A 70,312-nucleotide genomic window follows, 5' to 3' on the forward strand; every position below is an offset into this window, starting at 1 on the left:
TAGTGGTGCATCGTAAGTCACAAGTTTTTTTACATGAAGTACGCACACGTGCGTCCCAAGCTTCAAATCCACGACATTCCCCTTTGAGATACCTCAAATTTTATTCTTATCTCAATTTTGGTCAAATTTTATCCTTATCTCAAAATTTGCTCAAGTATTTGGACATCCTTAAAGGTTCAAATCCAATAAAATTTCAAGTAGGGAGTTAAAGATCTCATAAGAAGCTACCATTCATATACAAAGTTTGTCTCATCTGAGCTCCTAAAATTCAAACCATAAACTCAAGAAAGTATTCGAGATGGCTTGTAACTAGCTGGTACGGACACTTGTTATCATTAGCCAGCTCGTAGTAGAGCCATCCATCATGAGTTGGCATGTAATGTCTGTGAGGTATCCATACCGATGAACACTTTGTGAACTTAAGCCTGCGAGGTACGTATGCTAGTGAAGAACACATGGTATGACCAAAGCTTCACTTTTTAAAAAAGCATGAGAGGGTGAAGAAATCTGACTTATGCTCTCGTCGAACGGTGATCACCCATTATTGACGTCGTAGAGAGAAAGAGAATGGATGTGGAGAGCGCGGGGGATTGAAATGGACAATAGAGATAAAGTGCAGCATGCAAAATGTGTCTCTTATCACGAAGGTAAAGGAAGGGCTAGGAAAGAAATAGGGACAAAAAAACATATGGATCCATCCATGTGTCCTATGCCTAGACTTCATCCACAGTTTGTCGCAAACCATCCTAAAGCACATGTAGCAACTTTTCTTTGTCTAAATTGGGTTCCTAATGCAAGGGCTTCTATGAGCATTTGATGCCGTTTATTCGTGTGTTTTCTATTTTGTGGAATGTTCCAATTTTTTATCCATCGTAAAACTTTTAACTCCAATAAATAAATCTGGATCTGGAAAAAACAAGCTAGGCGCTACAAATTGCAAAGCAACGCAGCGACGCCCAAAGAAACAGCAGCCGCGAAGCGGCGCACGTGCGCGCCGTAAGCCCCTAACATTAACCATCCAAACGGCGGCATCCCTGTGGCGGCGGCCCACTTGGCCGCAACAACTTGCCTCTCCCTCTGCGCTCGCTCTAGGCCTCCCCTTCCAGCCTTCTCGGTGCCAATTGTGGACGCCGAGATGGAACCCAAAAGCGCATCACCACCCCTCCTCCGACCTCCGTCAACCACCCCCTGCGCCCGGCCCACCGCACCTCCTCCCACTGCCACATGGCCCCACCTCCCCTCCCGAACCCGCCGGCCTACGCTGCGCCCCCTGGACCCGGCCCACCCGCTGTCCCGCCCCCAAGTTGACAGAATCATTTTCCCATCACCGCAGCAAACCGCTCGCCCGCACGCCGCCGCCTCTACCCCCTACCCACGGCGGCCGCGGCCCCGCACGAGGTGGGCCCCGCCTGTCGGTGGCGTGCGGGGGATTGCGCGCGGCCGGTCCACCACGCGAAAGGCCGCCTCCATTCCTCCCCTCGCATCTCATCCCCGTCTCGCTCGAGCTCTCTCTCTCTGTTGGAGGCCACGGCCAGGCGAGGGATTCGGTTCACGAGCTCCTCCTCCTCCTCCTCTTCCTCAACCCCGCCCGCCGATCTTGCGACGCGCCGCCGCTAGCGGAGGTGAGGCCCGCTTCCTCTCCGCCTGAGGTTCCCCCTCCGGGCTCGAGCTCCCTGTCGCCTCCGCGCGTGGTTAGGATCGGGATTCGATTCTGTTTCGGCTGGGTTCCATCTAGCTGGAATTCGCGCGGGGGATTCAGCCATTCAGGTTCTGTGTTGTGTGGTTGCCGGGGCGTTGGCGCGTCGATGGAGCTGCGATTTGCTTAGGTTTAGATTGGCGGGTGTTCCTAGGGAGCGTGAAATTATCCGAGGCAGCATGCCCGGCTTGTGCTTTGTGTGTGTTTGTGGGGGGGTGTTGGGGGGTGGGGGGGCACTTGGAGTGTTCTCAATTAGGTCGTGCTTCGAGTAGTGTTGTTTTAGATGTATAAAAATTTATCAGTGATTTTGAGATTGCCTAGGAAGATTTTACACGTCGTGCATTTAGTTCTGATAGTATAGATACTAGCTGGCTTGCTGTAGTGCCATGACGAAGAATCAGAATATTGTCCGAGTAATAAACTTATTTGACCATCTAAAATATCAGGCTCTGTTTCCATGTTCTCCCCTGCTACTGTGGAAGGACTCTTAGCTGGTATCTTTCTACAGCCAGTGTTCCCGTACACGGCCGTTTAGCCCGTTTACACGCTACACAGTGCCTAGCCGTGTCCGTTTAATCATCCGTTTAGCCCGTTTAATGACCGTTTAACCCATTTAATTGGCCGTTTAGTCCGAATAAAGAGCTAAACGGTAGGTGACCGACTGTTTAGCGTTTAGGCAACATTGTCTACAGCTCAATTTGATTGAGAAATTCCATTGCCATTGGCAGATGCGGATTAATGAAAGTTTATGTGGTCAGAGATTTCTTGTTGTGACAAATATCATTGATTTTCATTTATTGCAGATGCAATAATCCTAAGCGAGAAGCATATTTCAATAGTCAATAGAAAGGGCATTGTTACACTGGAGGAACATTGTGTTGGTGGTTGCTGAATTTTGTGCACATTCGTAGATGGAGAGATTAAGCACCAACCAGCTCTACAGTTCTGGAGTTCCTGTAACTGTGCCAACATCCCTGCCTTCCATACCAGCCTCTCTGGAAGAGAGCTTCCCAAGGCTTCCGGATTCGCAGAATGTTTTGATAGAGAGAGAACTGAGGAGCACCCCAGTGCCACCTCATCAAAACACTGTTGCTCCTATCCGTGGTCAGTTTCACACCAGTACTGGATCTGTTGGGCCTTTATGTTCGCCCCCGGCTGTAAGGTTCTCTTCGGTTTCAAACCCTGAGCAATACTCCAATCCCAGCCCTTATAATTCTCAAGCACCAAGTACTGCAAGTTCTTCAACGCTGAATTATGGATCACAATATGGAGGCTTTGAACCATCCTTGACCGATTTTCCTAGAGACGTTGGACCAACCTGGTGCCCTGATCCGGTTGATAGCATTCTTGGATACTCTGGTGATGTCCCTGGTGGGAATAATTTGACTGGGAGCACTTCTCTTGGAGCTTCAGATGATCTTACTAAGCAAACTGAATGGTGGACTGAACTTATGAATGATGATTGGAAGGACATTGTTGATAACCCAGCTTCTGCAGAAACTCAACAGGTAAACTTGGAAATGTGAACTAACATTTGTGCTAATTATTACCTAACTGTATGTATAGTTGGTTCATTGTGTTGTGATCCTTGTCAGCTAGTTGATGGTGCACCAACAAATCTGTGATCATATTGTTGAGGTTCTTAGAGTCAATATTTTTATCCACAACAAGTTGTCATTTTTTGTTTATATTCTATTTGTGATACATAAATTAGTGTGCTTGGAACTCTTAAAGAGCTTAATTTCACTGCTCCTTGTCAATTCAGAAGAGTGGCAGCCACTATAAATTTTAAACAGCTTCACCTCAAGTGACCTGCAAGCCAAACAGTTTCTGCAATTTTTTTTATATTTTACTAACTTTGATTGTAAAGGATTTTCAATTGGATATCCTTACATCAAGTTAGTTTGACATCTAGAGTGTTCGCAAATGCTTGAATATGGATATAGCGATATGCATCACAAGATGAACTGGTGTCAGGAGCTGCCTGATATTTTTCATGGTTGCTTATGAGTTGTAACCAAGCAACAAGCATGCTGACTAAGCTGCATTTAGTGTTCATCTAAATAATCTCAAGTGATCTCAGCCAAGCTTGACTTGCCTATGCTCTAGTGGCTTGTGCTTGATTTTTGTATAATCTTCCATCTAGGAATTTTATAGGAAAATGAAGCAGGCTCCAGGTTTGCTGAGTTGAATTATTGTGTTTGCAAATGGCAAGAACAAATATGGCCAAGTTGCTTCGCTTTAATTGGCCTGTACCCTTTGCTGCCTTGCAGTTCATTTTTAACAATGGAACATACAGAATTTATAGAATTTGTTCAAGTTGACTGAAATTGATCTTGAAGGCATGCTCATTTTTGTACAACATTCAATTTCCAGTGAAAGCATCAATCTTGTCTTTGGCTAGGTCACTTTCTTTGCTAACCCGAACTGCCCTGTTCTCTTTGTTTATAATCTCTATGCGACTTTGTTCAGCTCTATATGTTTTAATTAGGATTGGGTGTCGCTTAATTTATGCTTCACATAGGTTGGACCACCTGCGCAATCATCCATCTCAGTTCACCAATCAGCTGCCCAACAAACAGTTTCATCTCAATCTGGAGAACCTATGGCAGTTGTGGCACCCTCACCCACTGGTGGCTCCAATACTGCCAAGGCACGCATGAGATGGACTCCTGAACTTCATGAGCGCTTTGTAGATGCTGTCAATCAACTTGGTGGCAGTGAAAGTGTGTATTGTTTGAAAACAACTTGTATCTCCCGTGATTATATATTTTCATTTTGACATTTCTCTTAAACTATCGCAGAAGCAACTCCTAAGGGTGTGTTGAAGCTGATGAAGGCAGACAATTTGACCATTTATCATGTAAAAAGTCACCTTCAGGTCTGATAGTTAGCTCTATTTCTGGTTATTACTGAAAATAGTAGAAAAGTTAATCATCTATCTGATTTTGATTTAACTTAATTTTTCAGAAGTACAGAACAGCTCGATATAGACCAGAATTATCTGAAGGTCTGACATGTTCAACTACCCATATGTTCTGTTTCTTTGTACTTCTTTCTGCAATTTTGAGGTTACCATGTTCATTGATATGAATTTTTCAGGCTCTTCAGAAAAGAAGGCGGCATCAAAAGAAGATATACCATCTATTGACCTGAAAGGGTAAGTGTGTAACTCACATGAAGCTGTTTAGTTTGTTTTGATGTTATGATGTCAATACAATGAATAAACTGATGCAGCTTGTGTTTTCCCTTATATAAAATGCCTAATCGGGAAGCTTGCTTACTATCACAATCATATTTTCAGCAGAAACATGAATGATGGCATTAAAAATTGTGTTGTTTGCAGGAACAAAACCACAAATAGCTTATAGATAAATTATTAAACATAAATGACATTTTGTTCGCGCTTCAATCTGGTGAAGTCACAACCATTTTCAATACTTTTTCCAAGCTGAATGTAAACAAATATTCATGAATTTCAGGTTCCTGCTCCCTTGTGAATGTGAACCTATGTTTTATATCTAGTTTCACAGATTTTACCTTGGATGTGCTTTATGTGGGTTTGACACATAACTGCATCTAATAAATAGTGCAGTCGCTGCAGTGTCCACAACAATAACAGTTGATTGGCCTCTCTTCCAACTGCTAGTCTCTGTTCTTGTTTACTGTTTTAACTTTCAGTCATGCAATACCTTGCAATTTTAGCCAAGTTGTATGGCCATCCTAAATCACTTGGTTGTTATGGGGTCCTGAACTTCGGTTCTTTTATTGTGCTACAATAGTTGCTTCTTTTTCTTCTTTTTTTTTTGGAGCGTACAATAGTTGCTTCTTTTCTTTTTTTTTGAAGCGTACAATAGTTGCTTCTGATGAACAGGTGCAGTGTCCTCTGTAATTATGGTAATTTGACATTTGTTCCGTTGACATTGCCATTATTTTTCTTGTTTGTTGGTTTTTAGATAGGGAACATGTTACCATTCTAACCAAGTTATATGGCCATTCAAAATTACTTAGTTCTTGCTAGGGGTTCCTGAGCATTAGTTCTTTTATTGTGCTGCAGGAGCTTTGATCTCACTGAAGCACTTCGTCTCCAGTTAGAACTTCAAAAGCGGCTTCATGAACAGCTTGAGGTATTGTTATACTTTTAATGCTTTTGATGTCTGAAGGAGTGAGGGCCAGCAGGGTCTAAAATCTGTATGATTCAGAGCTGGTGGTAGATGCAGTTACTTTATTGTACCACTCTTTTGGATTGCAACTCGATTTTGCAATTCAAGGATGCCTGATTTTGAATCTAACTTTTACACGCAAAACAATTCTCCTGTCACTCTGCGGCAGTTTTGATTTACTTCAATTTTGAAATCCTACTGGTAATAGCAATGCCATCTTTGAAAATAATAGTTGATTTAGTATAGTGCAGTAAATTGTTATTTAGCCAAATTCTAGGAGTACATATATGCATAGTAACATGTTACAGTGGTGAGGAAATTTAACCTCCATTTTCTTTTATGTGTGCATCTTTTTATAGGAAGAACTGATATATAGTAGTTGGTTCTTTGGGCGAAAAACCGTAAGCAGTAAGCACTATATGACAATGAGTTTTACATTTATACAGCTTCAAAATATTCTAGGTTTAGCAACGCTGGCTTATGCATCCCTGTTGGTAACCACTAACCAATTCACTACTTCATTTTCAAATTTGAGCTAGCAACAGTCCATTTTTTTCTGGTTCTTCCAGTGGGAGTAGTTCTGATGAAGCTGTGCGACAGCCTTGTGCAGGCTTATTGCACTTTTATGTTCCTGAAAAATGACTAGTAAGAAGGGATCTTACTTTGGATCTTGCTGAATTGTACCCTCATGTTTATTCTCTCCTTATCTTGGACTGCAGATTCAAAGAAGTTTGCAGCTAAGAATTGAGGAACAAGGGAAGTGCCTTCAGATGATGCTTGAGCAGCAGTGCATACCAGGGGCAGAAAAGGCGACTGATGCTTTAACCTCAGCAGAAGGATCAAAGATATCGTCTGAGGTTCCGGAATCTTCTACTGCGAAGGAAGTTCCAGAAACCAGTCAAAATGGACTAACCAAGCAAACAGGTATGCACATCTATGAAAGGCTTTCGCTTGTGGTGATACTAGTTTCATGGTCGCAAGGCACAAATCACTGATGGTTCCGGCCTTTGGTTTCAGAATCAGGTGATACCCGATGAAGTTGCAAGCAGGTTCCTCCCCAGCGTTGCCATGAAATGGGTTTGATGATCTGACTGGTTGTTTTCAAGCTTAAGTCGTTTTTGTCCTTTGGAGGGAACAGATATGAACTTTGCAAAGCCTGGCCAAGTGCGTGTAACTAGCGTTAGTTGTACAGTACCCACCATCACGGTACCGATGAATCCCCGTGTTATGTGGATGATGTAGGGTTCAGAGGATAGCGCGAGCACAATTGTCAGGGGTTTGACATTCTTGCTTTTTCTCCTTTGTTAGGGATCCAGTCATCCAGTAGCATCTGGTAGCCATTTGATTATGGGCTAATCCAAGTATTTACAATAATATTCAGCACCTCCTCTCTTGTTTAGAACATGGCGTGGTACCAAAAATATGATCAAGGATTCATTACCGTTGTACGAGAAACATGGGGTGCACTCTGTTCAGTCTCCATATCACCTGTTGGATGATCGCAGATTCGCAGTGGATGAGAGCAGAGGGTGAAAACAGCGAATAATATTTGGTTACTACGGGAAGCGGAACCATAATATACATGAACTCATATGAGGACAGAATCAAACATACGGCCATCTCTGTTTGAGTTTTTTGCTTTTGGCTTCTGGTTAAAAACCGAAAGCTGAAACAAAACAGCCAGCTTTTGAAATTGGTTTCTAAGCAAAAGTCGTATTTGTATTAGAAGCCAAAAGTAGGTCTCGAGGTGCTTTTGCTAGCCTCTGTGGCTTGCTGTTTTGAGGGTATTACATGTACTATGCATTTATCCGTTCAAAAGCCAATCCACAAACACAGCTCTTCAAAGCTAGCATTTCTAGCATCCATAGAAGCCAGCTTTTGAAGAAAAAAAAATAATCAGTATTAGTTTAGCCAAAGTTACCTCTTGCTAGATTATCCTAGGACTAAGTCAAGTGTGAGTGACCTACTCTTGTGTCTCTGGTTCCAGCTTTTTTTATTTTTATATTTTTTTCGATTTTGAAGAAATATACAGTCGAATAAAAAATTTGCAGAAATGGACTTATACCACCGGCTGAAACGGCGGTACGGTCCTTACCGCCGTTGAAACGGCGGTAAGGGACTGGCGCTGCCTATGCTGGTCCCTGCCGCCGTTTCAGCAGGCGGGAGAGCCCTACCGCCGTTTGAAATGGCGGTAAGGCCCTCACCTCCTTACCGCTGCCGCCGAAGCAGTGCGCGCGCGGATCGAGGAAGCCCTGCCGGTTGAAACGGCAGTAAGGACCCTTACCGCCGGATGAACCGGCGGGGGTTAGCCCTATAAAACCCATGCCGCAACTGCCCAAACAGAGAGGGGAAGGGGAACCAGAGAAGAGGGAGGGAACGAGAGAAGAGGGAAAGAAGGGGAAGGAGGAAAAAAAGAAAAAAGAGAGGGAAGAAGCTATCGTCATCAAGTATGTTTTTCAATCTTGTAGTATAGTAGATTTAAAAATATCCGGTGATTTTAGATGTACAAAAATCTAGATTAGGTAGTACAGTAGATTCAGTATTTAGTTCATAGTAAATCTAGCGCAGTATAGTTTGATGCAATTTTAATATTTATGTTATACAACCGTAGGATGCCAAGGCGTGGAAAAGTTGGGAAACCAAGGTAATTTCGGTGCACGTTATTATGTTAACTGCTAGTCGTATGGTTTAATGTAAGTTGCTTTCGGTTCTTACAATGAAAATAGTAAAGGTGGAGTGGTGTTCCGTTGACCGGAAATGCGTTCGACCTTTTGCCTCTGCCTAGTGGTGTTCCAGTGCCCATGTGCTTTTGCGGCGATCCTTGCAAAGTAGCCAAGTTCGATGCAGAGAATACGTGCTGGCAGAGTTACTGGATGTGTTCGAACTTTCAGTTTGAGCCTACACTTCGTCAGCGCTGCATTAACAAGATGGTGAGGATTTGATGTTGTGTAATAATTATTTTGTGTCATATGACATCTTGCATGATTTTTTTTGTTATGTAACAATTGCATTTGTTGCAGACCTCTCCACCGCTCTGTGATTTTGAGCAGTTGATTGACACTAAGATCAAGCCTGAAGACAAGGAGGAGATGCAGTACATATTGCGGTGGGCGGTAGAGAATAAGGAGAGGATGGAGAAGAGATTCAGAGAGGAGGTTGCAGAGAAGGAGCACAAGGAAGAGGAGGAAAGGAGGCGTGTTGCTACGGAGAGGGAGGGGAGCTTGAGCATGCACGCCGAGCGAAAGCAGCGATCGAGGAGAATCCTGATGCCCTAAGGAAGGGAAAGTGGCCTCGTTGTACTCAGTAGTCTCTATTATTGGCTAGTTTCATGGTTTATTCATGGATAATGTTGCGTACTATTGGATCTTTCATTGTGTTGTTCTTAGGTCATGTACTCCGTTATTTTATTTGACGCATATTTGTCCTTCCTTTCAATCGATTATTTCAATTACGCAGTTTTAATAATTATTTCGAAATTGTTTAGACATATATAATGAACGTACGGAATCATTCAAAAGCATTAAACTTCTGATCTATCTGCAGTCCACGAATGAGCACACATCGTTCGTTACTCAATCGTACACACCATAAAATATACAAGTCATCCTACGCTTTAAATGCGTCCTCGCTTGAAACGAGGCTCACCAGCACCATGACCACGCCTCGCTGCCCGCTGCGCTACTCTAATTTGTTGCTGGTCGTACGCCAATGGCCCCGGTGGGCCAACGTCGCGAGTCGATCATCTTCCCGGTGCCACCGCGGGTGGTGTCGCGAGGTACTATTTTGCGCTCAGTGGAGGCCCCCGCCTCGATGCATGCAGCAATGACATGTGTGCAAGGCCTGTGAAGCAACCTTGGCTTGTGGCAAGAGCAAACACAACCTTCATTGCTAATGATGCACTCATGTGTCTGTCTCTCACGCCTCCCGCCCATTCGAACTTTCTCCCTGCAAACAACTTCGAACCGGCGTTCCACTGCTCCCACTTCTTTCGCACGATGCAAATGAGCTTTCTTAATCGCACCCTCCATGTACTCTGTCATCTTGTACCCATAGATCCTGTGGTTGTCACGCATTGAGTTATCAGCCAACTGGTACCTTTCCTTGAAATACTTCATGGTGCGGTATAGGTAAAATTCCACAATACCAACAAGGGGCAGGCTCCGAACACCGCGCAAGACCCAGTTGTAAATCTCAGCTAGGTTTGTCATCATTATACCCCACCGTTCACCTCCTTCATCAAAGAGTAATGACCACTTTTCCTTTGGTTCATTCTCAATCCACTGTGACAAGCTCTTGATGGATCTTCCCCGTCTACGCCTGACATTTGGACCGTCGAGCCCGACGTCCTCCAGAGACACAGGGTGGTCGGCCTCACTATTGATCGACCTCTTCGCTAGTTCCTCGCATTGCTTCTTTGTGTGGTCCTCAAGTTTCTTCCACAGCAGGTTGAACTTCTTCTCCTGATTCTGGCTGCACAGGCGCTTGAACAATTTCATAAGAGTCTTGTTCTTGAATTGGCTATGAAAGTTTGCACCCATATGCCTCATGCACCACCTACTCTTCAAGTCTGGCCATATCGGCGCCCTGAAACGTTTCTAACTTCCATTCTGTAGGTCTTCGATTGCTTTCATAATGCCCTTGTGCCGATCATGAATGAGACAAACCCCCTTGACGTCCATCACAATCATGTTCTTCACCCTCTCGAGGAACCAATACCAGCTATCTCCAGACTCCGTCTCCACAAATGCGATCGCAAGTTGTAACACCTGATTGTTGCCATCGGACCCAACAGCTGTCAATATTGTTCCCTTGTATCTTCCAGTCAAAAATGTGCCATCAATGCAAATGACTAGTCGACATAGCCGGAAAGCCTGAATACAAGGACCCAACACGAGGAATGACCGCTGCAGAACCTGTTTCCCTGGAAACTGAACACATGGATAGGTTTTCAAGTAGTAGAAGTTTCCAGAATTTCTCTAGCAAATGGTGTGCAACAGGGCAAGGAGGTTGTCATAGGATGCTTCGAACGTACCCCACTTCATCTCCAGCGCCTTCTGCTTCGCCCGATAAGCTTTGCTATATCTGATCTTTTACTTGAACTTCTCCTTTATGGCACAAACAATGGACTTGGGCTCGAAGCTAGGATTCTGCACTATCTGAGGATACATGTATTGAGCAACAAAATCAGCAGTGAGGTTGCGGTGTGTTCCTTCTAATTCAGCAAGCAAGCATTGATGCTCAACCACTCTAGTCACCTCCCAGTAATCCTTCCATTTTCCCTTGTATGCATGCACCCTAAATGGGCAATCATTACGCATATAGAGGACATCATACACTTTCGGGCTACTCTTTTCCACCCCGAACTGACACTGCAAAGACAAAGTGGACCATCTCTTAATAGCCACCTTCACTTCATCCCCACTTTGGTACAAAGCCCCCACGCATACCTCAATCTCCCTGTAGTCCCAAGGAACATTTTCCTTAGTATTCACCTGTAGGGCGGAATGGTCATGATTTGACCAATTTTGCGGTACAGGATAACCATCTTCCTCATCAGAGGAGTCATCATCCACAGCACCATTGGCCTCCTCTCCTTCCATCTCCAGCTGCTCTACTAACTCAGGAAATTCTTTCCCCTCATCATCCTTCCCATTTGGTGTGCGGGATGCAACATCATTCTCTGCATCTTCCCCTTCTTATTCATCGTAATCAAGTTCTTCGTTTCCACCCTCAGTACTCTGCACATCTTCTTCCGCTTCAACTTCATCACCTCCTACTTCTTCTTCAATATGACTGCTAAATCCACCCTTTATGAACACTTGAACATACCATATGATTGGTAAACCTTTTCTCGTGCAACCATTTATGTAAGTCCGGTAGCTCGAAGTTCCTTCAAGCGGAAGTAACTCCCAAAAATTTATGCTGGGCTGTCTTTTGACTACAACCCTTACAGACACATCCACTTGATCTCTATCAACACCAAGGTCCCTACAAAGCCACCTGCAAATGCCCCCCCCCCTTCTCTCTCTTGCTCTTGGAACACACTTGGTGAAACAGGGAAATCCACTCAAATCTACCCCTTCTGGACCATATCTAACCTCCCCCATCCCACAGAACACTTGAAAATATAAACTATTCGACATGCCTGCCAACATACATGAAAACGGGCATTCCAAATTAATCTCAGCAATATATATCAGTTAACTACAATAACGACTTCAATTCAATAAAAAAAATATCTATGTAACATTTAACCAATCTTACTAACTAAATTTATTATAGGCTTGTACCAGAACTAATATAGACAACAAATAAATCTCAGATCCACTATATATTTCTAAATCTCAGATCCAGTAAGATTTCTTAAATTTACTGTGATCTAAAATAAAGCTATTGTACTACCTAAGGTAAATCTACTATACCACCTAAGCTAATTCTACTGTACCACCGAAGCTGAATCTATTTTACTGTCTAAGCTAAATCTATTGTGCTAACTAAGGTACATTTTGCTATATCTAAATTCAGCTAAATGTTTCTAAGTCTCAGATTCACTAGCTATTTCTAAATCTCATATCCACTAATATTTCTAAATCTAGATCTAGTCACTACACTACACTATCTAAACTACGAGATTAAAAAAATTTACCTGGGAACGACGGAAGAATTTCGTTCCCCCTTCTTCCCTCCTCCTCCTCTCCTCTCTTCCCTCCTCCTCTCCTCTCCTTCTTTTTTTTCTTCCCTTCCTTCCTTTCCTCTCTTTCTCTAGCTCTCTCTCTTTCTTCTCTGGTGCTGGCGCTCTAGTGCAGGGGAGGGGAGGGGCGCGGGCGTGCCTTATATGTTGGGCGAGCCCCGCCGTTTGAACCGGCGGTAAGGGCCTTACCACCAGTTCAAATGGTGGAGCTTCCTCGGGTGGCGCACGGAGCTTATCCCTAGGTGACCGTTGAGGTGCCAGGTCCTTACTAGCGGTAAGGCCATACTGCCATTTCAGTGGGCGGTATAAGTTCATTTCTGCAAATTTTTGATTCGACTATATATTTCTGTAAAATTGAAAAAATATAAAAATAAAAAAATTTGGTGCTAGTAGGTTGTTTAATGGGCCAGTCTCCACAATGAACTGAGATTGTTAGCTAGGCTGCCCATATAATTGCATAGGCCGAATAATCTGCTTTGATTTCTAAAGCAAACTATGATTTCTATTACTCATAACACTTAATATCTTTTAGGTTGGGTTTGGGTTTTGGTATTTAGCCTGGAATCTGGATTTGGCATTGGGTACTAGTAAATACATGGTGTTTGGACGGCTTCGGTATTAGCGAACAGAATCGAGGACAAATGCCATGAAATATCCCGCCAGTCTTGCGTGAGTCCGCCCACGATTCCGAGCACTACGGCTTCGTATTCATCTAAATCGACCTTTTCCCCTCCTCCGCGTGTACCTCTTCGTCTCCGCGCCCACGGAAAACAAAAGACTCCCTCCTACTGAGGGGAACGAACGGGAGGCGACCTCGGGAGGACGCCGCTGCCGCTGCAGGTACCCTCTCTCCTACCCTCCTCCCTGTTCCCTTAGACCTCCATCCATCCTCCATTGTTTCCCCTCTCTCCCCGCTGGTCAATCTCGCCCCAATGTTATTGTTTGGATATGTATGTAATTGGTAGTTAGAATCAAAAGGAATCCGCCAATTCCAATTCTTGTTTGGATGTACAAACTGTTAAATTCTATGTTTTGAAAAGTCTGGATGGTATACAACATTTTACATGTATGAGAATGTAGTCTCCATAAATTGTGGATATATTAAAATTATTATATATCACTTTTCACATATAAAAACAGGAAAACTTTATTAAAAATGATCAAAATAGCTGGAGAGGTATGAAAAAGTGACAAAAAAAAATGAAAGCACATGAACATAGCAGCCATTATATAGCAAATAACATGAGACCAGTAGCTTCCAAGTACCCATAGAAGATTACAACATACTAAATAGGTCGGCAATCACACAAGACATGTTTTTGCCTATCATAACAGAAGCTCATAATTAGGATAACATGTTCTTAAGCATTACATGACAACAAGCTAACAAGAAGTCCCTCAATTGCCATCCTTCTCGTTCAACATCAAGAGCCATTCCTTCCTCATGGCCATGGGGAGCTCCATAAGCGCTTGGAATAAGCGCTCATTAAGGATTGGCTTCTCATAAGATTTCAGCATGTTAGACCTAGCAAAATCTGGTATCATTTGAAGTGTAGCAAGGATTTCAGTAGTAGGGGTGACATGGGGCAGCAGTAATGGCTCAGTTGACTTCAAAGCATCTTTGAATGAGGTCTTCATATCTCTAAGTATGCAGAGAATTGCATCACCAGTTCGAATGAGGTCTTCATATCTCCAAGTATGCAGAGAATTGCATCACCAGGTCGCTGCCTCTTTTGGGGCAACTCTAGGGATGCATCATCAGCTTGTTCATGTGAATCTTGAGCACTTTTAGCACCTGTCTTGGCTCCTTCTCCATTGGCATGATCAGATGAGGAAGTAGTGCTTAGTGCATCCCAATTCTTCACTACTTTGGTCTTGTAACAAGCTGATGTCTTGTTACCCTGCATAATAGGCACATGTTACTATATTTTTGTTTTACAAAAGTGAGACAGAAGTGTGATAGAAAACAAAAAAATATGGCATCCTTACATTCCACATATCTATTCCACACATCTTCACTATCAATTGATAGCTTATTATTTTTCCAATCCCAACCAAATCTACTTTGAGAAAGTATCTTGCTAATGATCTCATAATGCTTGTCAAAAGTCTTGCACCTTGCTATTATATTGTCCTTTGTGATCTCCACATTGACCTCTCACGTACATTCTTTATAGCAGCATTGTAGACATGTGGCTTCCATCCATTTTGGGCATGATCACCATTGTTGTGATGCTCAACAAGGACAGCCAACAATGCATTGTCCATCTAATCTGTCCAAGTGAGGTAAACCCTTTTTCCTTTTGCTGCAGCCATGGTGCTATCCACAAAATACCACAGAAGTTAGAGTAAGATAATATCATATAATACCACAAAAGATGATGCATGTGCAAAAGGCACCACCAACTAGCTGATCACCACAAAATACAACGTTTCTTTCACACAAAAGATGACCCACACGGCCTACTCCATCTCGGCATCACCATGCCTCACAAGGTACTCAAAAAACATGTCATTAGCTAGTTGCTCCCAAAAGGTGTTCCATTCAGTAGTGATTTGAACATTTCTAATTAAGTTAGCGCTCATTTGGCATAGCTGCTACTTCAGCGTTCACTTCTTGCAATAATAATTTCCTATTGTGGAGCAACTGAGTTAGCTACCAAGCAACTAAAAAAATTGCCAAGATAAAGAGTCGTAACCTTAGGTACAACAAATCCATCTTGGCGACTCATTACATCAGGTAGAACTCTTGAGTCAGAGGCTGAACCTTCCAGCCAAGTAATACATATAAGAACTTTATATTCCAATCAACCACACCTAACATGTTAGTTGTGATTTATTGCTTTCTATTCCTGTAGCTCCCTTGGTCAACCACAGGAACAAACACATCAACATGACACCCATCAAGTGCTCCAAGTGTATTGCCAAACCACTTCCACTTGTAATCATCAGATGGTTGAATAGAAGAATCAGGAAGCTTAATGAACTCCTCACTTAGAGATAGAATGGCTGTCAGCACATTAGAAAAGTGCCTACTGATGGTCTCTAAAGAACGATTGTAATCACCATGCAACAACCTCATTTTTAGACCATGCCCAACTACTAGCAAGAACATAGCAACCTTTTCTTCCACACTCACATATACACTGTCATGGAACCACAGCTCTCACACAACATGGTGCATAGATCATGGAAGTTCCTTTTAGTCAAACGCAACTTATCATAGCATGTAACTTCAAATCCATCGTACATTTCTTTGAGCAAATTCTTCCTAGTATTGTGCCTACGCTCATCATCACTAAAGCACCCTAAATTCCTTAGGCCCCTATGCGAACTAAGATATGCTAGCCTAAGAACAACTAACTCAAAGTAAAGTTCTGTCAACACAATCCGTCTCCTCTTTCTTCTTTTATTTTCTTCAGTTATACTAGAAACCAATTCAAGATCTGACATTGTACAGCTACAGTGCACACGCATCACTTGTAAGAAAAAAAATTCTAAACACAACAGCACAACACCATACGACTTGCAAAAAAAAATCTTTCATAAACTTCACTTGCAAAAAAAAATCTTTCATAAACTTCACGGCATACAACAATAACACAGCAACTAAGAATCGCATACCTTCAATTCATCAATTGACCTGAAGAGGACCCAACACTTGGAGAGCAATCTGAAAAATTAATGTAAGACATCATTAGGGTTTCTTTGTATACTGCAATTGAGTGCCATAGATGAGAGAGGGGGCTTAGGGATGCATCATGGGACTGTACGCATGAGGGATTAGGCAAAGAGGAAAGGAGGAGGCCATGGGCGCACATCACATATGCAGGGATTTTGCATTGAGACATGGGGGAAGCAGCGAAGATTGGGGCGAGATTGACCAGCGGGGAGAGAGGGGAAACAATGGAGGATGGATGGAGGTCTAAGGGAACGGGGAGGAGGGTAGGAGAGAGGGTACTTGCGGTGGCGGCGGCGTCCTCCCGGGGTCGCCTCCCGCTCGTTCCCCTCAGCAGGAGGGAGTCTTTTGTTTTCTATGGGCGCGGAGACGAAGAGGTACGCGCGGGGAGGGGAAAAGGTCGATTCAGATGAATATGGAGCCGGAGTGCTTGGAATCGTGAGCGGGCTCGCGCAAGATTGGCGGGATATTTCGTGGCATTGGTCCTCGATTCCGTTCGCTAATACCAAAGGCGTTCAAACACCATGTATTTGCTAGTACCCAATGCCAAATCTAGATTTCGGGGCTAAATACCAACATCCAAACCCAACCTTAGGTATTATGAAATTTCTTTCCACGATAAAGCTAAAGCTATAAGTATGATTTTAATGTTTCCAAGCTAAATATACATATACTTTTCAAATTGCTGGCAGTCACACTTTTGAAATTCTGAACTAACCGGAGTACTTTACGCCCTACTAGCTAGGTGACTATAGTTGTCTCAAGCTACGCTAGCTTAGCTATTGTGTTCAAGAAAGATCTCGCTAGCTTAGCTATGGGCTATGGCTATGCCTTGGGGTTGAACTTTTTCCATGCCCTGTAATCCTTGCTCCCCAGCATCTGCTCCACCTCCTCGAACTGGAGCCCCTTGGTCTCCGGCACGAGGAGGAAGAGCAGCAGGAACGCCGCCGCCGACACGCCGCAGAAGAGGATGAAGGTGCCCGCCGTGCCGAGCGCCTGCGTCAGGCTCAGGAACGTCTGCGTCACCAGCAGGTTGGACGCCCAGTTGGCCACCGCCGCGACGCCGCCGCAGGCGCCCCGGAACCGGAGCGGGTACACCTCCGAGTTGATGAGCCACGGCACGCTCCCCATCCCCGGCGAGTAGGACACGATGTACGCGCCCAGCGCCACCAGCGCCAGCCACCCGAACGAGCTCGGGCACCCCCGCGCGTACCACTCCCGCCGCCCGCCGCCGGCGCGGCACGCGCGCCGGGCCGCGTCCGACGCCGCGAGGCACGCGCCGGGGAGGAGCTTGTCGCCGGCGGCCGCGCAGAAGCCGCACCCGGAGTCGGAGGAGGCGCGGAGGCACTGCGTGCAGGTCCACTCCGCGCCGGCGGCGGCGGCGAGGGCGAACTCTGGGCACGTGCCGTTGGCGCCGAGCAGCGCCGTCGTCCCGGCCAGGCTGACGTCCGGGGAGTGGCTGTCGACGGCGAAGAAGACTCCGCTGAGCATGGCGAGGCACGTCACGACACCGGCGAGGCTGAGCAGCATCAGCCGCCGCCGACCCGCCCTGTCGACGAAGAACATGCTCACCACGGACCCGGCGGCGTTGAGGCCCGAGGTGACTAGCGACAACGCCAGCGCCGTGCTGTTGGACGCGAACCCGGCGAGCTGCACGATGGTCGGGCTGTAGTACATGACGGTGTTGATTCCCACCAGCTGCTGAGCCACCTGGCACAGCACGCCGGCTGTGAGCCCGCGCCGGACCACCAGGCTGCCGAGCGCCTCCCGGAGCGTGCCGGTGGCGCCGAGGGCCATGTCGGCCTCCACCGACGCCCGCAGCGCGTCGATCTCCCCCTCCACCTCCTCCGGCGGGTACAGCCTCCGCATGATCTCCTCGGCCTCTCTCTTCCGGTCCTTCCGGTAGAGCCACCGCGGCGACTCCGGCAGCGCGAGCATGAGCACGAACTGGAGGAGCGCGGGGAGGCCGGCGACGCCGAGCATCCACCGCCACGTCCCGCTTACCTTGGTGAAGGCGAGGTTGATGAGGTAGGAGAGGAACTGCCCCGCCGTGATGAGGAGGCCGTTGGTGCTGACCAGCGCGCCGCGGATCCTCGCCGGGGAGGCCTCGGAGATGTAGAGCGGCGACGTCATGGAGGCCATCCCGACGCCGAGGCCCACCAGGACCCTGCCGATGATGATGATCGCGGGCGCCGGCGCGAAGCACATGACGAGAGAGCCGGCCAGGAAGAGCAGGTCGGCGATCAGGATCGACGGCCGCCGCCCGAACCGGTCGTTCATCCAGCCACCAGCGCCCGCGCCAACGATCGCCCCCGCGACCGCCATGCTCACAATCGTCTCCTGTTGCAGCATCCCACGATTTACGATTAGCTTCCCCTTGCTTAATTATTGTCTCTTGCGGTTGATTTGTTGGCTGGTGGGTCGCGAGGAAATGGCAAGAATTGAATCAAGAACCTGCAGCACGGTGCTCTTCTCGACCTGCTCGAAATCGTCTCGGATGTACAAGAGAGCTCCTGATATGACGCCTGTGCAGAGAAGATATCAAGACATAATGAATTATTGAACACATTGGATTAGAGGTAGATGAAATTGTGTCTTTCTTTCTGATGAAAGCAATTGATCAGCTCTGCTCATCAATTATTGTCTCGATTCCAAAAAATAAGGCACATTTTTTATAAATGTATCATGATCTCTGTCCAATTGCTAGCAGCACAATGCATTTAGTATGAATTGCTGACCTCCTGGCGCACAAGTTGAGTTTAGACGGACCTGTGTCATAGCCGAAGAGGAGGCCACCGATGCCGGCGGAGAAGGCGAGGCGGAGGATGAAGGGTTGCTTTGACGTCAGGTAGAGCAAGTCCCTGAACTCTGTGCTCTCTGCTTTGTGGATACACCTTCCATCCCGCACGGATTAAAATCCTGAAAATTGTAGCAAGCGACATGAAGAATGTAGTACTAGTATTGGGAGGTGACATGTGCCTGAAGTTCGGAGTTTTTTCAGACGATGCACCATATCTGTTAGATGTTAATTCAACCATCCACATTGTATTCATATTGTTCATCTTCTTCTACCCTTCCTACGGTTTTCCTCTAGCGGGAGCACAAATGGTTTTTATTTGTCTACACACGAGTATCTGCTTCACTCCTCGGATCCACCACAACCCATGACAAATTAATTCTAAGCCCGGTAACCATGGATACTTAAATCCCGTGGATGCAAATGTGAAATAACTCACTAGCAACTATGATTTGAACATCGCTAGAAATGAGTAAAATATACTTATAATCTAGTTTCCTTCCAAATATGTACAGAACGGAGCGGTTCATTTAAATCCAAAACATTAGTGAAGTACTTTCTCTAAATTTTTCAATGACTCCATCGCGATTTTTTATTTTGAAAACTTTTGCGAATCTACATAAGTTTTTCATGAAAGCTTTTTCACATAAGTTTTAAAATTTTTGAGAAAATTTTCTGAATAGATTTTCATAACAACTTGTTCAACTAAGTGTTAGAATTTTTTTTAAACTTGTTCAATTATATTTTGTACAAAACTTGTTTAAACAATTTTTTTCATGGGAGTTACATCCATATACAAATAAGATAGTGCAGTAAAACAGCAGGAGAGCACACGTCTTCCAAAGAGATAAAACATTGGGTTTCCTTCTGTGCAAAATTTTAGCCACAACAAAAAATACACAGGTTGTATTATCATAATAGATTGTACATTAGCACTAAGCATGACTTTTACGTAAAAAACAATGAACAACTAAGTTGATTTGTCCATCATGCGCCAGATGAAAACAATGGGTCATCGTGGACAGGGAAAATAATCCTTATGTAAATAGTGATGAAGCACGAGCAGATTGCCACTTACCTCTCAAACTCGACCAAGCGCTTATTTCTTGCTGGAATGGAACTCCCCTTGGTCGCCAGCTTCTGCAATATTCTCCTGACGATGGCGGCTGGTTGCCGGTTGCAGATTCCCAGCTCCCGTCCGGTCGTCGAGAATGGACCGGGAATTCAACGCGAGAGGAGGCATCAGGAAGGAGTGTTGTTGCCGGTCTTCTCCTGGAACTAGTACGAGCTTTAGGCGAGAGATCGGTCTATCAGCCGCGTGTCACGTTTGCCAAATTTAGGACGACAGAGATCCTATTTCCGGGGATTAATCTCCGTATGCATGGAGAGCATTATTAGCAGACTTATCAGACTAGAACCAAAGCATGCAGCAGGCCTTATTTGAATCCAGGGGCTAAACTTTAGTGGCTAAAAATTAGCCCCTGATCATCCAAACAGTGGATAATGCAAAACTACATTACTGTACTGACCCAAGTTGTTCACACAAAATTAACCCCTAAACAGTTTTGTAATCTTTTAGGCTAAAATTATTCGCCGGTATAGATACCTGTGAATAACTGCAAAAGAAGAATTATTCATGAGGGCTTAGCTAAATACACCTTCGCAAGTTCATTGGATTTGAGGGTGTAACGAGAGAGAAGATATGGGAGGAGATTTGAACGGCAAAATTCGATGGAGTTGAATTTCTGGGTGTATAGTTTGGTGTGGATGGAGAGAAGGACATCTCTGTGGGGGACAAATGGTGGAGTGGACATAGTAAAGAAAACTTAGGTGGATTTATAGGTGTACTAAGCGCCTGTTTGGTTTGAGTTGCTTGTTATAAGCAACTTAAAGTTGCTTATTTGGAGTTGCTTATTTTTAGTCTAGTTGTTTGGATACCCTTGCTTATGAGATGGACATTGTCATATTTGCCCCTTGTGTTGCTACCCCTCCAATTTGTCTCCCCACCCTTCTTCTTCTTGCACACACCCGATCCCGAGGGCCGACGGCGGCCGGGAGTGGCGGCGGGTCTGCGCGGCGGCGGGCGGCGGCCGGGAGTGGCGGCGGGTCTACACGGGGGAGCAGCAGCGGCGGGCGGCGCGGAGGCGGGCGGCAGCCGGGAGCGGCGGCGGGTCTGCACGGGGGAGCGGCGGCGGCCGGCGGGAGCGGCGGCAGGTGGCGCGGAGGCCGGCGGCGGCGGGTGGCGCGGAGGAAGGGGAGCTGGTGAGTGGTGACGGGGAAGGGGGAGAGAGAGAGAGGTAGGGTGCATTGAATGAGGTAGGAGGTGTAAAGTGCACCTTTTAGTCCCCATAAGCAACCATAAGCAACCCAAGAGTTGCTTATTTGCTTATAATAAGCAACCCCATAAGCAAGAGTGATTAGTTTCATAAGCAACTTATTTGCTTATTTTAAGTTGCTTATGCATAAGCATGTAAAACTAAACAGGCCCTAACTCTAACACATAGTATCATGGTATTAGTTCTCAAAGCAATTAATTGATAGTATGGTATTGTGTCCATGGAGTTGGACCCAAAACATTAGATTTCGTGCCATAAGATATTGTTCAAACGATAAGAAGATACACCTTTTCTCTCTCGCATATTTAATTCTTTGCACATAATAATTCTTATTATACTACCCATTGGGACTAAGCTTAGGGTTGTACTAATGTATGTGAAGTCTATACATGGCGTGTTCTAAGAGTAATGAATGACTTGTTGGATCCTTTGGCCGAGGGGTGTATAGTGGTGAAATTGGACTAGATACCCAAGCAATTAAATCTATGTTTGGGTCTGGGTGCAATTGTATGCTCCAGCCCATTTGGTTCTACCCATATGCCCTCACATATTTAAATTGATGAACTCCAAAAAACCCTAAATCCTTTTCTTCCAACCTCCCCTGTCGTCGTCTTCTAATCTGCCATCCCATTACCTTGTTGGTACCACCCACGTCATCGGTAAACCACTTCCACCTCCATCTACACTTTCCCTGTTTACTCGCGGTGATCCCTATGCGCGCCCGGGCTCCCAAGCTGCAACTCCACATAGCAGACCACGCGCACTTCCCACCCGCTGCCATGCCCCCTTTTCTTCCCCAGTTCACCTCGCGGTTTCCCCAATCCCTAACTCCCTTTCCCCAATTCCCCTCTCTTCTTATTGCAGTGTGGAGCGGTGGATGGCATGGAGGCGGAGTGACAACTCTAAGGTGGTGACCGGTGGCTTCCTCCACGCAGTATCCCGGCAACAAACAGCGCTCAGGACCCGTTAGAGGTGGTAGAGCTAGGCCTGCTAAATCTGAGCGATAATGGTTGATAATCACCATCTTATCACTTCCTCGCCATTTTGATCTGTCTCTACATCCGGCGGATTGGGCATGCATTTGGATCAACTATGGCAAGAGCTAAAACTAGTCAGAACGCAATGGACATGTAACGCACGAACAGAATATATCAGTTGGCAAACTGATGCTACATATAAAGGGTCCATAACGGATCCCAATGCTCTAAACTCTCCATGCAGATGCAGTGACAAGTCTTTAAATACGCTTTACAATCATAACATTCAGTTGCCCAACAAAAAAACAGTCTGCACCTCCACCATCATTGTATACCCGACTCACCATACATCGGAAAACATCAATGTGTACGTCAGGAACTACTATTTCACGTCAACGTTAGCTAGCGCACCCAAGAGACGTCATGAAGGTCTGTTGGCAGTCGCTACAGTCGCTCATCATTGTCCCTGTAGGATCAACTCAACGAGCAGGCGCTGCGCAGATTGTGCCTGGTCCGGCGGTCCAGATACCACGATCATAGCTTCATTCCCCTCAGAAGGTGGGTCGTAGACGGCAATGTCTGCACCGGAAATCTGAATTCACATGGACAGTAAAAATGTCACGAAATCACAAAAATAATGGTTTAGGATGGTAAACTATATGTGGGTTTCAGAGAGTAGAGAATTCAGCGGTGTTATAACTTCCGAGACGACAAAAAGAAACCATAATTAGATAATGGAGCAGGTGGCACAGAGATGCAGGAAGGAAATAGGTATACGAAAAGAATAGATCAGATTAGTACCAACCAAATTTTGAAGCAAGCAGATATAAGCTGCTAGTAACAGTTATTAAGTACTCCTTCCGTTCCAAATTGTAACGGGTTTTGGCTTAACTATGTATCAATCTATCTAGGCACAACGTATATTTAGATGCATAGCAAAAGCTATATATCTAGAAAAACCAAAACACCTTACAATTTGAAACGGAGGGAGCAGTTTTCTACTCATGGGTCAAATTTTGTAACTCAAGGAGAGCCCAATACATCTCATGGTTCAAAAAATTGAAATGAAAAAAAACGTGTACTAATTAACTATTAATGCAAAGCAGGGAAGTGGGTTCTTTAAAAAAAGGATCAAGAGGGTCAACTATAAATCTCTTAATTTTGTATTGTCTTTCATCCTTGAAAGCATTTGATTTATTATTAACTCAACATACAAAGTTCAAAAGTGTGAATGAAGATTTAACGTAAATTTTGGAGTCGAATCCAATGCAATGTAACAAACATATAAGGTTAAAAAATCACACAGTAAGACCTCTGTAAGCTGGGCCAGGTTGTTTCCACTCTCTCCAAATACAAGATTTAGGATGCTCCCAGAAACAGCAGTCTCATATGTGATTCTTGTTATCGCAGCATGCTGAACTTCCCTGCAACCAGAATCACAAGTTACTAAAACTTACTAGCCATAAAAAATAGTCATCAAAGAAGTGGAAGGGCGTGGATGCATAGTTAATGGCGCAATAAAAAAATCCAAGGATAAAGAAACTTTAAGTTGAAGCAACCTGTGGTTTGTTGATCACTTCTGATTGTAAATTTGTAATGACCAATGTACATGCTAGAGTTGAAAAGCTTTTTGATGATTGTAGAATTATCAGTGCATTGAGAACAGAACTTCAGGAAAAATGTAAAGTATTATCCATCATACTGGTAAAAGTACAAAAGAATACTTGTTTACAAGATAGATGTTACACACAAATGTTAATTGCTAAAGTTGAAACCCCACTTTTGTGACTACAATAACACAAACAAGAATGGCTCTGCAAGTCTGGAAAAGCTGGATGCTACTCCCTCCATTCCAAATATAGGTCGTTTTGGCTTTTTTAGATTCATAGACTTTGTTATGTACTTAGATATACCCTATGTCTAGATGCATAATAACTAGAAAAGCCAAAACGACATATAATTTGGGACGGAGGGAGTATTATTCTTCTTTTGTTTTCTGTGATACAACTTTGTTCTTGGTAACAAATATCTAGAAAGGAAAAATACATTGTGGTTACAAGAACACCAACAAGAATAGCACATATTGATAAAGATATAAGCTTTGATACGCTGGAGATAATGCAGACAATACTAAGTAACACAACATACAATTGATGCACTAGAATACACTACTGATTTTGATCTGAAAGCAAAATTAACCTCTAAAGGTAATAGCACACTATTGTGTAAGTAGAGAACAAACAACAAATACAGATAACACTATTACCTCACAATATTGTTTTCCTCTGGAAATACAATTCCATGATTTAAGTTGTTGATTACAATGCCATTCGGCTTAGTAGGCTTCTGAATCCCATTATCTGAATAGTCGATCATGACACCATTCTCGTTATCAGGTTTCTGCTATTAAAAAATTTCTTTAGTAGTGCCACAAAAGTGAATATGAACATAGGAGAATGATACAAAAATAAAAAATAACTCATACGGTAGAGTATAAACATGCCAAGTGAAAGGAGAGCACTATTAGCATTGAAGAAACAAAAAGTTTTAGCTTCATGCATAACTCAAATGTCTTCTTCAGAAACAAATATGATTAATTTCAGGGAGAACACCCTAAATGTCCATTTAATCAAACAGCTCACACATGTTGTCAGTTGTCACTTTCCACATATGTTGTTTCCATGTATAATCGCCCCTGTAAATGAATATACCATAAAATACCCACCCAACCGCACCTTTTCACTATTTCAGGAGATGACAAGGGAATGAAACTATCAATTGTATATCAATCAGAATTGGAGTTGAAGCTAGAAATAGCATATCAATTTGATATGGTAGAATTAGGGATAGCACAAAGAACCTATTCGTCGCCCTCCCTTGGAGACTCTGACTACTTTTAGGGTTCTTCTTGCTTGATTACAATGGATGATGTGGCTGTGCTTATATAGCCAGCTACCTAACAAACCCAATCTAATCTAAATAACCTTATCTCTCTAACAACCTTATCTCTAATGACCTGCTAACAAACCAATCTTATTCCCCTCGTGGTACTGTTCACGAGCTACAGTACTCTAAGCCTGCGGCCAGCCCACTGCCATAAAACTTCACCACCCCTAGACAGCTCGTCCTCGAGCTGAGGCAATGCTCAAAGCTGCAGACCATACGGGGCTGGAACCCAGTGGTGATGAAGCACACTTGAGCAGACGTAGTTGAAGGCCTAGCTGAGCTGTAGGTAGATGGCGGTGTGAAGACTACACCAGGTCAGGAGGTCTGCAAAGTCGCTGAGCTGCTGGGAGGTCCGAGAGTGCTGGAGAGGAGCATCTGGGGAGAAGACCCATGCTGCGGGCGTCGAGGCGGCTGGCGAAGCTGCGACCCACAGGTGCAGTGCCGCTGCCGGCTCCGGGGCGTCGCTGGAAGGCTCGCCCGTGGGCGCGCCAGGGATGGTGCCGGCAGGGGAACACATGGGTCCGCACGCCGGGCAAGATAGCGAGTCGCAGCTTCAGCGGGCGAGGACTATGGCCCCTGCGCGCGTGGTTGCTGTAGGCCAGCAGTGCTGTTGGTGTAGATGCCGCCTGCGGACTCGCTATGGTGGCCGGAATCAGGTACGACGCCCGTGGAGGAGAAGGTGTTGCCGCTGATGGTGCTGTGGTGGGTAGCGGCATAAGTGATGCTGCCCGAGAAGATGCTACCACAATCGTCGGTGAGGAAGCCGTAGAAGCCGGCAGTGAGGCAAGCGCAGCGACGATGTACGAATCTTCCGCCGAATCAGCAGTGGAGACAATCCCTGCCAGCAGATTGGAAAATGTTGCCGTGGCCGGTGAGGACGATGTTACTGTGGCTGTTGCGGTTGCGGCAGGTTGGCCTTCAATGGCGGTGAAGATGGCGGCGCTGCGATCTTGTCCTTCAGGAGCAGTAACTCCTCACGGAGCTCTCCGAATATCTCACATATGATGTGGGCAAAGTGATCAAGCCTTTCCAAAACATGATTGACATCGTCGGACACACAGCTGATGCCCTCAACCAAGGTGGTGAAATCTGCCATGGCTGGTTGTTGATGCGAAGATGCAATTTGTGGGTGGGTTTTAGGGGATTTGTGGGATCAATCTAATCTAGCGCAGGGGGAAAATTCTTTTTTGGTGATGGCAGAATTGCAGGATCTAAGGCTCTGAATACCAAATGATATGGTAGAACTAGGGATAGCACAAAAAACCTATTCGTCGCCCTCCCTTGAAGGCTCTGACTACTTTTAGGGTTCTTCTTGCTTGATTACAATGAATGGTGTGGCTGTGCTTATATAGCCACAGCTACCTAATAAACCCAATCTAATTTAAATAACCTTATCTCTCTAACAACCTTATCTCTAATGACCTGCTAACAAACCAATCTTATTCCCCTCGTGGTACTATTCACGAGCTACAGTACTCGTGGGCCTAGGCCTGCGGCCAGCCCACTTGCCATAACACAATTCGACACAGCTACCAATTTCACGGACTTCGTCTTGACTAGGTCAGTTAGGTTAACTTCTTATTGTGTGACAAATTGGCTGAATTCACACTGACTTAGCTTCAATTTAATAGATTCCAGAAGAAACTAGTGAAACAATCAGGTTGCCAGAAGGATGACGAGAAGTCGTATTATGAAAGAAATGGAGATTTATCATGCAATTGAAAGATTAAAATATGAGAAAAAGTAATGGTGTCCAATATGTATTTTTCTGTCAGTAATGATCAAAAGTATATGATGATGCTGTCAATATGCAGCTTCCCATTCAAAGGCCCAAATTGTGCAAAGAGGGGATGCACAAGAAGCTAACTAAGCATGGGCAATGCTTTTCCATGGAAGACAAGTAGATCCTGGACATTCATACTCCATCATAACTAATTTCAACTTATCTTGCCATCTAAAATCAATTACCCAAAATTTCCCACCTCTTATGACAAATGAACTTGGGACTAAATTCAATTTCCCATGCTAAGTACCTCTTCAAACTCCCTGTCATAACTCCAAATACCATTTTCAATAGTTGTCAAAGAATTGGTACAGGTAACAGGAGGTCATGGTGGAACTAACCATGGAATACTAATTTCTAATCTCAAACTTGGAAAATTTATAGGCAATCTGATTTGTAGTTTAATTGGTGAGCATAAGTTGCCATGAAGGGGTGAGATTTATTCATCCTTATTTGAATAGCAAATCCCTAACAGTAGCCATCCGATGAGTTTTAAAATGGTTGGAGTTGGACCTTCTAACTTCCAATCCCCTTCACACCGGAACTCCCAAGCTTCAGGAATGAAACAAGAAACACAGGAATGACTCCCCTATATCCCCATTCATTTCAAATATTTCCAACCAACTAACCAGGCTGCATAGCTATACTATATTCTATACATTGGTTTGTTCTTATCTATCCATTTCTTCGAGTGTGGTTGTCCTACGATACTTCCGTTCATGTTTACATTCTCAAAAGAAGGCTTTCCTTGGAAAATCCAGACAAGAAAAAAATCAACATGGTGCAATAGTCAAATATGGATAAGCATATAATAAAGTTTTATTTGAACATAACCTGAATTTCTGAAGGACTGAGCTCTAAGGAACTGAAAGTCTTTTCCACAGAATCCATTCCATAACTGAGAGAGGGTCCATGATCAACCATATGGGCATTGTCCATTGAATATTGGCTTGTTGAATAGATATTTGCCTGGCTGGTTGCATTTGATTCAGCAATATCAGAAGAGGGAATATGGCCATTGTTGTAGTCTGTTCCGTCGGAGGAGAAAACATTATTACGCAGTTTCCAGGAAACAAGGCATAAAGCATCCCTGACATTCATTAGCTCCCCAGTGATCTGTAGGGAGCAAAGATAAATCTCAATAAGTACAAAGCTGTCCAACACATAGCAGGACAAAAGTAGAATCACAAATCAGCCTAAATCATGAGTTAAGAGAACAAAAAAGTGGGGGAAAAAACAAATAGAAAAGTGATGCACCGAGTATTCATGGAAAGCTTAGACCTTCCACAAGTCAAACGTAAACACCAACACCAGTCAAGAACTACTGCACTGATATCATTCTTGGAGTCTAGTTGCCCAAAAGAAGTTTTATTTACAAATCATATTAGAAACAAATCATGTGCAAATATTTTGTTAGCTAATGCAAATAAAACATAAAGGATCTTACAAGCAAACTTTCAAGCGACACAGAGCAATCACTACAAAAAGAATAACATTTAAATGAGAAATGTTTATGAAATTTCAAACATGTCAGCTTTTCATTTGCAAACTGTGCCGTAAATACCAAATGATCACAACACAGAATCATAAATTCAGAAGGTTGAGTTCGTTAACAATAGCTGCTATTTTTTTCATAACTCAATGAATTACATGGCACAGAAGAAACAAGTACTACCAAACTGCATATATTTGTAATGCTTTTGTTTAAGGAAAAAAAGCTTGCCTGTACAACTAGTTCAAAGCTTGATGCACATTCTGGAACATCTGTATCATCCAATATCTGAATTCTTGCTCCTGTTGCATTCACCATTTCCTTGATTATAGACCCACCTAAACCAACTAAACAATCAAATTGAGTTTTCAGCACAAGGGCCCTGGCTGAGAATTGAGATGTCTTCTCAAATGTTGAGCGTGTGTTGCTTTCCACCTCCATAATTCTGTCAAATATAAGGAGTAGTGCGCTTTGCACTATATGATATTCCGAGTCTGGCTTCTGCAAGGAACCGAAATCAAATATATACAATGAAGGAACTTTACTAAATGTCATGAGAAGTATAAGATAAGCAAAGTTTCTAGATACATAGAGAGATGTAGAACAGCCACTTCATCATTGCAAAAACTGTTATTTTTATCTTATCTACCAAACAGTTAAGCAAGAGTTCTAAATGAGAAAATAGTAATGGTAAAAGGAGCTTTTAGTGTTCAAAATCAAACCTCTAGGGCACAAATTGTTATCACACGCTCCCTGCAACCGCTAACAGGAGCGCCCACATCAATACAAGCACCAGTTTCCTCTTCAATACCTTTGATAATCAAGCCCTTCTTGCCAATCAAACCTCCAGCAAGATAGGTAGGCAAGAGAAGTCTGAATGAAATTTGCTGAAGACCTTTACTTTGAACATCTCCTGTATTACCTTCTGGACAACCAGTCTTAGGGACACTGCCTTGTGCAAACTCTGTGGATGCCTCTGAGCACAAAATTCCGACATTTGGCTCAGGCACTTCTGAAGATGCCCATGGGAGTATTGAACCTTCTTTGTTAACAGAAGTTGTTGAGCCATCGACTGGCTGATCACCTTGAAGACAGCTAGACAAAGCAACTAGAGCTTTCCTTACAGCAGTCCTATCTCCAGTTATCTGAAAAATAAACAAAACAAGACACTAACCAAAACTGTAGAGTAGCAAATCACAGCAGTAAATCTTTCTCAGTAATTAAGCGTCATGAGTCATATGATCTCATGATAAATGCACAGAACCGACATTCCAAAAACCAAAAGGTCATTACACGAATCCCTGACAATGTGCCTAAACATTTGCTCATTAGTTTGTTTTGCAGCAAAAGAACCAGAAACCAAATGGATTACTCATTGCTACAGCATTATTAAGTGAGGCAAGAACAGACTGCTCGTTATCTGTGTGATTCATTGTCCTAGATCCTATAGACCTATACTAGCCTTCTAGTTCATTAACATTTTTTTTCTTGCAACAGTACAGAAATGGACTCGTGCTGCGATAAGAATGCACCTATGAAAGAATACATAACTAAGTAATATATACGAGAAACAGCGCAACGAGAACAAAATGTGTCGAGGTCAAGAAAATAATATCGCACTGCAAAAAAAAATGTACAACATGTCAAATCCAAAAGAAGCTCATAAGCATTGCTAGTATCTGTGCACACCATGCGTGCACATTGCACGACAATCAATTCCACGATTCCACATTGTACAATTATAAGCAGATCATGTCACAAAGGTAATCGTGCTGCATAGCAAACAACAGTCCCTACTTATATGGAAGCAAAGAGCAAGCTGCACCTTTAGAACAAGTTGCAATTTTCTATGTTGAAGTTATATATGATTCCCCTGGCCCTCTCCCTTCATGTAAACAAAGACATTCAAACATTTTTAAATTTCCATGACACTGCACTGGGTCGCAAGCGTGAGCTCACGTCCAGTATGCAACCACACATTTCCCCCCAAAAAGGAGGATTCACAAATGCACAGAGCACAATAGCGATTGAGGGAAGCATGAAGAGTAGCACGTACAACTACCAGCTTAGCTAAAATCGTAGAAGAAAGATCGCTGGTATACCTCCACTACCTCCTCGGGCGGCTGCCCCTGCGGCGGCGGCGCCGCCTCCTCCAACGGCACGACGCGCACGTGGGCGCCGGCATTCAGGGCGATCCTCCCCAGGACGCCCCTCCCGGCGGCCGCCTCGAGCCGGTCGGGCTCGACGAGGAGCAGGCACGTGACGCGACCGCGGGGCCCCTGCTCCTCGGCGCGGTAGAGCGCCCCCTCGGCGTCGACGACGGCGACGAGCGCCTCCTGCGCGGGCGAGAGCGCGAGGGGCTCCCCGGACGAGGAGGAGGCCTCGGCGACGCGGACGGGGGCGGCGGGGCCGAGTACGGCAGCGACGACGCGGCCGCCCGCGGCGGTCGGGTCGAGGGGCTCGACGCGGACCTGCAGCGCGGCGGTGCGGCGGCGCAGCGGGTTGGCGGCGGCGTAGAGGCGCATGGTGTCGGCGTCGGAGAAGGACGGCGGGAGGAGGAGGCGGAAGACGACGAGATCGGCCTCGGCATCGGCGGCGGCGGAGCCGGGGGAGGAGGCGGCGGCGGCGAAGGCGGCGTGCGGCGAGAAGTGGGGTTTCGCCGCGGCCATCGCTGGTCGGTGGGTGGAGTTTTCCGCCGGGGAGGAGAAAGTGAGCGAGACAGGGGAAGTGGGGGACGGACGAGCAGGTGGGGTTTTGCCGTTTCGGTGCGGAATCTCAGGGGCAGCCTGGGGATTTCGCGCGCCGAGCTCTTGTGCTTTTTGTCTTGGGCAATGGGCTCAAGGACTCTTCGTCTTAGCGCCTGTTTAGATGCAGGTTGTTAAAGTTTATCACCTGCCATATCGGATGTTTGGATATTAATTAGGAGTATTAAACATAGTTTAATTATAAAACTAATTGTACAGATGGAGTCTAATTCGCGAGATGAATCTATTAAGCCTAATTAGTCCATGATTTGACAATGTGGTGCTCCATTTGTGCAATTAGTTTTGCAATTATCTCATTTTTAGTCCTCCTAATTAGCATTCGAACATCCGATGTGACTCTACTAAAGTTTAGCACCTCGTATCCAAACACCTCTTACGTTCAAAGCTTAACTTTAGATTTGGTTGTTTTGTCCTTCTATTCATGTGATACGAACATGACAGATCGTTAATAAATATCATTAGTAGTACTTGATTGCAAATGCGTTGGATGGTTGAATACATGTTTTGATTTCACCTATTTATGCTCAGTTGCTTACCATGTGTGCACAATACTTGTCCATGTCCATGAGCCAAATAAAAGTTAAGCAAGGAATGACCACACTTGCAACTTCTTCTCCGAGCATGCTAGAGCTTCACTCCTCCATTTTACAAAATATTTTCAAATTACATAACGCACGCAAAAAATAACGGGTGGTTACAAAGTTAATGAGTAATGCACAGCGCAGATACAAATGCAGCTACGTCAAAAGATACTCTGCAGCCATCTACCTGTCCCTGTCATTATAGTTAAGGATGGGCATGGAGTGGTTCGTGGATCCACTCTAATTTAACTTGATTAAATAACTGTTCAGTTTGAGCTAGACAAAACTGAAAAACGAATTAACTAAGTTGTACAAGAATGGAACAATAATGGACTGACGCTTGCTCAACCCTAATTGTTGTAGAGAAAATGAGTGACAACGCAATATTGCATTTTTTTTTCCTTTGAATAGACAAATCCTTGGTTCATGGAAATTTCTTGGCCTAGCCAAGAACAAAAAAAAAGTTGTATAAGATCAGGTTGGGGAATATTCTAAACAAATCTACTGAAAACATACTCAAATTGTTTTAAATTTGTAAATCATTTTATCTTTTTTATTCAATTTCTTTAATTTGAAATTGTATATGTCAATATATTTTTTATAAATTGATCAAAATTATACAACTTAACTTATAGGAAAACTAACCTATGATTTGAAACAGAAGCTCCAACTACGAAACCATTCGCGGAGGACAAAAGCATCCCAAACATTTGCTCTGCTACTTGGATTTTTTGCTAATGCATGTCAGTAGGCTAGAATCTTCGCAAACCTGCAGTCCACCATCATCAATTCACCAAAGCAAATAAGAAAACAAATGGCAAATAATTTTGTGTGTCAAAATGGCCATATAAAAAGTTTGGAGGAATCCAAACTGAACGCTAAGAGAAAAAAGGAGTAGCCACGGGGATAGCCTAATAATATTTCACGAGCCCAATGCACAAATGCAGCAACGCTTCTCTTCTCCCTCCTCATGCCTCTCCCTCAGCTAAGATTGTAACATTATGGCAGCCAGCTAGCCGGCTAGCAATTTGATCAACTCGCAGCGTACAAGAGTAACTCCACCAAAGCTCCTAAGAGTTTAAAAGGTACGGACGGGAGAAAAAAAAATCCAACTCCAACACGTCCTTACTAGGGTCTCTACTCTAGGAAGGACCCTACCTTTTCCCTTTAAATCCTTTCTCCTACGGGCGTACAGGGAGGCCCCTACTTGGCCGTATCAGTTTTTCCTCCCCACCTACGCTTACCTCCATTTTCCCACGCCCCAGCTCCTCGCGCCACCTCCAAGCAACCGAGGGCGGCACATCCTCGCCGGATCCGGCCCCTTCGCATCCGAATCCGCGAGAGGGAGCCGCCACCGGTCCATCCGAATCCGCGAGATGAAGAATAGAGTGTATCCGTGGCAAAAATCAAAGCAACACAAAAACCTAGTACGTACTGAAGAGGACACGCAAAATGGAAACAAAATCATGATTTATTTTTTCCCCTTGGAGTCATGAAAATTTGTACTACAACACTAGTGAATAGTGATATGCTTTCTCGTGCTCGAATTTAAGGCAGGCGCTCAAGTTTGTGCTTTTCTTGAGAGCAGGTAAATGACATATGCAAGGCATGCTGCACCGTTCACCTAAAACGAGCCCAGTAGTTTTCCCAATAAAATTGTATTTTTACTTATGGTCATAATTAAATTGTTGACCAATCACGCATGCCTCTCAGTTTGATCCGTCATCGTCATCGATCCATTCAAACTGCCCAAGAAAATTGACCACCAAATAAACACAGGCCCAGCCTAGCAAATCGACCGATCGATCCCCTTTCCTCGCCCGCCGCTGCCGCCGTCAGATCCATGGCCGCCGCCGACGCTAGCGCCGGCTCCGGCGCCCTCCCAAACTGGGTGATGCTGGAGCGCTTCATCTTCCGTAGGGACGACGCCCAGTCTTTCCGCGAGGACAAGAGGACCTCCGCGACCGGCGAGACCTCCGTCGGCGCTCACTTCCGCATCTCCTTCATCCTCGCCGAGCCCCCCACTCCCTCGCGCCTCTACCTCAGCTGGCCTGGAGGCCCCAATCACGAGATGATGTGCCACCTCGCGGCGGCCCACCGCAACCTCGTCCTCCTCAGGCTGGACTCCTTCGTCGACCCCTCTTACCCGTCGCCGTTCGGCGAGATGGCGCACGACTACTTCATCTACTACGTCGCCGCCGACCCCCGCTCGCAGGCGCAATCCACGCCTGCTCTCAGACGGCTGCCAGGTTGCACCGTGCACAACGCGTATTTCGGGAGGCCGATCCCGCGCCCGTTCGAGCCTTGGGGTGTTGGCCTGTTGTGCTGTGGTGAGGAGTTTGCCGTGGCGTATATGAGCGTAAGCAGGCGTGACCCGGAGGCCGAGGCGCTGGAGGTGGAGTTGTGGGTGCTCCGCTCGACCGTCAGAGATGATTCTACTGATGGTGGTGAGAAGTGGGAGGCCAAGTATCTGCCGCTCCAGGGGCAGGATGTTGAACACATCAATCTGCTCAACTTTACGACAAGCGAAGTGGTTCCCTTCAAGAATTCCCTCTGCTGGGTGGACTATAGGATGGGCATATTGTATTGTGAGGACGTCTGTGGAGACAGCCCCAAGGCCGTCTTCGTCGGTTTTCCTCCGGGTTACTCCAGCTACCATCCTTCAGTCCGCCCCGAGTTGTACCGCCCCGAGTTGTACCGCGGCTTGTGCGTCACCGAAGGTGGTCGCACGTTGGCATTCCTTGATGTTGTCCGCCGTGATGGCGTTGATATAGGCCCAATGGTGCCTGCTGGTTTCACCATCATCTCCATGGCACTGACGGAAACGCAGTCAGCCAATAGTTTTGTGGTTAAAGCAGATGACCTGTGGGCTACACACCCCACGAAGGATCTCCCACGTGAGGTTATGATGCTCCCGTTGCTGAGTATGGATGATATCAATGTTGCGCACTTTGTATTGTATGATTGGGCAGACTTGTCTGGCAAGTTCAAGATCTCGCTAGTTACCATTGACCTGAGCACCAAGCGAGTGGTTGGCTCAGTTGTTCCATACATCAATGAGGAAGATCTTTCTACTGACGACGCTGATTTGGTCAAGGCTAAACCAAATTTCTTTATGCCCTTCCTTCCAGCAGAATTCCCCAAGTTCCTGAATCTCCAAAGGTAATTACCACATTGCCTTCCATTGTAACTTGCACACAATAATTGCCATTACATGCAGTCTATTTCCTTTTTGTTGGCCTTAGCTTTTGCCGATCTTATTATTCAACCTTGGTGTCCTTGGAGTAATCTGGCTGAACTTGACCTTTCAATTTGAAGTGAAATTTTTAAATCCATTTAGTCAGACAAACAGGACAGCCAGGAATAAGAAAATTCTGACTGCTAGCACTGCACTGTATTTTCTTCACTATTTTGATTCTGCCTGTCCAATTATCGAATGATTTAGTTCAGTTATTACCAACAACATGGGACACTTTAATTTGTACTAGTTGTATGCATATAAAACTTATATTTTACTCAGAGGGTCATGGCATGAGTCATAAATTGTATACATTCATGATCTATGTACCACCAACGGAAGTTCCAAATGCCGTCGATTCATTGAACCTCCGTTAGGCATTTACTAGTCCGTAGACGGCACTAAAATGGAATAGTTGGATATTAACTGAATTATGCTGAACTGAAATCTCCTAACCGACCTCAATACCAATGCGAGCACGAACAATCGAAATGGAAACAATAACAAGAGATGTGCCCTAGGCACATGAAGTGGGAAAGCGCAAAGAAATTTAGAACATTGTCTTCATTTGGCAACCCAAATATTAAATGCTGATGGAGAGGAGGGCAAACCAAGATATGCAGATGAGCAACGGACTAAGATGATGGCAAACCTAAGTTTCAATTTATACTATATATTTTTGCTATTATTGAAATCATCAACACTTGTGATCCCTGAAAAGTGTTTATTTCCAATTTGTATACTGAAGTCTCCACTGTATTTCAGGACGAGGAAGAACCCTGCATGAATCACTTTCACTGCACCGGCCACTTGTCACCCTTTTTGGGTTCTGCTGTGTTAAGTGATGGGCTATTTCATTCTGTGGTTTATGAAGTACTACTGTGTTCACTTTTTGTGAGGTTTAGGGAGTACTCCAATAGTCTTTGATTGTGTTTTTTTCTGTATCTGTCGTACTGTAGACAGCTGGAGGGAAAAGCCTTCACCAGACCTACAAGGTGCAGGTTGATCATATCGTACAATATGGTCTTTGAGTTTAATGCTATATGATGAACATACCCTTGGCGCTTCAATTTCTCTGTTGGGGTTCCATGATTCTTTCCATACATGTATCAGATGGTGCCACAACCTCTGCCCCCAAAACTCTGGTGCTCCAGCAGCCTTTACCACTGTATGACACAGGCCGCCCCTTCCCCTTTGCTGGTCACCTCTTACTCTCGTAATGGTCCAAATCGCCATCAAACGATCAATGATAGCTTCTTGTGGGCTGCGGCTTGGATGGACCATGTTACTACGTGTAACCTCAATGTCATAGGCCCAACTTGTGCCACTTTTTGTTTGGAAAACTTGTTCATTGGCATTCCAGTGCTAGAAATAAAGCCCATGTTCTTGTCAAATATCTATATGTCGGTGCCTATAAAGGTTTGTGTCGATCACCCAGCAGAAGAATGCTTTGGTAGCAGCTCAGCAGAACAATGGCTGGCTAGCTCTGATCAGCCCAATATTGATCCTGCACAAGCTGGTTCCTCGTTTTCTGCTTCAGGAGTGAACCAAATCTTCCATTAACCTAGGCTCGATTTCCATGTTCACCAGCACAGCCTCAACAACCACTTGCTCTAATCAAATCCTGAATGAAGGGTTCGCCAAAAGGAAATTTCTCGCTCTCTCTGTTGAACTGTTGATACATTTAGGGAGTGATGAGTTTCTGCCTTCTGGCCAGCCAGTATATATATGCGCTACGCTGGTAATGTTTGGATCCACGCTTTGTTTTACAGTGTGTTAGATGCAGTTACATTTTATTTGGTTGGGTGCGCCGGAGGTGATGTAATGTAATCACCAATAGCCCGGAGTGGTAGGTTAGTTCACCCGACGTGCTTGTCACATGTGGAATTTTCTTTTGAGATAGATCAGCGTTTTTCCCCCTGAGTCGGATATAGTGACCAAGCAAATAGTCAGCAAAAGAGGGGCGTGCGTGTGCAATGCAACCGTCAGTATAGCAGGGGTGAGGGAGGGAGCAACCAGCAGAGCAGCATCGGAAGCAGAGAGGATTGAGAAGTGGCGACCACCGGTTGGCTCATCAGGGTGTATAAGCCCTAGCTAGAGAATCGATCTAATACCCCAATCCAGCCGCCGCCTCCTCCTCCACCGAACCCCCTCAGATCCATGGCCACCGCCGATGCTCCCGCCGGCTCCGGCGGCGCCCTCCCCAATTGGGTGATGCTGGACCGCTTCATCTTCCGTAGGGACGACCCACAGTCTTTCCGCGAGGACAAGAGGACCTCCGCGACCGGCGAGACCTCCGTCGGCGCTCACTTCCGCATCTCCTTCATCCTCGCCGAGCCCCCGACTCCCTCGCGCCTCTACCTCAGCTGGCCTGGAGGCCCCAAGCGGGAGAAGATGTGCCACCTCGCGTCGGCCCACCGCAACCTCGTCCTCCTCAGGCTGGACTCCTACGTCGACCCCTCCAACCCGTCGCCGTTCGGCGAGATGGCGCACGACTACTTCATCTACTACGTCGCCGCCGACCCCCGCTCGCAGGCGCAATCCACGCCTGCTCTCAGACGGCTGCCAGGTTGCACCGTGCACAACGCGTATCTCGGGAGGCCGATCCCGCGCCCGTTCGTGCCTTATGGTGTTGGTCTGTTGTGCTGTGGTGAGGAGTTTGTCGTGGCGTACCTGGGCGTAGGCAGGCGTGACCCGGAGGCCGAGGCGCTGGAGGTGGAGTTGTGGGTGCTCCGTTCGACCGTCAGAGGTGATTCTGCTGATGGTGGTGAGAAGTGGGAGGCCATGTATCTGCCGATCCAGGGGCAGCATGTTAAACACATCAATCTGCTCAACTTTACAACAAACGAAGTGGTTCCCTTCAAGAATACCCTCTGCTGGGTGGACTATAGGAGAGGCGTATTGTATTGTGAGGACATCTGTGGAGACAGCCCCAAGGCCGTCTTCGCCGGTTTTCCTCCAGATTACTCCAGCTACCATCCTGCAGGCTTCCCCGCGTTGTACCGCAGCTTGTGCGTCACTGAAGGTGGTCGCACGTTGGCAATCCTTGATGTTGGCCGCCATGATGGTGCTGATATAGACCGAATGGTGCCTGACACTGGTTTCACCATCGTCTCCAAGGCAGTGACGGAAACGCAGTCAGCCAATAGTTTTGTGGTTCAAGCAGATGACCTGTGGGCTGCACACCCCAAGGAGGAGCTCCCACGTGAGGTTATGATGCTCCCGTTGATGAGTTTGGATGATATCAATGTTGCGCACTTTGTACTGTATAATTGGGCAGACTTGTCTGAGAAGGTCAAGGTCTCGCTAGTTACAATTGACCTGAGCACCAAGCGAGTGGTTGGCAAAGTTGTTCCATACATCGATGGGGTAGATCTTTCTACTGACGATGCTGATTTGGTCGAGGCTTATCCAAATTACTTGATGCACTTCCTTCCAGCAGAATTCCCCAAGTTCCTGAATCTCCAAAGGTAATTACCGCATTGCCTTCCACTCTAACTTGCACACAATAATTGCCATTACATGCAGTCTATTTCCTTTTTGTTGGCCTTAGCTTTTGCCGATCTTATTATTCAACCTTGGTGTCCTTGGAGTAATCTGGCTGAACTTGACCTTTCAATCTGAAGTGAAATTCTTAAGTCCATTTAGTCAGACAAACAGGACAGCCAGGAATAAGAAAATTCTGACTGCTAGCACTGCGCTGTGTTTTCTTCACTATTTTGATTCTGCCTGTCCAATTATCGAATGATTTAGTTCAGTTATTACCAACAACATGGGACCCTTTAATTTGTACTAGTTGTATGCATATAAAACTTATATTTTACTCAGAGGGTCATGACATGAGGCATAAATTGTATACATTCATGATCTATGTACCACCAACAAAAGTTCCAAATGCCGTTGATTCATTGAACCTCCGTTAGGCATTTAATAGTCTGTAGACGGCACTAAAATGGAATAGTTGGATATTAACTGAAACCTCCTAACCGACCTCAATACCAATGCGAGCATGAACAATCGAAATGGAAACAAAAACAAGAGATGTGCCCTAGGCACATGAAGTGGGAAAGCGCAAAGAAATTTAGAACATCGTCTTCATTTGGCAACCCAAATACCAAATGCTGATGGAGAGGAGGGCAAACCAAGATATGGAGATGAGCAACGGGCTAAGATGATGGCAAACCTAAGTTTCAATTTATACTATATATTTCTGCTATTATTGAAATCATCAACACTTGTGATCCCTGAAAAGTGTTTATTTCCAATTTGTATACTGAAGTCTCCACTGTATTTCAGGACGATGAAGAACCCTGCATGAATCACTTTCACTGCATTGGCCACGTGTCACCCTTTTTGGGTTCTGCTGTGTTAAGTGATGGGCTATTTCATTCTGTGGTTTATGAAGTACTATTGTGTTCACTTTTTGCGAGGTTTAGGGAGTACTCCAATAGTCTTTGATTGTGTTTTTTTCTGTATCTGTCGTACTGTAGACAGCTGGAGGGAAAAGTCTTCACCAGACCTACAAGGTGCAGGTTGATCATATCGTACAATATGGTCTTTGAGTTTAATGCTATATGATGAACATACCCTTGGCGCTTCAATTTCTCTGTTGGGGTTCCATGATTCTTTCCATACATGTATCAGATGGTGCCACAACCTCTGCCCCCAAAACTCTGGTGCTCCAGCAGCCTTTACCACTGTATGACACAGGCCGCCCCTTCCCCTTTGCTGGTCACCTCTTACTCTCGTAATGGTCCAAATCGCCATCAAACGATCAATGATAGCTTCTTGTGGGCTGCGGCTTGGATGGACCATGTTACTACGTGTAACCTCAATGTCATAGGCCCAACTTGTGCCACTTTTTGTTTGGAAAACTTGTTCATTGGCATTCCAGTGCTAGAAATAAAGCCCATGTTCTTGTCAAATATCTATATGTCGGTGCCTATAAAGGTTTGTGTCGATCACCCAGCAGAAGAATGCTTTGGTAGCAGCTCAGCAGAACAATGGCTGGCTAGCTCTGATCAGCCCAATATTGATCCTGCACAAGCTGGTTCCTCGTTTTCTGCTTCAGGAGTGAACCAAATCTTCCATTAACCTAGGCTCGATTTCCATGTTCACCAGCACAGCCTCAACAACCACTTGCTCTAATCAATCCTGAATGAAGGGTTCGCCAAAGGAAATTTCTCGCTCTCCGTTGAAGTATTGATACATTAGGGAGTGATGAGTTTCTGCCTTCTGACCAGCCCAGCCTGCCAGCCAGTTTATAGTAGAACCAGGCCAATCCAAAACCGTGCAAGCGTACGCTGGCTCGTACTGGTTATGTTAGGATCACGCTTTGTTTTACAGATGCAGTTATGTTTTGTTTGGGTGGGTGCGCCGGAGGTGATGTAATGTAATCACCAATAGCCCGGAGTGGTAGGTTAGTTCACCCGACGTGCTTGTCACATGTGCAATTTTCTTTTGAGATGGATCAACGTTTTTCCCCTGAGTCGGATATAGTGACCAAGCAAATAGTCAGCAAAGGAGGGGCGTGCGTGTCACATGAAGCAGAGAGGATTGAGAAGTGGCGACCACCGGTTGGCTACAGCCCAGCACACAGCAGGTGTATATGCACAACGCAAAACATGGTTAGCTGAGTCACTTGATGCTCTTTATTTTACTTCTAAAATTTGCAATAAGCTTCAACCTCCTTGAAGCTCCTGTCCGAGCTCTCTTCATCAATTTTGCAGAGCACCATCACGAGCGAAGAATTTTGATTTGGGCCACATACAGTTGGCCAAATGGGCCAGTACTATGAAAATGTGTGGGTCTCATTGCGTAATCGGGCTACATATTGGCCACCAAACGCGACAAGAAGTTAACAATAGTTGGCAGCGGAGAGCGTGCAGCAGCCACGAGCCAGCAGCTAAAACACACAGGGTCTGGAAGGGATCGGAGCAGTGCCTTGCGCCCTCGTTGCGCGCCACCAGTCAGTGACTGAGGGACAGGGAGTAGCCAGAGGAGCAGAGGACTTAGAAGTGGCAGCTAGGTTGCTCCACCTCCAGCTCAGTCACTCGATGCTCCAGCATACTTATGAGTGAAGAGTGAGGAGGGGCAGAAGGCACACCTACAAGCCTCATATAAAGATGAAACGTGATCATGATTTTTTCCTCAGCCATGAAAGTCTCTACGTACAATGAACGCAACTCAATTTATCCGCCAATCGATCCCACTGAAACTGAAAACACGGCCACTCGGATGATGAGACCGCATAGTCAATTTGATCCGTCGATCCGCGATTCGAACTGAAAATCAACACGGTCTCGCGAGAAATGTACTGTGAATACACGGATGGCCTGAAGAATTTTTGAACTCTGCAGGGACTCTGTCCGAGCTCTCTGCATCAATTCGCATGGTGCTGTCGTCTTGACTGATTTTTTAGATAAAGGAAGGAAATTGTTCCAGCCTCTACACCTAGGGGTGGTAAAGGTGGTCGTATTTAAGGATTAGGCTGAAATACTATATGATTTTGAGTCATGATCATACCACCCCTGTCTGCACCCATATGGGGGTGTATATAGCTAGCAGGTACAATAAAGTAGTCCTCGGACTACAAGAACCAAAACTGGTCAAGGTTTCAAAATAAAACAATCAAAGGAGACAAAGCTGAAAGCCTGAAACTAAGCTTCAATCCTAAAACTAGACTTCCAACCAAATCTGTTGTTGAATAGCTCCATGACAATATTTTCCAAACTCCTGCATCCCACTTTCAAAGTATCTCTCTCTTCCTTTTAAACAACAAGAACCATATTCTGATCCAGTAAGTCCACCTAAAAATAACCTGCATAAAAGATTGTCCTCTTTGCCTGAAATTTGTTACAGTTTTCCAAAATAACTAGATGCCTCTTTACAAGCTCCTCAAGAAGACAGACGCGTTCGTCTGGACGGAGGAGGCACAACGGGCTTTGGATAGCCTCAAAGCATCGTTGACTTCAACCCCAATCCTTGTTGCTCCCGAATGGGAAGAACCTCTCCTCCTCTACATTGCAGCAAGCAACCACGTGGTCAGCGCCGCCCTTGTCATCGAGAGGGAGGAGCCGAGGCACGTGCTGAAAGTCCAGTGACCAGTGTACTTCGTTAGTGAGGTACTCGGCGACACCAAAATCTGCTACCCCCAGGTCCAAAAGCTTCTGTACGTCGTACTGATGGTGACCCAGAAGCTCCTGCACAACGTCACTGACCACGAGGTCACGATCATCACCTCGTACCCACTGGGGGAGATCATCTACAACCACAACGCCGCGGGCCGGATCTCCAAGTGGGCACTCGAGCTCATGGGCCAAGACATCAAGTATGCCCCCCGTACCGCCATCAAGTCACAGGCCCTGGCCAACTTCATCGCCGAATGGGTGGAGGTCTAGATCTCGACCCCAGATGTCACCCACGAGTACTGGATGATGTACATCGACGGGTCAGTCATGGCACCGGGCTCGTGTTGGAGGTATGCCCTAGAGGCAATCATAGAGATGATGATATTCCATTTGTATCCATGATTTGTATATTGTGTTCATTGAATATCCATTAAAGGCTACTTGAATTGATTTGCAATTATGTGAATTGTATGTGAAACTCTTTACTTGTATGGTTATTCTAAAGTTGTCCCTAGTCGGAGTTCATGTGAGGACACACATGAATATTAGACTAGCACATGTATTAGTTGATGACTATGTTTCACAAGTCATGGACATGGAGATGTTGAACTAATAATGTGGACACATGTGGAGACATGTGTTAGGACTGACCCAGCACGAGAAGTAGTTCTCTCTTTAAACAACATATACGCTTTGTCCTTAGACCTGAGATTGTCGCATGTATTCTAGATGTGGATCGACCTACTTAGGGGCTATCAAACGCTACGCCGTAACAGGGTAGTTATAAAGGTAGCTTTCGGGTTTGTCAAGAAGCATGCTATGAGACATGGTCAATCAAGATGGGATTTGCCCCTCTCTGATTGAGAGTGATATCTCTGGGCCCCTCGAGTGATCGGATCCGAAAATGCATGGCCATGCTACGTACGGTTAAGAGTTAACCTACAAAGGGATTCCGAATCACAGGATCGAGAAAGAGCGGTCGGCTTGAAGCTAGACCAAATATCGTGAGGCAAAGGGAATAGCATGTATATTATGTTGTGATGGTTCGTCTGATATGATCTTCATATGCGTATAGGAGTTGGCACGTCTTGCTAGAGGCCGCTACCGACTATTGGGCCGAGTAGGAGTACTCGGGCCATGTCTATACGTATCCGAACCCATAGGGTCACACACTTAAGGGGCTGGAAGCCCAATTCGGATCTGATCCGAGTTGGATTAGGTTTAGGAGTACTAATGGGCCTCGGATCCAGAGGCCCATCAGGAACCCCTATAAATAGAGGGGTGGGGGCGCCCTAGGGTTTGACACCTTTTGGCTGAACACACTTGCCGCGCCTCCCACGCCCTCGCCTGTTGCAACTCGCGGATCTAGCAGTCCGGCTTGCGACGCTTCCTCCCTGCACGTGTGGATACCTTGGAGGTGTTGCGCCTGCAGCACTTGGACGAGCCATCGACGAGCCGCCGACGAGCCACGACGAGCCGACGACGAGCCGCGGCACCGGAGGCGATCTTGCTGTGCACGTGGACGAGCTGCTGAGGAGCTGCTGGACGTGATCGACTACGTACGACTACGTTGATCGACTACGTACGACTACGTGATCGTCTTCACTACACCGACGCATATCTACATCTTCCGCACCAGTAGTGCGTCGAGTGGTAATCCCGTGATCCTTATACGACAGTTCTTCCTGGTTATACGCGGTAGAAATTTTGATTTACGCTAGCATAGCCTACCTCGTATCCCAACAGTGGTATCAGAGCCGTAGCTGCTTAGTTTTGGATTCGGGATGTGTGCATATGGAGATATGCGAGTTCTCTGTTTGATCTATGTCCTGATTTCGTGCCCTTGCTGCAATGGTAGTGTAACGACATACTCCTACCGGTCGGTTTCCGCCATCGGAGTTAAGTGATACACGTAAATCCAGTTGCAGTGAGGGAAGATCAATATGATTGGTCGAATCGAGATCCAGGGTCATACGCCAGGCGCATTAGATGTGCTATAGTAGATGGGATCTACTGCCGGGGTCGGGATTTTGCCGTATGCGCATGCTTCGGTAAATCAGCCGTAACTTTTCGGTACGATCTCGGATCGGGGCGATTTCTATACGAAAATTGATCTACAGAAAAAGTTACACATGAAATTCAACCGCTTCGCCGTTTTCGGTGAAATTAGATTTCCCAAATTTGGCTTGGAAGATGGAGTTTCGGGCCTCCGAAGTTTGGAACGTTAGGACGCCTAACTCTCTTTTGCAGGATGTATGTATGTATCTTGTGATCAGTATGGCCCCCTTGTGTATGTGATGCATGTGTGTAACTCATTCGTGACCTGCGTGTCGCGCGTACGGCAACACGGCAGGAGCCATATGTGTTGTCACCTTATTGTATTTAATGGTCTGCGTACCAATCTGTGATGATCCAAGCAACTATGTAATCTTCATTACTAGATTCTTTACTAGCTATTTGGCGTAATAGCATAGTTCTTGGAGGACTCATCACCAGGAGGATGGCGCACATGGAACATGGAGATGGAGATCACCATGGTGAACAGGTTCTATGGAGATGGAGATCACCATAGGAAAAATGGGCCATACTGTGTCACAACTGTGTGAATGCTATTCTGTTTATGTTTTACTTTCTGCATGCTGTGATGTTAGAAGTAGAACGATCCCTCACAAAGTTTAAGTTAGTATGCCCTCCCAACTAAAACTTGCACCGTCCCATGTCTTGTACAATTAGTGGTGGGTCTATGAAATTAGGGTGCCACTAGTTTTCCTTGACTAGACGGGTTTGTGTCGGACACTTACACGCATAAGGGTTGGTTTGCTTAACAAGGTTATCTTAACGGTTAAGGACCTTGGGGCATAAAGGTTGGGCGCCGAGACATAGAGATGTCACCCAACAACAGGAGTCATATGTGATATGATTAGCAAAAGTTGCTTACCGATCTACCTCGTTTGCTAGCGGTGATGCTAAAGCTCACTAGTAGACTTGTTAGTTGTGGATCCTGAATCACTAAGTTTCAATAGAGGGATATTGATTTTAGTGGGAGTAGATTCTGTTAAAATAGTTTAATGTAATTTGCTCTATCATGGATACGTTTGTCTTAGTGTATTTTGCATTACTTTTGTTGTAGATTAAATGGCACCTAGCAACACCACCGCATCGTTTGTTTTGCGTTCGGTCCTTGAGAAGGACAAGTTGAATGGAACAAACTACTCGGATTGGATCCGTAACATGAGAATTGTTCTCAGGGCTGAGAAAAAGGAAGATGTTCTAGACACCCCACTACCACCAATACCTGCTGATGATGCATCTGCTGCCGTTAAGGCTGCTTACAACAAGGCATTTGATGCTAATCTTGAGGTAAGCTGCCTTATGCTTGCTTGCATGGAACCCGAGCTGCAGATGCAGTTCGAAACAAATCATGAGGCTTACGATATGATCGTGGCGCTCAAGGACATGTTCCAGACACAGGCTAGGACCGAAAGGTTCAATGTGTCCAAAGCCTTTCTGGAGTGCAAGTTAGCAGAAGGCGCAGCAGTAGGACCACATGTAATCAAGATGGTTGGTTACACTCAGCGATTGGAGAAGCTGGGCTTCCCAATGGGCAAAGAGTTGGCCACTGACTTCATTATCTCATCTCTTGCGCCTAGCTATGGGAACTTCATCTCGAACTACCATATGCATGGGACGGAGAAGGGTCTGAATGAGCTGTGTGGTATGCTCAAGACAGCAGAGGTAGACATTAAGAAAAGCGCTAGTACCAGCCATGTGATGGCTGTACAGAACAAGCCTACCTTCAAGAAGAAGGGCAATTCTTGGAAGAAGAAGGGTAAGGCTGGAGTGTCCAAGCCAAACCCAGCGCCCAAGGCTAAAGCTGGACCTGCTCCAGATAAAGAGTGCTTTTACTGTCATGAACTTGGTCACTGGAAGAGAAACTGCAAGCAGTACCTAGCTTCGTTGAAGAACGGCGGAAGTAAGAGTACTTCTACCTCAGGTACGCTTGTTGTTAATGTTATAGACAACATATTTCTCGCTGATACAGTTATTAATTCTTGGGTATTTGATACCGGATCGGTTGCTCATATTTGCAATTCGATGCAGGGAATGATAAGAAGTAGAAGCGTGGAAAGAGGAGAAGTTGATTTCCGCGTGGGCAATAATGCAAGAGTTGCTGCTTTGACCGTCGGGACGATGCAACTCCACCTCCCGTCAGGATTTATTATGGAGTTGAATAATTGTTATTTTGTTCCTAGTTTAAGTCGAAACATTTTGTCTCCTTCATGTTTGATGAGGGATGGTTATTCATTTGCGAGTGAAAACAATGGTTGTGTGATCTCTAAGAATAATATGTTTATGGCTTTTGCACCCATTGTGAATGGATTATTTGTTTTAAATCTTGATGGTTCACCTGTCTGTAATGTAAGTGCTAAAAGGCCTCGGCCTAATGATTTGAGTCCTACCTACTTGTGGCATTGTCGTTTGGGTCATATAAGTGAAAAGCGCATGAAGAAGCTCCATTCTGATGGACTTCTAACTTCGTTTGATTTTGAATCATACGAGACATGTGAGGCTTGCTTGCTAGGCAAGATGACCAAGACGCCTTTCACAGGATTTCCTGAGAGAGCAGTAGACTTGTTGGAACTCGTACATAGTGATGTATGCGGACCAATGAGCACGACAGCTAGAGGAGGATTCCAATACTTCATAACTTTTACTAATGATTTTAGTAGATATGGCTATGTCTACTTAATGAGGCACAAGTCTGAAACCTTTGAAAAGTTCAAGGAATTTCAGAATGAAGTTGAAAATCAGCGTGGCAAGAAAATTAAGACCTTACGATCTGATCGTGGAGGCGAGTATTTGAGCCACGAGTTTAGCAATCATCTAAAGAGTTGCGGAATTGTTCCACAACTTACGCCGCCTGGAACACCTCAGAGAAACGGTGTGTCCGAGCGACGTAATCGAACTTTGTTAGACATGGTTCGATCAATGATGAGCCAGTCGGACCTACCGTTGTCATTTTGGGGATACGCTCTAGAAACAGCAGCTTTCACACTAAATAGGGTACCATCTAAATCCGTAGTTAAGACACCATATGAGATATGGACTGGAAAGGTTCCTAGTCTGTCTTTTCTAAAGATTTGGGGATGTGAAGTGTTTGTCAAGCGACTTCAGTCGGACAAGATCACACCCAAGTCGGATAAGTGCATTTTCGTGGGATATCCAAAGGAAACTTTGGGATATTATTTCTACAACCGATCAGAAGGCAAAGTGTTTGTCGCTCGGAACGGGGTTTTCCTAGAGAAAGAGTTTCTCAAAGGAGAAAAGAGTGGAAAGACAGTGCATCTTGAAGAAGTTCAAGATGAGCCAATCGGGCAAGAATCAATGAGTGATGCTAACGTAGCAGAACAAGTTGAGATACCCATGGCAAGAGAAGCACCGCCACAACCACGAAGGTCGGAAAGGCTCCGCGAAATGCGGGAAATATTATTGTTGGACAATGATGAGCCTGCGACATATGCAGAAGCAATGATGGACCCAGACTCTGAAAAATGGCAGAGTGCCATGCAATCCGAAATAGAGTCCATGGGAGACAATCAAGTTTGGAACTTGGTTGACCCGCCTGATGGTGTTAAGGCCATAGAGTGCAAGTGGATCTATAAGAAGAAAAAGGACATGGATGGAAATGTTCACATCTATAAAGCACGACTTGTCGCAAAAGGTTTTCGACAAGTTCAAGGAGTTGACTACGACGAGACCTTCTCGCCCGTAGTGATGCTTAAGTCCATTCGGATTATTCTAGCTATAGCTGCATATTTCGATTATGAGATATGGCAGATGGATGTCAAGACAGCTTTCCTGAATGGAAACCTAGCTGAGGACGTGTATATGATACAGCCCGAGGGTTTTGTCGATCCGAAAAATGCTGGAAAGGTATGCAAGCTTCAGAGATCCATTTATGGATTGAAGCAAGCATCTAGGAGTTGGAACATTTGTTTTGATGAAGTGGTCAAAGGGTTTGACTTCACCAAGAACGAAGAAGAGTCTTGTGTTTACAAGAAGGTTAGTGGGAGCTCTGTAGTATTTCTAATCTTATATGTGGATGACATATTACTGATTGGAAATAACATTCCTATGCTTGAGTCCGTAAAGACTTCACTGAAAAATAGTTTTTCGATTAAGGACTTAGGGGAAGCGGCATATATTCTGGGCATTAAGATCTATAGAGATAGATCGAGAAGGCTTATAGGTTTAAGCCAAGATACTTACATTGACAAAGTGTTGAAGCGGTTCAACATGGAAGAGGCAAAGAAAGGGTTCTTGCCTATGTCACATGGCATACATCTCAGCAAGACTCAGTGTCCTTCGACTGCTGATGAGTGGGATCGCATGAGTAGAGTGCCATATGCCTCGGCCATTGGATCTATCATGTATGCAATGATAAGTACTCGCCCAGATGTTTCATATGCGCTAAGTATGACAAGCAGACACCAATCTGATCCAGGTGAGAGTCACTGGACAGCGGTGAAAAACATTCTTAAGTACTTGAGAAGGACTAAAGATATGTTCCTCGTCTATGGAGGTCAGGAGGAGCTCGTTGTAACAGGTTACACCGATGCTAGTTTCCAAACCGACAGAGATGATTCAAAGTCACAATCAGGATTTGTGTTCACGCTAAATGGTGGTGCTGTTAGTTGGAAGAGTTCCAAGCAGGAGACGGTGGCCGATTCTACGACAGAAGCCGAGTACATCGCGGCTTCGGAAGCCGCGAAGGAAGGTGTTTGGATAAGGAATTTCCTCATTGAGCTTGGTGTGTTCCCGAATGCATCCAGCCCATTGAATCTCTATTGTGATAACAATGGGGCAATTGCACAAGCAAAGGAGCCAAGGAACCACCAGAAGAACAAACACGTAATGCGGCGATTTCATCTCATTCGAGACTTCGTTAACCGGGGTGAGATCAAGATATGCAAAATAGACACGGATCTGAACATTTCTGATCCGTTGACAAAGCCACTCCCGCAGGCTAAGCATGATGCGCATGTAAGAGCTATGGGTATTAGGTACCTTCTAGATTGACTCTAGTGCAAGTGGGAGACTGTTGGAGGTATGCCCTAGAGGCAATCATAGAGATGATGATATTCCATTTGTATCCATGATTTGTATATTGTGTTCATTGAATATCCATTAAAGGCTACTTGAATTGATTTGCAATTATGTGAATTGTATGTGAAACTCTTTACTTGTATGGTTATTCTAAAAGTTGTCCCTAGTCGGAGTTCATGTGAGGACACACATGAATATTAGACTAGCACATGTATTAGTTGATGACTATGTTTCACAAGTCATGGACATGCAGATGTTGAACTAATAATGTGGACACATGTGGAGACATGTGTTAGGACTGACCCAGCACGAGAAGTAGTTCTCTCTTTAAACAACATATACGCTTTGTCCTTAGACCTGAGATTGTCGCATGTATTCTAGATGTGGATCGACCTACTTAGGGGCTATCAAACGCTACGCCGTAACAGGGTAGTTATAAAGGTAGCTTTCGGGTTTGTCAAGAAGCATGCTATGAGACATGGTCAATCAAGATGGGATTTGCCCCTCTCTGATTGAGAGTGATATCTCTGGGCCCCTCGAGTGATCGGATCCGAAAATGCATGGCCATGCTACGTACGGTTAAGAGTTAACCTACAAAGGGATTCCGAATCACAGGATCGAGAAAGAGCGGTCGGCTTGAAGCTAGACCAAATATCGTGAGGCAAAGGGAATAGCATGTATATTATGTTGTGATGGTTCGTCTGATATGATCTTCGTATGCGTATAGGAGTTGGCACGTCTTGCTAGAGGCCGCTACCGACTATTGGGCCGAGTAGGAGTACTCGGGCCATGTCTATACGTATCCGAACCCATAGGGTCACACACTTAAGGGGCTGGAAGCCCAATTCGGATCTGATCCGAGTTGGATTAGGTTTAGGAGTACTAATGGGCCTCGGATCCAGAGGCCCATCAGGAACCCCTATAAATAGAGGGGTGGGGGCGTCCTAGGGTTTTACACCTTTTGGCTGAACACACTTGCCGCGCCTCCCACGCCCTCGCCTGTTGCAACTCGCGGATCTAGCAGTCCGGCTTGCGACGCTTCCTCCCTGCACGTGTGGATACCTTGGAGGTGTTGCGCCTGCAGCACTTGGACGAGCCATCGACGAGCCGCCGACGAGCCACGACAAGCCGACGACGAGCCGCGGCACCGGAGGCGATCTTGCTGTGCACGTGGACGAGCTGCTGAGGAGCTGCTGGACGTGATCGACTACGTACGACTACGTTGATCGACTACGTACGACTACGTGATCGTCTTCACTGCACCGACGCATATCTACATCTTCCGCACCAGTAGTGCGTCGAGTGGTAATCCCGTGATCCTTATACGGCAGTTCTTCCTGGTTATACGCGGTAGAAATTTTGATTTACGCTAGCGTAGCCTACCTCGTATCCCAACAGCTCGGGGGCTGGAGTGATCCTGATCTCCCCAGATGGGAACAGGCTCCGCTACGTGATCCGTCTCCATTTCCAGGCCTCGAACAAAGTTGTGGAGTACGAGGCCCTCATCAACGGGCTACGCATCGCCGTCAAGCTCAGTGTGACATGGCTCTATGTCCGCGGTGAATCGAAGCTAGTGGTCGACCAAGTCATGAAGGAATCCTCCTGCAAGAGCCCTCTCATGGTGGCGTACTGCCAAGAGGTGCGCAAGCTAGAGGACAAGTTTTTGAGGGATCCAGCTGCATCACATCCCGCGAAAGGACAATGACGCCACCGACTTCCTTGAGAAATTGGCGGCCAGACAGGGTCCGTCCCCTGACTGGGTCTTTGTAAACGATCTCTACAAGCCATCTGCCCGTGTACGAGCAGATCTGACTCAGGCACGGTCCGACCAGGCGCTCGGAGGCTCCGACCCTGACGCCTCTATGGCGACCTTACCCAAAGACACCGCCGCGATAGCGCTCGACCCGACTGACTAGAGAGTGCCATTGCTAGCCTACATCCTCGAGGAGGTCTTCTCTCTAGGAAGGACTGAAGCATGACAAATCGCTCGACGCACCAAGACGTTTGTCGCCATCGGTGATGAACTTTACAAATGAAGTCTATCAGGAATACTCATGAAGTGCATCCCGATCGTCCAGGGGAAGCAACTTCTCCTCGAAGTCCACGTTGGAATCTGCGAACACCATGCGGCCCCAAGGACGCTGGTCGAAAAGCCTTTCGCCAAGGTTTCTACTGACCCACCGTGCTGCGAGACGTAGAGGAGGTTGTTCGCAGGTTTGAAGGATGCCAGTTCTATGCTCGGCAAACTCACCTGCTGGCGCAGGAGCTCCAAACCATCCCCATCACCTGGCCATTTGTGGTCTGAGGCCTCGACATGGTCGGGCCCCTAAAAAAGGCCCCAACAGGCTTCACTCACTTGCTCGTAGCAGTGGACAAGTTCACCATCACAAACATCTGCTCGCAAGAGACGGTCAAGTTTTTCCATGACATCATTTATCGATTAGGTGTCCCTAACCGTATCATCACCAACAACGGAACAAACTTCACGGGTAAAAAGTTCCTGGACTTCTATGATGGATACGACATTAGGATCGACTGAGCCTCGATTGGGCACCCGTGGACCGGGTCAGGTCGAGCGAGGCAATGGCATGGTCCTCTAAGGACTTAAGCCTTGCATTTTTTACCTGCTCAAAAAACACGTCGGGCGATGGGTCACAGAGCTCCCAATGGTCCTCTGGAGCCTCAGAACGACCCCAAACCGATCCACGGGGTTCACCCACTTCTTCTTGGTGTACAGTGCTGAAGCCATGTTGCCGTCCGACCTCAATTACGGCACTCCAAGGGTAAAGGCCTACGACCAAAACCGAGCCACGGAGGCTCAGCAGGACGCAGTCGACCTACTTGAGGAAACGTGAGAGATGGCCATCATCCGCTCCGCTCGTTACTAGCAAACCCTTCACAGGTACCATGAGAGGAAAATCTGAGGGAGGACCCTCGAGGTCGGCAACCACGTACTCCAGAGGACCTAGTCGACCAAGGACAGGCACAAGATCTCTTCGTCGTGGGAAGGACAGTACACGGTAGCCGAGGTGATGCGACTAGGTGCCTATCGACTGAAGGACGACGACAACAATATCCTGACCAACACATGGAACATTGAGCAGTTACGTCCTTTCTTTCACTAACTCGGTTTGTAACGGTCATTTCCATTCGACACTCGCTCCTATAGTGTCCTAGCCTGAGCACTCTCGGCCTAGGTCGCTCGGGGGCTCCATGGGGGTGCGGTACCACCCCCTTCTTACTTTTGTGCAATCGTGCACCATGCCCAAATGAAAGGGCGTCCCGTTCCTCTGACTACCCTAAGTAACTTACACTTCAGCCTCTCGACCGATGAAATCCCGCCACGACCTACGGTTATGAGCAGCTGAGCCTCACGGGCCATGCCCAGGTTCTAAAGGTTGCAGCCTACGGTCAACGGGCAGGTTTGAAAGGAAAATTGCAAAAAGCAGAATTACTTAAGGGCAAAAATGAGGACGGGCGGGACAAGCTCCCCTTCACGATTAATATGATCACAAAGAAGTTAAATTGTTCATTCGGGGGCTCTCAGTCCCTCGCAAAATTCATTATAATACAAAGAACTAACTACTTTTATGGAATTCTACTACTACCCCCCGGTCGCGTCGGCTGGTGGTGTGGTTGGCGTGGATGAAGGTGCCTTAGTTGTGGTCAGGACAACATTCTGCTCTGCCTCAGTTGTGGACCAAGTTTGGGCCTCGGCCAGCTCGTGAGACAGTTGACCTCCACTACTACGACAGTAGGCCCGATCACGGCTCCACCGATCTCCCCGAACTCAGACCAAGAGGGAGAACCAAGCACCCCTCCACCGGGCGAGATAGGATGCCTAGCGTCCCTCCTCTCCTTCTCCGTTCCAGCTGCCGTCGTGCTCACGATAGGCGGAGGAGGGACCGCTAGGGTCACCGCCGCCGTGGGCTCCATCCTAGCCACGAGGATCGTGTCCGTTCCGGCCTCCGCCACGCTCGCGACCGATGGGGGAGATGCGAGCCCCATCAAGGAGGGTTGGGCCAACACCATCCTACTTCCCCCTTCACTCGTCACGACCAGCTGCAGGTCGGGCCTCCACTCTATGTGTGGGGGAGGTGGGATGCTCCCCACTGGGGTTGACGGCCGGCCGCTCCAAAAGAAGGCATTAAAGTAAGTTAGTCACGCCTAAGAAACTCAATCGTGTGGATGAAGGGAAGCATGATCACATACCGAGCAGAGGGGGCTTGTAGCCCCGATCGGCTAACGACGAGCCGAGCGGACGAGGAAAGCTTGGAGGTCGCAGCCCGTGCCCCCTTGAGTCAACCAAGGGTGGGGGCGACCCGGCCGGCCCCTGATCGGCCTGCGAACTACCACAGCCGCTAGCTCATGGCGAAACCACCGGAGTGACCAACGAGGCATCTCTCTACTGGGGGTTGGGCGCACGCGCTGACCCCGAAGGCACTGATGAGTGGTCGCATTCCCCGGACTGACCGGCGCGCTCCGTCACGCTCGGTGCAGGGGGCTGCAAAGCCGATGGTAGATCTGAAGGGTGCGGCGACCGCGACCGTGCCCACTGTCGGTGTTTTAGACCGGCAACCTGCCTAGGGGGTACCCTAGGTGGTCTTTTGTGCGGTAGGATCATCGAGAATCAAGGAATCAATGGTGACGCAAGGAACATGATTTAGACAGGTTCGGGCCACTAGATCGCGTAATACCCTACGTCCTGTGTGTTGGTTTGTATTGATCTTGGAAGAACTGGAGTTGTTCTTGTTTGAGGGGGGTCCCTGCCCGCCCTTATATACACGGGAGGGCAGGGTTACAAGTCTGAATCCTAGTCGAGTACAATTACAGAGTCCTACTCGGTATGGCTCGAGTAGTTTTCCATATACATACTTGACTAGTTCGAGTGGGATACGCCTATCCCTTGTCCTGACCATATCCGAGTACGCCCCTTAGTGGGCCTGGGACATTCTATTTATTTGATTTTCAAAAGTTAGTCATGCCTAGGGCCAACTACAAATTGTCTTTTCGGTACTTTGGGCCGTTCTTGGTGCTGGAAAAGATTGGAGCTGTGGCATATCGTCTACAACTTCCACCATCTTCAGCTATTCATCTAGTCTTCCATGTTTCACAACTGAAACGCACGGTGGGCACTAACCAACAGGTCAGTCCCACTCTAACCCCTATTGACACTCGTTTCCAAGTCCCATTGCGTGTACTTCAATGGCATTCTATTCAAAGAGGCAATCATGTTGATCAAATTTGGATACACTAGTCTTCTTGTTCGGTCTCAGTATCAGCATGGGAAAATGAGGCGACGCTACGTCAGCAATTTCCAGCTGCTCCGGCTTGGGGACAAGCCGGTACTCATGAAAGGGGGAATGTCATGAAGCTGAAGCTACAAGGGATGCCTGAAGACGAAGCTGCTGATCAAGGAGAAGAACAACAAACTAATGAGCCTGTTGAAGAGATTGGTGGCGCCAAGAGAGTTTCTCAAGTACCAAAGCCCAACCCGAAGTATTTCAGCCCAAGTTGGCAGCCTAAGTGAGGCTAGGCCCACGAACCGCTGGAGGTGTGCCATTATAGAGAAGAAGCTAGCTGGCAAAGAGAGGGCAACAAGGAAGAAGACGACTTTGGCCGACTACGTCCGGTGGTGGTGGCGGTGATCTGCGGATCCCGTGTGTAACTCTACCTATCTTGTGAAGATATAGCCACTAGATTGGAGTGTATTCGTGAGAATCGTGAGCTAAACACTACATATCGAGTCGTGCGTTACAAGGTAGAATGATGATGGCGAATCGGGCGGGCGGGTTGGCTCGGCTCGAGGTGGAATAGCAGATGGGAACTCCCGTCGCCTGGCCGGTGGAGGCACGGCGGACGGTGGTGATTGGCTGGGGAAGTGTCTAGGCGAGCGGAGGAGGTGGTGATGCGGTGGCTTAGGTGGAGGACGGCTGAAGCTAGGCGGTTTTGGGCCAGCGGCCAACTTTTTCTCGGTGGACAGCAATGGTGAGAGGGATGGAGAAAGGTGGCCAGGGACACCGGTTAAATGCCCTAGGGCATGAACCCAGACAGGGAGACGTTTGGATGCGGACGCTGGAAGCCCCAGACTGCTCTGCGCAGCCACTGGGCGAGGGAGTGGTCGCCGGAGGTCGACGGCCACATGGCAGAGCTTGTTTGAAATGCTCAGGCCGATGGGTTCGTTCCAGCCCCGAAGTCAACAAGTTTGACATGAAATTTCTCCCAATTGTGCATTGCAACATGGTGATTGGCCTTTAAGAGCATCTCCAGCAGATTACCAAAATTTCATTGCTAAAATATTTTCTCTCTCCATCTCCAATAGCAACTTTAGGATTTTTGGAGACCATTGCTACATCACCAAAAGTTCATCTCAAAAAATCCTTGTTACATGTGCCCCCTGTTGGAGGTATGCCCTAGAGGCAATCATAGAGATGATGATATTCCATTTGTATCCATGATTTGTATATTGTGTTCATTGAATATCCATTAAAGGCTACTTGAATTGATTTGCAATTATGTGAATTGTATGTGAAACTCTTTACTTGTATGGTTATTCTAAAGTTGTCCCTAGTCGGAGTTCATGTGAGGACACACATGAATATTAGACTAGCACATGTATTAGTTGATGACTATGTTTCACAAGTCATGGACATGAAGATGTTGAACTAATAATGTGGACACATGTGGAGACATGTGTTAGGACTGACCCAACATGAGAAGTAGTTCTCTCTTTAAACAACATATACGCTTTGTCCTTAGACCTGAGATTGTCGCATGTATTCTAGATGTGGATCGACCTACTTAGGGGCTATCAAACGCTATGCCGTAACAGGGTAGTTATAAAGGTAGCTTTCGGGTTTGTCAAGAAGCATGCTATGAGACATGGTCAATCAAGATGGGATTTGCCCCTCTCTGATTGAGAGTGATATCTCTGGGCCCCTCGAGTGATCGGATCCGAAAATGCATGGCCATGCTACGTACGGTTAAGAGTTAACCTACAAAGGGATTCCGAATCACAGGATCGAGAAAGAGCGGTCGGCTTGAAGCTAGACCAAATATCGTGAGGCAAAGGGAATAGCATGTATATTATGTTGTGATGGTTCGTCTGATATGATCTTCGTATGCGTATAGGAGTTGGCACGTCTTGCTAGAGGCCGCTACCGACTATTGGGCCGAGTAGGAGTACTCGGGCCATGTCTATACGTATCCGAACCCATAGGGTCACACACTTAAGGGGCTGGAAGCCCAATTCGGATCTGATCCGAGTTGGATTAGGTTTAGGAGTACTAATGGGCCTCGGATCCAGAGGCCCATCAGGAACCCCTATAAATAGAGGGGTGGGGGCGCCCTAGGGTTTCACACCTTTTGGCTGAACACACTTGCCGCGCCTCCCACGCCCTCGCCTGTTGCAACTCGCGGATCTAGCAGTCCGGCTTGCGACGCTTCCTCCCTGCACGTGTGGATACCTTGGAGGTGTTGCGCCTGCAGCACTTGGACGAGCCATCGGCGAGCCGCCGACGAGCCACGACGAGCCGACGACGAGCCGCGGCACCGGAGGCGATCTTGCTGTGCACGTGGACGAGCTGCTGAGGAGCTGCTGGACGTGATCGACTACGTACGACTACGTTGATCGACTACGTACGACTACGTGATCGTCTTCACTGCACCGACGCATATCTACATCTTCCGCACCAGTAGTGCGTCGAGTGGTAATCCCGTGATCCTTATACGGCAGTTCTTCCTGGTTATACGCGGTAGAAATTTTGATTTACGCTAGCGTAGCCTACCTCGTATCCCAACACCCCCACCTATCAGTAAATACATTGTTTTTCATCCCCCTCCCCCCTCTTCCCCTGGGTCCCCACCTCCTCTCTCCCTCGGTCCCTCCTCCTCCTCCTCCTCCTCCTCTCTCTCTCTCTCTCTCTCTCTCTCTCTCTCTCTCTCTCTCTCTGTTGCACCGCCGGTGACCTCACATGCGCAGATGCACCACCCCCACCCTCACGCCGCCTCGCCGCCTCGCCGCTGGTCGTCCCCATCCCCTCTACTCCTATGGCCACCGCCGGCTTCGCATGCGCCGTCCCCATCATCACGCCTTCCCGCCACTAACCGTCCCCCCTCCCCCATCTGCTCCCATGGCAGCTGCCGGCCTCGCACGCACTAGCTGCCGGCGGCCTCTTACACGCTAGTCGCCGCTAGCCTCGCACGCGCTAGCCATCGCTGACTGTCCCTCCTTCCTCCTCTGTCCCATGGAAGCCGCTGCCCTCGTACGCATAGCCCGCTGCCATCCCAAGTATGGCACGCAAATCCATGGGAGCTCCAGCCTTCGCGCATGGCGAGGTGGTGAGCTCCGACCTTTGGGCATGGCGAGGCAGCCCTTCCTCCAACATCAGAACCACCGGAGCCATGGCGCACCACCGAAGGAGGTAGGCAGCTCAGATCTCTCTCTCTCTCTCTCTCTCTCTCTCTCTCTCATTGGTGCTCCCCGATGGCGGCAGCGCTGAGCGACGTTGCCAGGTGGAGCGAAGATTTGCGCGCGCCACCACCAACTATCAATAGGGAAGAGGGTTGCATTCCCCTACATAAAGGGTAGATGAGTTGAGTTTTTGGTGTGCCAAAAAAATTTTGGTATTCGGGAAGAGATTGGCAATCTGTTGGAGCCGAATCTCATCTCCAAAATCCCCTAAATTGTAGTTTTTGGTATAGATGGCACAAAGATTGACAATATTTGTAAAAGCTCAAAGGCATTTGTGAAGATATTGAGAGGCAAAACGAGCCAAAGTTGGAGGAAAAACAAGAATTGCAAAGAAAAGTTTCAGAGTTTCATACTTAGCCAAAGAATTCATCATGGTGGTTGGAAAACATCGGTTTGACTACAATTTGACCTTGAATTTGAACTATAAGCTAAATTTTTCACACCTCAAGATCATTCTTATTTGAAAGTAGATAGCGATGACTACAAGTTTTATATTGGCAAAAAGTAGAGTGTTTAGGCAAAATAAAATTTAAACATCACTCAAACTTGGCTACTTTAAGAATTTCCAACACACTAGAAAGTTTGATTCAAACAACTTATGAAATTGAGATTTGAACTTGGTTAAAATTGCAAACTTGTTCATAATCCAAACTTGATCCATTTAACTTTGTCAACAAAAATTTGGGTACAATTTCATATTTTTCGTATTTGTGCCCTTTCTTAGTATTTAATTGGATTTTAGCATGAGCCTTTATTAAAAAGCAAATTAAAAGACAAACATGCAACATGTGAATTAAAGATTCTTATTCAAATTAATGAAGGTATAAAATATGCATGACTAATGTTAATGATATGCTTATGCACATGATTAGCAGATAAAGAACATAATTATCAACAGAGATGTTACACACAACACATAGGACGTAAGCTATTACGCTTCCGAGCAGTCTGAATCTATCTAAAAACTCTCTCAACAAGATCATACACTAACTTCTCCAGACACCTCTCAAATCCCTACGCATGAACTATCCCCCAGGCTGGATCTCTAAAAGGGGGTCTCATCAGATCCTCACTCTCGGTGCTTGACTACCGCTAGGTGCTAATTGCATGCACATACCGAATAGAGTAAAACGACTTGTTTTTTTTTTGACAAATTTTTAATTCTACAATGACATGTTTTTTTGGGACAGAGGGAGCAGGAGGCTGGGAGCTAAAAAAAACTAGCTTGTCCTGATCCACTTCTTGCAAAAAAAACCTTTATGCATAACGTTTATCATAGAGAATCATAGAGAATCAGTTTCAGCCACATAATTACTTCCCTCAGAGAATCAGCTCCTATATAGAATCAAATGAAACTCTACCAAACAAACCCTAAATAACATTTAAAAAAATTGGACTTCTTGCTAGTGTGTACTCCTACTTTTGCGGCTGCTGCAGCTCATGCCCTGTTTGTTTGAGCTTCTTGGTAGCTTCTTAGTGTGAGAAGCCAAAAGCTCAAATAAACAACAAACTTCCCGTGCAGCTTCCAAAAAACTCGAAACTCAGAAAAGCTGAGTATATATGGGAAAGCTCAGTTTTCTAAGTTTTTCGTAGCTTTTTGAGTCCAGAAAACTAAATGCATCTTATAAAATCTAGTGTTGACTTTTCAGAACCAAAAAGTCAGCAGCAGTTTTTTTGAAAAAACCCAAAAACTACAGCTCAAACAGACAGACCCTCAGCTTGGCGACGGCGGCTTACAAACCGAGGCGCTAGTGCCTGACGAGGCGCGTAGCAAGTGATTCTGTATCGCACTATGTAGTAGATCTTACTTTCTCCTTGTGCTCCCACTCCTGCCGTGCAATATATTTGTTCTTCTAAAAGATACTTTTTCTTGATGAAAATTTTAAGCTTTATTGAGATAATCTATTCTCGAGGTTTTATTTTGAAAATTTAGTAAGGTTTAAATAAATAATTTTGAGAAAGAACCTCCTTGCCCGGGGGTCTCCTAAGTCGGAATGAGATTCATGGGTCCAAATGCGAGGGTCCCGCATAGTAGTGGCTTGAAAGGTAGAGGCTCAAATTTGAGGAACTATTCCTGGAAGTTGCGTTCTTAGCTGCGCCCCCACGAATTTTTTTTTATATTTTTTTATGATTTTGCAAAAATAAATACTCGAACGAAAATTTTGAAGAAATAGACCTATGCCACCGTACAAAATGGAGGTATGTCAATTTCCACTAGTTGGCTTGGCAGTAGGATGCCTGGTGCACCGCCCAGGTGTTTTTCACTGTACGAAACGGCGATAGGTGGTCTACCGCTGTTTCGTACGGCAGTAGGTGGCCTACGATGGTTTCAAGTGGCGGCACTCTCCCACCGCCTGGTTTAGCTAGGTTTAGCTGCGTTTAGTGGGGTTTGGGATGCTATAGCAAGTTCAAACAACTATAACGGGTATAGCCGTTTGAACCGGCTATAACTCTATTTTAATTTTGATTAGTTATATTTCGTGTAATTTTGTATGATATTTTTAAAAGTAAAAAATGTAGTTCCATTGCAATACGTAACTTTGTAATTTGAGAGAGGTAGTGTGATTGAACGAAATAATTGAAAATGATTTAACTCCCAGCCATTAGATACATAGCTGTTTCTAGCGAGATTATAACAAATGTAAACAAAATTCCTGCGAACATACGAACAACAATGACTCTAGGGTGAACAAATAATCATAGATTGCAGTGGCATGTGCGGCACAGATGCTATCCTAAACCAGTGCTGTTGCTAAACCTAGCATGCCTTAGATAATTGAAATAGTCGTGGAAACCGCCATGTCTAGTTCCTAGTAGAACTGGCTTTGCGAGGACTGCGACGGTCCAGCTCCATAGTAGTCAGCACTCCCAGAGGATGGCAGAGACGGGGGGAGGCGATCCTTGTTGTGGTGTAGGAGCACTTGCACCATGGATCGGTGCAAATCAAGTCACCTGCGATGTCAACCGCCCAAGGATTCACGTCAACTTCGGACTGAAAATCCTCGACCTTATGCTCCGGGTCAAAAATCTTGTACTTCAGGTAGTGTATGTACTCCTGGGTTGGCTCAAGAAGTGGTGGATCGACCCACTTGGCGTAGTGGCAGTTATCTTCATCGAGATAGGTCTGAACGTGATGTTAGTTTGAAGCACGAGAAGCTTAGGAAGAGTAATGAAATAATAACTTTACTCACCAACCCATACAGGCATCGAAAGAAACAGCGACTTCCATCACCGTAGCTGTCATAGAGCTGGACGACACAAGCCACGACATGGTGACACATTTGCCACGCATCCTAGCGGTCGTCATAAGGCTAAAGGCAGTTTGGAGGGGCGTAGTTAGCCCTGTCCTCTAGAGGGAACTCGTCGAGGGGTGCCTCATACTCCGTTGGGCCAAAAGAAGCTAACCAAGTGATGGTTGGAATAAGAGCACTTCTGTAGATTACTCTGTTTTGCATCTGTGCAATCAAATGGGGCCATGACCTTATTAGGGCCAAAGCAATCTTGCTTTATAGTTTCCTTTCACCCTTTCTTTTTCGGGAAAAAGGTTCCTTGTATCCTAGCCGATGTTCCTTTGAGAAAGTGATAGCGGCTGGGACATGAACCGGAAAATGGACCATGACATGTGCGCATGGAAATCCCATGATGCTAACCTTTTGTTTCTTTCATAAGCATGTTGTTCAGGAAAAAAAACATTTACCATGTGATTTTGGTGAAGCATGCCTTATGTAATTTTCTTTACTTATAGCTAGCTCCATCTGATTTGTATCCATATTAGTTGAAAACTCTATGCATGTGACCTTATTTCTCTGCAGAATCGTCTGAATAATGGTTTCAGGATGGCTAGGCCATAGAGGAAAGCACATCAGGTTCACAAGGATAACAAAATGACGTCGGAAGAATGCATCAGAGTGTGAGCAGGACCCTGTCAAGATCATCATGCAGGATTTGGTCATTGTTTGTTTGGTATGTGCAATTCTGAAAGCTGAGTACTTTCCATTGTAGTGCATGTATGATCATTCTTAAAGCCTCATTGTTGCCCTTCTCAGAGGCACTGTCAGGACTGGATAAGCCAATACAGCAGGAAGAGGCGAAGAGCTAGAGTTCCCGTGACCCAATGAGACAGGGATGAAAATTGACCAATATTATACTGATGGTGAGCTAAAGGAGCATGATCTGTTGAGCAAAGGAGCAATGCAAGGAGGAGGAACCATTGCGACCATATAGAATAGAAATTCTGCTCTGACCATTACTCTTACATCTGCACCGACGATTGGATAGAATCATTGTGTGCTTATACGCCCCAACCCAACCAACAAAACTCCAGATGGATTTGTATTAAGTTTGGCAGGGCTCAATGAAGTTCTACCAGTGATTAATATTATGCTGATCTTGCAAAATTCCATTGGGTTTTGGCCTCATGCGCACACGCATGAATGGCAAAGTTTGAGCTGCTATATGCAATGTGGAAAGAAAACTCTACTACGAGTCATGAATGAATTAAGATGGCCATTCTGCAGCACGATCTGTCTGCACTGATATAGTTACAGTTGTGATTCTTCTTCAGTGGTGGACCGGTTTTTCTATGAAATGGGAGAGGGTCTCCCTACTGATTATAAGTATATAAAATAAAATAAGGGGTATCACAGAAGATTAAACTCCTTGTGCTCCCCTGAATTTGTCTTTTAGTTTCCTTATTAGACTGTCACCGTGTGTTTCCTCATACAAAACCTGCATAATTAATCAGGAGTCGACAACCCCAGTGCAGTTGAAGATCAATGGTTAAAATCGTCGAATACAATAGAAATTGCATAACATTAATAAGATTCTACATCTATTTTTGCCGTAGCAACGTCCAGGCACGCACCTTGTAATGTTAAATAAGTGTATGGCTCTATCACTGCATGCCATTAGAAATACTTCATACGTCTAAGATTTGATGCTTAAAAGAAGAAATTTCCTTCACCCATAACTAAGTTCTTAGATTAAATACCTCTTATTTTTACATTATTAGTCTGGTTGAATTTCCATGTATTTCAATACAAATATTTTGTTGCCCAACGCACCGGCACGATGGCCACACACCAAAGCAGCAGTTCCTACTACTCATTGCTTATGTTATTACTCATTGCAAAGTCATTTTTTATTTTATATTGGAGGTATTTCGCATGTGTTTGAGTTTGTAGAAGTAAATATTTCATACGATAATATTTGATGCTTACAGACAAAATTTATTTTGCCTGTAGCAACACACGGGCACGATCCTAGTGTAACAAAAAGAATACGTGTGAAGATCCAAATTATTTTAGTCTTCTACCAGTATTTGCATGTCCATATATTACCTCAATCATAAGCACCACCACCATGAATAATATTGGTATAAACAAAAATGGCTCAAAATGCCACAGTACATATATGTGCCCCTTGACTTGCACATTGATATTTCTCCGTATACCATTTTCTTACATATTTATATTTTTATTGCCAAACACACACCCTTTTCTCTGATCTCTTCTCTGGTGTCAACCCAAAGATCCTGAACCAACGACAGTTCTGCCTTAGCACCAGCATGTGGGTTCCACTTTTTGACACTGTGAGAAACATTTTGCACTGTCCTCATCTGCATTCCTTCAAAGAGGGCCAGCTCCTCTGCATTCCTTTAAAGAAGGCCAGCTCCTCCACCTTCTTTTTTGTAGGGAATTTCATTTGAAATTTGTTGTCTGCTATTCTTTTGGCATACCACCTCCAGGTTGAACTTGGGCCTGCTTGAGCGAATTCACCCTCCAATTGCCTTGCAGTTACTGACCCACTTGTGATAGTAATCAGTGCAAAATTTCCCATGTCCTTAGAATTGTCACCATTTTCATCATCTTGAATAACATGGAAGCCTTGCCCTGAAGCTGCAAGTCCACCAAGGCAAGATTTCTGAGCAAACTCTTGGTACATGCCCTTCTTTTTTGCATCTGTCACTTATCACTGGTTTGGAGCAATCCTCAGTTCTGTGCCCATTTTTTCCACATTTGCCACAGAACCCCATGATGTTCTTGCTTTCTTCAAATCTCTTATCTTCTTCTTTCTTCTCAATCTGCTCCCTCCCTTCAACTTTTCCTTCTAGTCCTGGATCTATAGCTTTCTTTGCTTGCTGAAAGAACTAAGTCCTCCTAGCTCTAAACACATTTCCCTTTGAAAGTCTCTTGGTCTTTGAACACCTGTTCCCTTTCCCTCCCCTGGTTCAAATTGTTCCTAAGGTCAAACTGCTGCCCCTGGTAATGATTTTGATTCTGGGTTCTGTCCATCTCTCTACTTCTTCCTTGTTGGTGTTGGAACCTTCCTCCCCTGAAGTTACCTCTCCTCTCATCCCATTGCCTGTGATTAGGATGACCCCCAAAATTCTGGAACTCGCCTATGTTACCTCCTGTGTCACACCCAAATCTTCCTCCTACCCAGGGAGCTTTCTACACACCGAAGCTACCACAGTCGTCCATCTGATGAAATCTGTTCGGGATGGATCTCACAACCTAACGAAAACGATCTTGTGTCACCCCCCAGAGTCAACCACCTTGTTGGATCCACACCACGGAGGGGTGCGGATGGAGAATCGCTTTTCTTATAGAGGTGTTCAAGTCTGTTGGTGAGCTCCTCATCGAGTTCCCCCCTCCCTCGCGGTCGGCACATCACAGGTTGCTACCAGACGGGGCCCCAGGATCGCACCTCTCGCCACCGATGAACACGAAGGGTTCACCGGGTTAGGGTTCCCCAACCTAGGGTTCACTGAATTTGGGGATGGATTTGGGATTGGCAGCAGCAGGGGTAGGGTTGCGAAAGAGGATGAGCTTGTGCGCGGATGTTTAGGGCGTGTTTGGTGCCCTGCACGGGGCTGAGCTAGGCTCACCGCATGCAGGGTCCCTCAGTTTGGTTGCCTGGTCCACCGCCTGAGCCAGGCCGTGCACGTGCAAAAGACCCCCCGCGGCTAGGCTCCAGGGAGACGAGCGGAGTAGCCATTTCCACTGGGCCACTAGGCCAGGCTCCCATGGTGCCACGGCGGGCGCACGGGAGGCGGAAAATCGGCCGGCGGAGCTCGCGCCATTTCGCTAGGGTTACCTTCCCCATTCCCGCCACTCACCGTAGTATATATCCCCCTCCCCACCGCCTCCCCTCTCCACCACTCACCATTCATCTTCGGCGCAGTAGGTGCTTTCCTCTTCTCTCTTCCTCTCATGTTCATCAATTAGGGTTCATCGACTCGCGTTGATTTGATCCCCTCCCTCCTTTGTTGCTTTGTAGATGCTCTGGATCTGAGTTCTTGCGTGGGTATAAGTGAATCTGGTTAGCCCCCCCCTTCTTTTTCTTGATCTCGTAACCCTAAGTTATTGGAGGAGAGATCCATCTCTCACTCTTTCTTCTTAAACTCGATGCAGACACATCAGATCTGAGTTTCCCGCCTGGTTCTAAGGTATACATCCATGTTCTTGCTTAGGGTTCTATTTTTTCTATTTGTTTGTGTCATTTTCCTAACAATTGTATGCAATATTTGGTTGTTGTTGGTGCCAGGTTGTAAATCTGATGTCGCTTGTTTGTTCATTTGCATTTGTTTGGGTGCTGCCTGTCCTCGTCCAATATAAGCAATCCTCCCCTTCTATCCCTCTCCTCTTATTCTAATGAATGCAGGTAATACTTGATGTGTGTTGCTGATGCTAATTGTGTGTGCTACAGATCTGACAATGCTATTTATTTCTGAGGTTATGTCCAAGTCAATGATGATGCCTCTTTTAATCTGAGCATTTGTCCATGCCAATGCTGATGTTTGATTAAATCTGAGCATTTGTTCAATGCTAATGATGTTTTTTCATTAAACCTGAGCAGTTGTTCATTGCCAATTGTTGTTGTGTTCCTTTTCTGCCCTGGTCTAGGAAACCAAACACACCCTTTTTTGCTTGTCACTGTTTTGTTGCTTTGTTAGTCATGGTAATTGTGTTGCTTGGTTAGATGGCTTTGGAGGACCAGCGATGCATGCTGATTGCCCGACTTGCTGCTCTTATCACGGCTATGTATGCATTCTTGTTCAGCAGGATAAGAATGCATCATAGTTCAAGGCCTCAGATCTGTTATGGCCCTTTGAGCACCATGGATGAGGAACGCCAAAAGAACTTGGATAAAATTTACAACTACAATGATATAGAGTGTGTTGCTATGCTTTGCATGAGAATAGCACCTTTTTTTAGACTATGCAACTTGCTTAGGGAAAGGAATTTGCTGACAGATAGCTTACATAGTAGTGTTGAAGAGCAAGTAGCAATGTTTCTTCGTATTGTTGACCACAACAACCGCTTTAGAGTTATTCACCAAAACTGGAGAAAGTCAATAGAAACAGTGCATAGATATTTCAAGGAGGTCTTGTATGCTATTGGGGAACTTAGGCAAGACATGATTAGAGCTCCATCTAATGAGACACCACTTAAGATAATCAATAGCCCAAGATGGTACCCATATTTCAAGGTAATCAATTTGTCATGTAGTTTGTAGGTTGTTGCTGCATACTTGGGTGCATATCATGTAACAAGCATTTATTGGGTGTTCATGTAGGACTGTGTTGGGGCAATAGATGCAAGTCATGTCTATGCTAGAGTGCCAGCCAAGATGCAAGCAACATTTAGGGGAAGGAAGCACTACCCCACACAAAATATTCTTGCTGTTGTTGACTTTGATCTAAAATTTACTTATGTCCTAGCTGGTTGGGAGGGGTCGGCTCATGATGCTACTGTTCTTGTTGATGCACTAGAGCGAAGGATGGGTTAAGGGTTGCACTAGGTAATTAGATGAATTGGATACCTAAATAAAATCTGTAACTTTATAACAATGGACTTAATGCATATCTGTACTTATTATTGGAAAATTTTTACTTAGTAGATGCTGAATATTCATGTCGTCCTGGATTCCTTCCTCCTTATCGTGGCACTAGTTACCATCTCAAAGAGTATGGTGGTTGGAACTACCCAACCAACCCAAGGGAGTTGTTTAATTTGAGACATTCAAGTCTAAGAGTTTCTGTTAAAAGGGCTTTAGGTGCTTTGAAGAATTGTTTTCGCACCATTGATAATAAACCATTTCATCCCTTCAAGACACAAGTGAAGTTAGTACTTGCTTGCTGCATATTGCATAATTGGATACTTGGGCATGGGGTTGATGAGGTAGTTTCTGCTGAGTTCTCTTGGGTGCCCAACAACAATGCAAGTCCTGGACATGGGGTCCAGATGGATGACAATGTTGTTTGGGCTCAAACTAGGGATGAATGGGCTAATCACATGTGGTCCAATAGGGGCAACTCTCACATCTAAGATGTACCTGTTTTGTATTCTATCTATGTTGAACAATGTTGTTTATTTCTAAACTGAGGCATTGAACAATTGCAATAATGATTTTACTTATTTCATTATACAATATAGCTAAGGCATTGGATATGTGCAATGATGTTACACCAATTTTGATACTACACTAGAACTAAGGCTTGAGACGTTTGCAGTGGTAATTTTTTTTATTCCCTGATACTTCTTTTGAACTAAGGCTTGGGACATGTGCAGTGATGAATTTTTATTCCCTGATACTACACTTGAACTGAGGCTGGAGACATGTGCAATGATGAATTTTTTATTCCCTGCTACTCCTATTTTTTTCTTGAGTGCAATGCATTTTGGTGACATAGGCCAGATGGCACATGCAATGATGTTTCACCAATTATTCATTTTTGTTTCTGAGTAGGGGTGTGGCAACTGAAAATAGGAAATGGCTGAGGAGATGAATGTTGAGATCCTTACTGCTGATGAGCTTGTGTTCCCTAGTGTTGATGTGCCTGTTGGGGTTGTTCGTGCTGGTGCTGCTGGTGCTCAGCAGACATCTGCTATGAGGTGGACAGATGTGATGTCTGGATTTATCCTTCGCCGCATGTGCCAGCTGATTTCAACTAGTGTCAGGACTGATAAAGCATTCAAAGAAGTCCACCTTAACCAGGTTGCCAAGGCTCTTCAGGAGTTCAGTGGCAATGATGTCACTAGCACACAAGTGTACAACCACTTGAGGAAGTGGAGGCAGAGGTGGATTAGAATCTCAAAGCTGAGAGAGTTGAGTGGAGCTTTGTGGGATGAGGACAATTCCATGATTGTACTTAAGGAGGAGAACTACAATGGCCACATCAAGGTTTGTTCAATGATCATTTACTTTGTTCATGCTATTTCCTTTCATCAATGTTTATCATTTAAGGTTTCTAACTTAAGTTGGTGTAATGGCAGGCACACCCCAAGGATGCTGAGTACCTGAACAAGCCAATTCATCACTACCAGCAGATGATGATCATCTTTGGTAATGGTCAGGCAATAGGCAAGTATGCTATGGGGTCAAATGAGGCTCTTAGTAGTCCTTCTGACTTTGTTGAGAGCTCACTCAAGAATGAGTCACCTGAGGAGCTGAAGAGTGGAAAGACTGAGGCAGCTGATGGAACCAAGTCAAAAGAAGCTGTTGGAAGCAAGAGAAAGAGGTGCATGCTGTCAGAGGAGGATGTCCTTGTGTTCACTAGCATGACTGATGCAGTGAACAATGTTGTAGATGCTATAAGTTCTACCAAGGTTGAGGATTCCCACCCTGAGTTGTATGGTGCACTCATGTTCATGCCTGGGTTCAGTGATGAAGCTCTAATGGTTGCATATGGTCACCTTCTTGACAACAAGGTCTAGGGATCTGCTTTTGTGAAGATGACTGACTCTCGCTGTGTTCTTTGGCTGAGGACCTTTTTGGCCAAAAAATAATACATGTGAGAGCCTATGCATGGTGGTTGATCCCTCTTTTGTGCAGTGATCCTCTATTGGATGATCTGGTGCAATGGTGGCTTGTTTTGTGCATACCTTCCTGCTCTGGTGGTCTTTTGTGCAGTTGACATGACCCTGCATTCTTTTGGACAGTTGAGTTGATCCTATCTCCTAACTATATGGCTAACTCTAGTATATAGTTAATGACTTAGATTGTGCCACTATAGAACTGCAACATTATTACTGCTAACCATCCACAACCTGTTGTGCTACTGTGTTGTGATGATGTTGCTATGAACTCATCTCATATTCTGTTGTTGTGAACCTGCCTGAGCATGTGTCTATTTGGCTATGTTGTTGGGTATTTTTTTCTAAGCACATGTCTCCATGCCAATGATGATATGCTTATTTCTTCATGATTTCTTGCTATTCAATGAATCTTGCTATTTTATTGCCTATCATATTACTCTTATGATGTGGTCCTTTCTAACCTGAGCACATGTCGCCATGCCAATGATGATATGCTTAGTTTTTTTCCTAATTACTTGCTGTTCAATGAAGCTGAGAACCTAAATTCATGTTTCATTACAAATCATATTACTCTTACGATATGCTATTTTTTCCTTATTTCTTGTTGTTCAATGAATCTTGAACCTCAATTCATGTTTCATTGCCAGTCATATTACTCTTATGATGTGGTCCTTTCTAACCTAAGCACATGTCTATCATATGCATCTTTATATTTATATACTTTACTAATGTTTTATGAATTGTAGATAGCTATGTCTTGGTATGTTGTTCATGTTGGCCAACAACCTGGAGATTTCTCCAACTAGGTTGATGCCCATGCTCAGGTCAATGGCTACAAGGGTGTTTGCCACAAAAAATACAAGTCAAGTGAAGAAGCATTTGCAGCCTTCGATGGTCCTCAAAACAAAGAGGTGAAACCAACTCCACCTGAACCTGTTGCACCTAATCTGAAGAAGATGAAATTGTGGCATATTAAAGATGTAATAATAGTTGTTCAGTTCTTAATCATTGCCTTTTTAGTTTGCAAGTTGATGTAATTTCAGTTATGTTTGCAAGTTGATGTAATTTCAGTTATGGTGGCATGCATATTTTGCCTCCTTGTGCTGGACAAGATGGTGGTATTCTTACCACTACATGCAGGAGATAACCTTAACTTGTTGTATGCAGCTAACCAAACAAACTACCCTGCATCTAATTTTTCAAATTTGGAGTACATCTAGGCAACCAAACACTATCTCTGAATGGCCTAGCTCATTGCATACAGTCAACCAAACACTGCCCCTTGCATGCACCCGACCTGGTTGTAGGGAGCCTGGCTGGCTGGTACTACCTAGGCTACCCTCCTCCAAGAAACCAAACATGCCCTTACCTACTTCGTCCCACCAAGCCAGGTGTGGCCAGGTCTCTGACCTCCATGGGCCATGTGTCGGTCAAGTTGGTAGAGGATGTGGCTCCAGGTGCAGACTCAGAGAAACCGCTCCTAGACACGATCCACTCTGCTCCAACTCCTCGAGGGGCCCGTGTGTTGGAGATGAAGCTATCTGCAGCCCTCTCGTTTCGGTGGATCGGCGGTGGGCTCATGTACTGTGAGACACGCGCCATCCTCCCTACCAAGGGAGCCCTTCCAAAATTGCA

The 70,312-nt window shown here is 45.7% G+C and overlaps 6 protein-coding genes across 6 annotated transcripts; 4 read left to right on the forward strand and 2 right to left on the reverse strand.

Annotated features, from left to right (window-relative positions):
* The first annotated feature begins 1,459 nt into the window (after window positions 1-1,459).
* On the forward strand, window positions 1,460-7,314 carry LOC117844866 (protein PHOSPHATE STARVATION RESPONSE 2). Its single transcript, XM_034725679.2, has 9 exons — window positions 1,460-1,622; window positions 2,500-3,204; window positions 4,221-4,422; window positions 4,501-4,577; window positions 4,667-4,706; window positions 4,799-4,856; window positions 5,754-5,823; window positions 6,579-6,783; window positions 6,877-7,314. The coding sequence occupies exons 2-9, from the start codon at window positions 2,608-2,610 to the stop codon at window positions 6,894-6,896; spliced, it is 1,269 nt and encodes a 422-aa protein (XP_034581570.1). The 5' UTR covers window positions 1,460-1,622; window positions 2,500-2,607; the 3' UTR covers window positions 6,897-7,314.
* A 9,608-nt stretch (window positions 7,315-16,922) lies between these two features.
* On the reverse strand, window positions 16,923-22,019 carry LOC117844110 (inositol transporter 4). Its single transcript, XM_034724882.2, has 4 exons — window positions 21,997-22,019; window positions 18,999-19,123; window positions 18,684-18,754; window positions 16,923-18,569 (listed from the first exon to the last, which is right to left on the reverse strand). Exons 1-4 carry the CDS (start codon window positions 22,017-22,019, stop codon window positions 17,055-17,057), a joined length of 1,734 nt encoding a protein of 577 aa, XP_034580773.1. The 3' UTR covers window positions 16,923-17,054.
* A 468-nt stretch (window positions 22,020-22,487) lies between these two features.
* On the reverse strand, window positions 22,488-31,344 carry LOC117843106 (KH domain-containing protein HEN4). Its single transcript, XM_034723672.2, has 7 exons — window positions 30,663-31,344; window positions 29,283-29,705; window positions 28,792-29,061; window positions 27,903-28,184; window positions 24,606-24,739; window positions 23,652-23,763; window positions 22,488-22,931 (listed from the first exon to the last, which is right to left on the reverse strand). Exons 1-7 carry the CDS (start codon window positions 31,227-31,229, stop codon window positions 22,797-22,799), a joined length of 1,923 nt encoding a protein of 640 aa, XP_034579563.1. The 5' UTR covers window positions 31,230-31,344; the 3' UTR covers window positions 22,488-22,796.
* Window positions 31,345-37,031: 5,687 nt separating this feature from the next.
* LOC117845833 (uncharacterized) lies at window positions 37,032-40,528 on the forward strand. Its single transcript, XM_034726917.2, has 2 exons — window positions 37,032-38,614; window positions 39,441-40,528. The coding sequence occupies exons 1-2, from the start codon at window positions 37,305-37,307 to the stop codon at window positions 39,460-39,462; spliced, it is 1,332 nt and encodes a 443-aa protein (XP_034582808.1). The 5' UTR covers window positions 37,032-37,304; the 3' UTR covers window positions 39,463-40,528.
* A 1,800-nt stretch (window positions 40,529-42,328) lies between these two features.
* On the forward strand, window positions 42,329-51,086 carry LOC140221827 (uncharacterized). The gene is made up of 2 exons (XM_072291798.1): window positions 42,329-42,474; window positions 50,780-51,086. Exons 1-2 carry the CDS (start codon window positions 42,329-42,331, stop codon window positions 51,084-51,086), a joined length of 453 nt encoding a protein of 150 aa, XP_072147899.1.
* A 16,545-nt stretch (window positions 51,087-67,631) lies between these two features.
* LOC117844111 (uncharacterized) lies at window positions 67,632-68,575 on the forward strand. The gene is made up of 2 exons (XM_034724883.1): window positions 67,632-68,042; window positions 68,135-68,575. The coding sequence occupies exons 1-2, from the start codon at window positions 67,632-67,634 to the stop codon at window positions 68,573-68,575; spliced, it is 852 nt and encodes a 283-aa protein (XP_034580774.1).
* The last annotated feature ends 1,737 nt before the right edge of the window (window positions 68,576-70,312 follow it).

This window comes from Setaria viridis, chromosome 2 (genome assembly GCF_005286985.2).
Source record: "Setaria viridis chromosome 2, Setaria_viridis_v4.0, whole genome shotgun sequence".
Lineage (NCBI taxonomy): Eukaryota > Viridiplantae > Streptophyta > Magnoliopsida > Poales > Poaceae > Setaria > Setaria viridis.

Excerpts from the sequence above, each read along its gene's own strand:
- LOC117844866 (XM_034725679.2), top strand. The coding sequence starts at position 2,608 with ATGGAGAGATTAAGCACCAACCAGCTCTACAGTTCTGGAGTTCCTGTA. Across the intron at positions 3,205-4,220 it reads CTTCTGCAGAAACTCAACAG|GTTGGACCACCTGCGCAATC; the intron begins GTAAACTTGGAA and ends TGCTTCACATAG. Across the intron at positions 6,784-6,876 it reads TGGACTAACCAAGCAAACAG|AATCAGGTGATACCCGATGA; the intron begins GTATGCACATCT and ends CTTTGGTTTCAG.
- LOC117845833 (XM_034726917.2), top strand. The coding sequence starts at position 37,305 with ATGGCCACCGCCGATGCTCCCGCCGGCTCCGGCGGCGCCCTCCCCAAT. Across the intron at positions 38,615-39,440 it reads AAGTTCCTGAATCTCCAAAG|GACGATGAAGAACCCTGCAT; the intron begins GTAATTACCGCA and ends ACTGTATTTCAG.
- LOC117844111 (XM_034724883.1), top strand. The coding sequence starts at position 67,632 with ATGGCTGAGGAGATGAATGTTGAGATCCTTACTGCTGATGAGCTTGTG. Across the intron at positions 68,043-68,134 it reads ACTACAATGGCCACATCAAG|GCACACCCCAAGGATGCTGA; the intron begins GTTTGTTCAATG and ends GTGTAATGGCAG.
- LOC117844110 (XM_034724882.2), bottom strand. The coding sequence starts at position 22,019 with ATGACGTGGGTGGTACCAACAAG. Across the intron at positions 19,124-21,996 it reads ACGTGGGTGGTACCAACAAG|GTGTATCCACAAAGCAGAGA; the intron begins GTAATGGGATGG and ends GCGGGATGGAAG. Across the intron at positions 18,570-18,683 it reads AGAAGAGCACCGTGCTGCAG|GAGACGATTGTGAGCATGGC; the intron begins GTTCTTGATTCA and ends ATGCTGCAACAG.
- LOC140221827 (XM_072291798.1), top strand. The coding sequence starts at position 42,329 with ATGGTGACCCAGAAGCTCCTGCACAACGTCACTGACCACGAGGTCACG. Across the intron at positions 42,475-50,779 it reads CTCATGGGCCAAGACATCAA|CTCGGGGGCTGGAGTGATCC; the intron begins GTATGCCCCCCG and ends GTATCCCAACAG.
- LOC117843106 (XM_034723672.2), bottom strand. The coding sequence starts at position 31,229 with ATGGCCGCGGCGAAACCCCACTTCTCGCCGCACGCCGCCTTCGCCGCC. Across the intron at positions 29,706-30,662 it reads CGCCCGAGGAGGTAGTGGAG|ATAACTGGAGATAGGACTGC; the intron begins GTATACCAGCGA and ends TTTATTTTTCAG. Across the intron at positions 28,185-28,791 it reads GCTTTGAACTAGTTGTACAG|ATCACTGGGGAGCTAATGAA; the intron begins GCAAGCTTTTTT and ends TGCTCCCTACAG.